Source organism: Bolinopsis microptera, chromosome 13 (genome assembly GCF_026151205.1).
Source record: "Bolinopsis microptera isolate Bmic1 chromosome 13, MBARI_Bmic_1.0, whole genome shotgun sequence".
Taxonomy (NCBI): domain Eukaryota; kingdom Metazoa; phylum Ctenophora; class Tentaculata; order Lobata; family Bolinopsidae; genus Bolinopsis; species Bolinopsis microptera.
The window spans coordinates 125388-197476 of NC_087084.1; the positions used below are offsets into that span (position 1 = coordinate 125388).

Consider the following 72089-nt stretch of genomic DNA (forward strand, 5'->3'; position numbering starts at 1 on the left):
TGAGGCTTGTAGAATCGGCAAAAAATCACCGTCAGCTGCAAGACCGGTTAAAGTTTCCTTTTCCAGTTCTTCGATTGTGCAACAAATACTGAAGAAGTCGAGTAAACTGTGTGGAACAGAGAGATTTAAGAGGGTGTTCCTAGCTCCAGATCGTACAGCAGAAGAGAGAGCTCAGCGTAAAGAACTTGTCCTAGAGCTAAAAAGAAGAGCTGGTATTGAGAAGGACAAAAAACTCTTCATTCGTGAAGGGAAGATTTGTAGCCTTGAGAGGCAAAAATGAGTTTCTAAATATTTTTCGTGTTGTGAGCAAATCAAAAAGTTTAGCTCTATGAGTATTTGTCTTCTGTGTGCTTAGTTTTTGTCGAAGGATCTAACCATTTTATTTCACTTATACAAAACTGTATAGTTTTCAAGGGATTAATCTGGTTTTAGGCGAATCTTGTTCAGAGATCGCTGTTTCATTACTCTTAGTCAGCTGGTGCAGCCTTTATACATACTTTTATATGTATATTTACAATTTTAAATTGCTGTTCAATATCTATTTTTAGTAAACATTAACTGGGGTAGTAAAACCCAGTTCCCAATCAATCAAGTTGGGGAATAACGCGGAATAATGAACGTATAATCAGTGAAAATGAAATTGATAAGGAAACGTTAGTGTGCTGCTGAACTGAAGTAGCTAAAGAAACTAATGAAAAAGTAAAATCGGAGACAGTCGCTCAAGAAAAGTGGTATAAAAAAAGTATACCAAGTGTTACTATTTTTGGAACCGAATTGATTGGTTAAGTTCGAATGAAACTAGGTCTGTGACTTTTATTGCCTTTTTACTGGTTCTCTTACATTGCATAAATTATTTATTCGTATGTACACTTATTTTACCATCGAACATGTTTTGAGTTTGGCAATGTTTTTGAAAACTCATTCAATTGTGCACGCTTTGACTGAAAAATAAGCCCAAACGTATGTTCACTGACTTTTTCGCCTCTCCAGAATAAAGTAATAGAAATAAAAGCAAAAAAAGTTTACAGTATGTTAACTGCACCACTTTACATGTGAACCACGCATACCAATGAAGCTGTGAGCCCACTGAGATAAATACATGTGAGAATTACTCTTTTTAACCTTATTTACATAAATTTGTTTGTCATTACTTACTTTGAATACTTAAATTATTGCTATCACGACACTTCTTTTGAGACATGGAATTTGTATGGTCTCCACCATAGTTGGTTCGTGCGTTACTTTTCCAGGAAAAGTGCGTTTAGTTCGTGATATAATAGCAAATATGAAACAGCTAAATATATTCAACAACTTCCCTCCACAGTCTGTAGTGTACAAATGTTACTGGCTGGACCAGAATAAACACCAGAAATACTGAAAAAGAGCGGCATTTGTCGTAGTGAGTTGTATTGATGCCAACTTACTTTATCTTTCTTCTCTTTTTAACGTGAGTATTATTACTTACCTTATCTTTCTTCTCTTTTTAACGTGAGTATTATTACTTACCTTATCTTTCTTCTCTTTTTAACGTGAGTATTATTACTTACCTTATCTTTCTTCTCTTTTTAACGTGAGTATTATTACTTACCTTATCTTTCTTCTCTTTTTAACGTGAGTATTATTACTTACCTTATCTTTCTTCTCTTTTTAACGTGAGTATTATTACTTACCTTATCTTTCTTCTCTTTTTAACGTGAGTATTATTACTTACCTTATCTTTCTTCTCTTTTTAACGTAAGTATTATTACTTACCTTATCTTTCTTCTCTTTTTAACGTGAGTATTATTACTTACCTTATCTTTCTTCTCTTTTTAACGTGAGTATTATTACTTACCTTATCTTTCTTCTCTTTTTAACGTGAGTATTATTACTTACCTTATCTTTCTTCTCTTTTTAACGTGAGTATTATTACTTACCTTATCTTTCTTCTCTTTTTAACGTGAGTATTATTACTTACCTTATCTTTCTTCTCTTTTTAACGTGAGTATTATTACTTACCTTATCTTTCTTCTCTTTTTAACGTGAGTATTATTACTTACCTTATCTTTCTTCTCTTTTTAATGTGAGTATTATTACTTACCTTATCTTTCTTCTCTTTTTAATGTGAGTATTATTACTTACCTTATCTTTCTTCTCTTTTTAATGTGAGTATTATTACTTACCTTATCTTTCTTCTCTTTTTAACGTGAGTATTATTATCCTTGTTTAATATTAAAATTAATATTACTCACTCAAACATGGGTATGTACATACAAAGAGTGACCAGGTATTTATTCAAAGTGTGTTACTTTCCAATACATATTAAACTTTTCTACTGTTTGATATTTTCTCACGTATAGTAACATTACCAAATAAGGTAATGTTAAATGAAACCATAGTACCTTATATGGTAATGTAACCATAGTAACACAACCATATAAGGTAGTTTTACCATAAATACACATCCAAATAAGGTAATGTAACAATAGTATCACTTCCAAATAAGGTATAAGAAAGAAAAATATATATATATAAACGAAATTTTCTCAGGTTATGCAGCAATGCAGAGGGTTTTTGTCCGGAGAATACCTATATAACTAGTGATGGATGCGCTTGCAAAGCACAGGGATATTACTTTGACGGAGTGTCTTGTATCGACATTAACGAGTGCGTGTTCCAGCCTTGCACTAACGGTAAGTGTCTTGTATCGACATTAACGAGTGCGTGTTCCAGCCTTGCACTAACGGTAAGTGTCTTGTATCTACATTAACGAGTGCGTGTTCCAGCCTTGCACTAACGGTAAGTGTCTTGTATCGACATTAACGAGTGCGTGTTCCAGCCTTGCACTAACGGTAAGTGTCTTGTATCGACATTAACGAGTGCGTGTTCCAGCCTTGCACTAACGGTAAGTGTCTTGTATCTACATTAACGAGTGCGTGTTCCAGCCTTGCACTAATGGAAAAACGTAACTGATAATTATCTTCAATAAAGGTTTAAAAAACTTCATATGTATTATCAGGTCAATATTTGCCGGACATTATTGCTTTTTATAGGACCGAGTATTAAATGCAGAAAAGGTATTTCAAACATGAATTAGCATACACTAACACACACTAACATACACTAACATACACTAACATACACTAACATACACTAACATACACTAACATACACTAACATACTCTAACATACACTAACATACACTAACATACACCAACATACACTAACATACACTAACATACACCAACATACACTAACATACACTAACATACACTAACATACTCTAACATACACTAACATACACTACCGATACACTAACATACACTAACATACACTAACATACACTACCAATACACTAACATACACTAACATACTCTAACATACACTAACATACACTAACATACACTAACATACACTAACATACACTAACATACACTAACATACACCAACATACACTAACATACACTAACATACACTAACATACACTAACATACTCTAACATACACTAACATACACTACCAATACACTAACATACACTAACATACACTAACATACACTAACATACACTAACATACACTAACATACACTAACATACACTAACATACACTAACATACACTAACATACACTAACATACACTAACATACACTAACATACACTAACATACACTAACATACACCAACATACACTAACATACACTAACATACACTACCAATACACTAACATACACTAACATACACTAACATACACTAACATACTCTAACATACACTAACATACACTAACATACACTAACATACACTAACATACACTAACATACACTAACATACACTAACATACACTAACATACACTAACATACACTAACATACTCTAACATACACTAACATACACTACCAATACACTAACATACACTAACATACACTAACATACACTAACATACACTAACATACACTAAAATACACTAACATACACTAACATACACTAACATACACTAACATACACTAACATACACTAACATACACTAACATACACTAACATACACTAACATACACTAACATACACTAACATACGTATGTACAAAATTCAGCCTTACGATTTGATCACACAGGGCACTGTATAAATCTACTGGGAAGTTATTTCTGCCTGTGTAGGGCCGGTTACCAATGGGACGGAACAACGTGCAGAGACATAAATGAGTGCTCGGAAAATCCACAGCTTTGCAATACAGGTAATTGTACCATAGTAACATTATTATTATTAAGAAACTGTTTACACCATTAAAATATTCAAAACCCCTAAAAGAAATCAAGTCATCCTAAAATGGTGATCAGTACAGATCAAGACAGCTAGAGTTAAAATTTGTTTCTCCAAGCAACTCTATCATCGGCTAATATCTTAAGCTTATTAAGATCATTCAAAGAGTTAAGTTTTAAACCTCTACTGGTCAAATCATTCACAATAATCTTGAACAAATTCTTACGATGCGCACCGACGCGCCCTTTACAGTTTGTTGTGACAGCAAACTTTAACGCTAATGCAGCGGGGGAGTCATCAGCACTACGCAAGATATGACCTAGGAGCTTCCACCTTGCTTTAGGGACACGATCTGATAGCTTTACTGAGTTACATCTTAGGTATAAGTTTGCATTGGATATTGTTCCATGAGGCCAATCAATGTTCAGTAATGATCTAAGGTGTTTTCTATGGCAAATGTCTAGTTTTTCTAGTGACTTTGCAGTAGGACACCAACTACTGCAATTGTACATGATGATTGATACAATTTGAGCTTCGTATACTGCTATCTTTCTGGTAACGGAGATATTCTGCTGAGACCAGATCTTGGTGAACTTATAGAAGGCATTGTTCCCAGCAATGCATCGAGCAGCTATATCACTTTCACTACACAACAATAACCCAAGAATTAGTATTAGTATTACCATATAATTAGAATTAGTATTAGTATTACCATATAAGGTAATTTTACCATAGTAACACTACAATATAAGGTAATGTTACCATAGTAACACTACAATATAAGGTAATGTTACCATAGTAACACTACAATATAAGGTAATGTTACCATAGTAACACTACAATATAAGGTAATGTTACCATAGTAACACTACAATTGCACAAAGGTTATACTGGTCGTTGTAATGACACTCTAATTGCACAAAGGTTATACTGGTCGTTGTAATGACACTCTAATTGCACAAAGGTTATACTGGTCGTTGTAATGACACTCTAAGGTGGGAATTAACAAATCCCTCCTCAGTTACCATAGTAACAAATCCCTCCTCAGGGACGTGTCGAAACAGGGCGGGATCTTATTACTGTGACTGTGATGAGGACGCTGTCAACTGTATGGGCACCTGTATAACAGAGACTGAGTGCAATGTGTTCAAAGGAATCACAACGGAAGTAAAGAAATCCAGACACAAGAGAAATTTAGAAAACGACTACGAAACAATGTTAGTGAATGGTGGGTCGTATGAATCAACAGATTTCAATTTTATTGGTCAACGAAATGAGCTCAATTCACTTGATTATGATTCTAGAAACCAAAAAGATGCTAAAATAGAAGTGGATTATATTTTTCCGCTAATAAAAGACAGAACTGATCGTAAAGACGAATTTGATGCACAGATTTTAAACAAATTCGGCCCTGAGAACACAATTGGACCACCCCTCAATCCCTCCTCAGTTACCATAGTAACACCGATAAACAATATTGAAAATGATGTCACCGATAATACAATAAAACTGATAGACGATATTATCTCAAAACAAATTTATAATTTTCAGAATTATCTAAGTCCACAAGAAATAGCTGGTGTAGAATTCGGCACAACCGAAGGAAAAATTAGGTCGGATAGCAGTAAATTCTACGATGATGATTCTGCCATGGAATTCAAAGATGGAGAAACTGGTCAATTCTTTAGTGGTAATTCTGCTGAAGGATTTGAGATCAGTCTTGCTGGTGATGAATATGGTACAGCTGGCGGAATTGGCTTCGTAGATATGATGTCCGATGATAATCAATTGTTCAATGGTGCTTCTGCCAAAGGATTCAAGATTAATGATGCTGGTGATGAATATGGTACACCTGGTGTAGTTGGCTTCGGAGATATGATTTCCAATGATAGTCAATTGTTTAATGATAATTCAGATGAAGGATTGGAGATCAGTGTTTCTGGTAATGAATATGGTACAGCTAGAGGAGTTGGCTTTGGAGAAATGATGTCCGGTGGGAGTCAATTGTTCTTTGAGGATGGTGCTGGTGCTGAATACAGTACAGCTGGTGGAGTTGGCTTCGGAGATATGATGTCCGATGATGGTCAGTTCGTCAGTGGTGCTTCTGCTAAAACATTCACCGAGGATGGTGCTGGTGCTGAAAACAGTACAGCTGGTGGAGTTGGCTTCGCAGATAAGATGTCTGATGATGGTCAGTTCGTCAGTGGTGCTTCTGCAGAAATATTCACTGAGGATGGTGATAATGCTGAATACGGTACAGCTGGTGGAGTTGGCTTCGCAGATATGATGTCTGATGATGGTCAATTCTTTAGTGGTGCTTCAGCTGAAACATTCACTGAGGATGAAGCTGGTGATAAATATGATACAGCTGGTGGAGTTGGCTTCGGAAATATGATGTCCGATAATGGTCAGTTCTTCAGTGGTGCTTCAGCTGAAACATTCACTGAGGATGGTGCTAGTGCTGAATACAGTACAGCTGATGGAGTTGGCTTCGGAGATATGATGTCCGATGATGGTCAGTTCGTCAGTGGTGCTTCTGCTAAAACATTCACCGAGGATGGTGCTGGTGCTGAAAACAGTACAGCTGGTGGAGTTGGCTTCGCAGATAAGATGTCTGATGATGGTCAGTTCGTCAGTGGTGCTTCTGCAGAAATATTCACTGAGGATGGTGATAATGCTGAATACGGTACAGCTGGTGGAGTTGGCTTCGCAGATATGATGTCTGATGATGGTCAATTCTTTAGTGGTGCTTCAGCTGAAACATTCACTGAGGATGAAGCTGGTGATAAATATGATACAGCTGGTGGAGTTGGCTTCGGAGATATGATGTCCGATAATGGTCAGTTCTTCAGTGGTGCTTCAGCTGAAACATTCACTGAGGATGGTGCTAGTGCTGAATACAGTACAGCTGATGGAGTTGGCTTCGGAGATATGATGTCCGATGATGGTCAGTTCGTCAGTGGTGCTTCTGCAGAAATATTCACTGAGGATGGTGCTAGTGCTGAATACAGTACAGCTGGTGGAGTTGGCTTCGGAGATATGATGTCTGATAATGGTCAGTTCGTCAGTGGTGCTTCTGCAGAAATATTCACTGAGGATGGTGCTAGTGCTGAATACAGTACAGCTGATGGAGTTGGCTTCGGAAATATGATGTCTGATGATGGTCAGTTCGTCAGTGGTGCTTCTGCAGAAATATTCACTGAGGATGGTGCTAGTGCTGAATACAGTACAGCTGGTGGAGTTGGCTTCGGAGATATGATGTCCGATAATGGTCAGTTCGTCAGTGGTGCTTCTGCAGAAATATTCACTGAGGATGGTGCTATTGCTGAATACAGTACAGCTGGTGGAGTTGGCTTCGGAGATATGATGTCTGATGATGGTCAGTTCGTCAGTGGTGCTTCTGCAGAAATATTCACTGAGGATGGTGCTAATGCTGAATACGGTACAGCTGGTGGAGTTGGCTTCGGAGATATGATGTCCGATAATGGTCAGTTCTTCAGTGGTGCTTCAGCTGAAACATTCACTGAGGATGGTGCTAGTGCTGAATACAGTACAGCTGATGGAGTTGGCTTCGGAGATATGATGTCCGATGATGGTCAGTTCGTCAGTGGTGCTTCTGCAGAAATATTCACTGAGGATGGTGCTAGTGCTGAATACAGTACAGCTGGTGGAGTTGGCTTCGGAGATATGATGTCTGATAATGGTCAGTTCGTCAGTGGTGCTTCTGCAGAAATATTCACTGAGGATGGTGCTAGTGCTGAATACAGTACAGCTGATGGAGTTGGCTTCGGAAATACGATGTCTGATGATGGTCAGTTCGTCAGTGGTGCTTCTGCAGAAATATTCACTGAGGATGGTGCTAGTGCTGAATACAGTACAGCTGGTGGAGTTGGCTTCGGAGATATGATGTCCGATAATGGTCAGTTCGTCAGTGGTGCTTCTGCAGAAATATTCACTGAGGATGGTGCTATTGCTGAATACAGTACAGCTGGTGGAGTTGGCTTCGGAGATATGATGTCTGATGATGGTCAGTTCGTCAGTGGTGCTTCTGCAGAAATATTCACTGAGGATGGTGCTAGTGCTGAATACGGTACAGCTGGTGGAGTTGGCTTCGGAGATATGATGTCCGATAATGGTCAGTTCTTCAGTGGTGCTTCAGCTGAAACATTCACTGAGGATGGTGCTAGTGCTGAATACAGTACAGCTGATGGAGTTGGCTTCGGAGATATGATGTCCGATGATGGTCAGTTCGTCAGTGGTGCTTCTGCAGAAATATTCACTGAGGATGGTGCTAGTGCTGAATACAGTACAGCTGGTGGAGTTGGTTTCGGAGATATGATGTCCGATAATGGTCAGTTCGTCAGTGGTGCTTCTGCAGAAATATTCACTGAGGATGGTGCTAGTGCTGAATACAGTACAGCTGATGGAGTTGGCTTCGGAAATATGATGTCTGATGATAGTCAGTTCGTCAGTGGTGCTTCTGCAGAAATATTCACTGAGGATGGTGCTAGTGCTGAATACAGTACAGCTGGTGGAGTTGGCTTCGGAGATATGATGTCTGATAATGGTCAGTTCGTCAGTGGTGCTTCTGCAGAAATATTCACTGAGGATGGTGCTAGTGCTGAATACAGTACAGCTGGTGGAGTTGGCTTCGGAGATATGATGTCTGATAATGGTCAGTTCGTCAGTGGTGCTTCTGCAGAAATATTCACTGAGGATGGTGCTAGTGCTGAATACAGTACAGCTGATGGAGTTGGCTTCGGAAATATGATGTCTGATGATGGTCAGTTCGTCAGTGGTGCTTCTGCAGAAATATTCACTGAGGATGGTGCTAGTGCTGAATACAGTACAGCTGGTGGAGTTGGCTTCGGAGATATGATGTCCGATAATGGTCAGTTCGTCAGTGGTGCTTCTGCAGAAATATTCACTGAGGATGGTGCTATTGCTGAATACAGTACAGCTGGTGGAGTTGGCTTCGGAGATATGATGTCTGATGATGGTCAGTTCGTCAGTGGTGCTTCTGCAGAAATATTCACTGAGGATGGTGCTAGTGCTGAATACGGTACAGCTGGTGGAGTTGGCTTCGGAGATATGATGTCCGATAATGGTCAGTTCTTCAGTGGTGCTTCTGCAGAAATATTCACTGAGGATGGTGCTAGTGCTGAATACAGTACAGCTGGTGGAGTTGGTTTCGGAGATATGATGTCCGATAATGGTCAGTTCGTCAGTGGTGCTTCTGCAGAAATATTCACTGAGGATGGTGCTAGTGCTGAATACAGTACAGCTGATGGAGTTGGCTTGGGAAATATGATGTCTGATGATGGTCAGTTCGTCAGTGGTGCTTCTGCAAAAATATTCACTGAGGATGGTGCTAGTGCTGAATACAGTACAGCTGGTGGAGTTGGCTTCGGAGATATGATGTCCGATAATGGTCAGTTCGTCAGTGGTGCTTCTGCAGAAATATTCACTGAGGATGGTGCTATTGCTGAATACAGTACAGCTGGTGGAGTTGGCTTCGGAGATATGATGTCTGATGATGGTCAGTTCGTCAGTGGTGCTTCTGCAGAAATATTCACTGAGGATGGTGCTAGTGCTGAATACGGTACAGCTGATGGAGTTGGCTTCGCAGATATGATGTCAGATGATGGTCAATTCTTTAGTTTTGCTTCAGCTGAAACATTCACTGAGGATGAAGCTGGTGATAAATATGGTACAGCTGGTGGAGTTGGCTTCGGAGATATGATGTCCGGTGAGAGTCAATTGTTCTTTGAGGATGGTGCTAATGCTGAATACTGTACAGCTGGTGGAGTTGGCTTCGCAGATATGATGTCTGATGATGGTAAATTCTTTAGTGGTGCTTCAGCTGAAACAATCATTGAGGATGGTGCTAGTGCTGAATACGGTACAGCTGGTGCAGTTGGCTTCGCAGATATGATGTCTGATGATGGTCAATTCTTTAGTGGTGCTTCAGCTGAAACATTCACTGAGGATGAAGCTGGTGATAAATATGGTACAGCTGGTGGAGTTGGCTTCGGAGATATGATGTCCGATAATGGTCAGTTCTTCAGTGGTGCTTCAGCTGAAACATTCACTGAGGATGGAGATAGTGCTGAATACAGTACAGCTGGTGGAGTTGGCTTCGGAGATATGATGTCCGATAATGGTCAGTTCGTCAGTGGTGCTTCTGCAGAAATATTCACTGAGGATGGTGCTATTGCTGAATACAGTACAGCTGGTGGAGTTGGCTTCGGAGATATGATGTCTGATGATGGTCAGTTCGTCAGTGGTGCTTCTGCCGAAACATTCACTGAGGATGGTGCTAGTGCTGAATACGGTACAGCTGGTGGAGTTGGCTTCGGAGATATGATATCCGATGATGGTCAATTCTTAAGTGGTGCTTCTGCTGAAACATTCCCTGAGGATGAAGCTGGTGATAAATATGACACAGCTGGTGGAGTTGGCTTAGAAGATATGAGGTCCGATGATGATCAATTCTTCAGTGGTGCTTCTGCCGAAGGATTCAAGATCATTGCTGCTGGTGATGAATATGATACAGCTGGTGGAGTTGGCTTCGGAGATATGATGTCTGATCATGGTCAATTCTATAGTGGTGCTTTTGCTGAAACATTCACTGAGGATGGAGCTGGTGATGAATACAATTCAGCTGGTGGAGTTGGCTTCGGAGATATGATGTCTGATGATGGTCAATTCTTTAGTGGTGCTTCAGCTGAAACATTCACTGAGGATGAAGATGGTGATGGATACGCTACAGCCGGTGGAGTTGGCTTAGAAGATATGAAGTCCGATGATGATCAATTCTTCAGTGGTGCTTCTGCCGAAGGATTCAAGATCAGTGCTGCTGGTGATGAATATGGTACAGCTGCTGGAGTTGGCTTCGGAGATATGATGTCCGATCATGGTCAATTCGTCAGTGGTAATTCAGCCGAAGGATTCAAGATCAGAGCTGCTGGTGATGAATATGATACAGCTGGTGGAGTTGGCTTCGGAGATATGATGTCTGATGATAGTCAATTCTTTAGTGGTGCTTCTGCTGAAACATTCACTGAGGATGGAGCTGGCGATGGATATATTACGGATGGTGGAGTCGACTTCGGAGATATGATGTCCGATGATGGTCAATTCTTCATTGGTAATTCAGCTATAGAATTCAATATCAGTGCTGCTGGTGATGAATATGGTACAGCTGTTGGAGTTGGCTTCGGAGATATGATGTCTGATGATGGTCAATTCTTCAAAGGTGCTTCTGCTGAAAAATTCACTGAGGATGGAGCTGGTGATGGATACGCTACAGCTGGTGGAGTTGGCTTCGTAGATATGATGTCCGATGATGGTCAATTCTTCAAAGGTGCTTCTGCAGAAACATTCACTGACGATGGAGCTGGTGATGGATACGCTACAGCTGGTGAAGTTGGCTTCGTAGATATGACGTCCGATGATGGTCAATTCTTCAAAGGTGGTTCTGCAGAAACATTCACTGACGATGGAGCTGGTGAAGGATACGCTACAGCTGGTGGAGTTAGCTTCGGAGATATGATGTCCGATGATGATCAATTCTTCAGTGGTGCTTCTGCCGAAGGATTTGAGATTAGTGTTGCTGCTAATGAATATGGTACAGCTGGTGGAGTTGGCTTCGGAGATATGATGTCTGATGATGGTCAATTGTTCAAAGGTGCTTTTGCTGAAGCAGTCACTGAGGATGGAGCTGGTGATGGATACGCTACAGCTGGTGGAGTTGGCTTCGTAGATATGATGTCCGATGATGGTCAATTCTTCAAAGGTGCTTCTGCAGAAACATTCACTGACGATGGAGCTGGTGATGGATACGCTACAGCTGGTGAAGTTGGCTTCGGATATATGATGTCCGATGATGGTCAATTCTTCAAAGGTGCTTCTGCCGAAGGATTCAAGATCAGTGCTGCTGGTGATGAATATGGTACAGCTGGTGGAGTTGGCTTCGGAGATATGATGTCCGATGATGGTCAATTCTTCAGTGGTAATTCAGCCGATGGATTCAAGATCATAGCTGCTGGTGATGAATATGATACAGCTGGTGGAGTTGGCTTCGTAGATATGATGTCCGATGATGGTCAATTCTTCAAAGGTGCTTCTGCAGAAACATTCACTGACGATGGAGCTGGTGATGGATACGCTACAGCTGGTGAAGTTGGCTTCGTAGATATGATGTCCGATGATGATCAATTCTTCAGTGGTGCTTCTGCCGAAGGATTCGAGATTATTGTTGCTGCTTATGAATATGGTACAGTTGGTGGAGTTGGCTTCGGAGATATGATGTCTGATGATGGTCAATTGTTCAAAGGTGCTTCTGCTGAAGCAGTCACTGAAGATGGAGGTGGTGATGGAAACGCTACAGCTGGTGAAGTTGGCTTCAGAGATATGATGTCCGATGATGGTCAATTGTTCAAAGGTGCTTCTGCAGAATCATTCACTGAGGATGGAGCTGGTGATGCATACACTACATCTGGTGGAGTTAGCTTCGGAGATATGATGTCCGATGATGATCAATTTTTCAGTGGTGCTTCTGCCGAAGGATTCGAGATTAGTGTTGCTGCTGATGAATATGGTACAGCTGGTGTAGTTGGCTTCGGAGATATGATGTCTGATGATGGTCAATTGTTCAAAGGTGCTTCTGCTGAAGCAGTCACTGAGGATGGAGCTGGTGATGGATACGCTACAGCTGGTGGAGTTGACTTCGGAGAAATGAAGTCCGATGATAATCAATTCTTTAGTGTTGCTTCTGCTAAAACATTCACTAAGGATGGAGCTGGTGATGGATACGCTACGGCTAGTGGAGTCGACTTCGGAGATATGATGTCCGATGATGATCAATTCGTCAGTGGTAATTCAGCCGAAGGATTCAAGATCAGTGCTCCTGGTAATGAATATGGTACAGCTGGTGGAGTTGACTTCGGAGATATGATGTACGATGATGGTCAATTCTTCAAAGGTGCTTCTGCTGAAACATTCACTGAGGATGGAACTGGTGATGGATATGCTACAGCTGGTGGAGTTGGCTTCGAAGATATGATGTCCGATGATGGTCAATTGTTCAGTGGTAATTCAGCCGAAGGATTCAAGATCAGTGCTGCTGGTGATGAATATGGTACAGCTGGTGGAGTTGGCTTCGGAGATATGATAACTGATGATGGTCAATTCGTCAGTGGTAATTCAGCCGAAGGATTCAAGATCAGTGCTGCTGGTGATGAATATGATACAGCTGGAGGAGTTGGCTTCGTAGATATGTTGTCCGATCATGGTCAATTCTATAGTGGTGCTTCTGCTGAAATATTCACTAAGGATGGAGCTGGTGATGGATACGCTTCAGCCGGTGGAGTCGGCTTCGAAGATATGATGTCCGATGATGGTCAATTGTTCGAAGGTGCTTCTGCAGAATCATTCACTGAGGATGGAGCTGGTGATGGATACGCTACAGCTGGTGGAGTTGGCTTCGTAGATATGATGTCCGATGATGGTCAATTCTTCAAAGGTGCTTCTGCAGAAACATTCACTGACGATGGAGCTGGTGATGGATACGCTACAGCTGGTGAAGTCGGCTTCGGAGATATGATGTCTGATGATGGTCAATTGTTCAAAGGTGCTTCTGCAGAATCATTCACTGAGGATGGAGCTGGTGATGGATACGCTACAGCTGGTGGAGTTCGCTTCGTAGATATGATGTCCGATGATGGTCAATTCTTCAAAGGTGCTTCTGCTGAAACATTCGCTGAGGATGGAGCTGGTGATGGATACGCTACAGCTGGTGCAGTTGGCCTCGAAGATATGATGTCCGATGATGATCAATTCTTCAGTGGTGCTTCTGCCGAAGGATTCAAGATCAGTGCTGCTGGTGATGAATATGGTACAGCTGGTGGAGTTGGCTTCGGAGATATGATAACTGATGATAGTCAATTCGTCAGTGGTAATTCAGCCGAAGGATTCAAGATCAGTGCTGCTGGTGATGAATATGATACAGCTGGTGGAGTTGGCTTCGTAGATATGATGTCCGATCATGGTCAATTCTCAAAGTGTGCTTCTGCTGAAATATTCACTAAGGATGGAGCTGGTGATGGATACGCTACAGCCGGTGCAGTCGGCTTCGAAGATATGATGTCCGATGATGGTCAATTCTTCGAGGTGCTTCTGCCAAAGGATTCAAGATCAGTGCTGCTGGTGATGGATATGCTACAGCTGGTGGAGTTGGCTTCGGAGATATGATGTCCAATGATGGTCAATTCTTTAAAGGTGTTTCTGCTGAAACATTCACTGAGGATGGAGCTGGTGATGGATACGCTACAGCTGGTGAGTTAGCTCCGAAGATATGATGTCTGATGATGATCAATTCTTCAGTGGTGCTTCTGCCGAAGGATTCAAGATCAGTGCTGCTGGTGATGAATATGGTACAGCTGGTGGAGTTGGCTTCGGAGATATGATGTCCGATGATGGTCAATTCTTCAAAGGTGCTTCTGCTGAAACATTCGTTGAGGATGGAGCTGGTGATGGATACGCTACAGCTGGTGCAGTTGGCTTTGAAGATATGATGCCTGATGATGATCAATTCTTCAGTGGTGCTTCTGCCGAAGTATTCAAGAACAGTGCTGCTGGTGATGAATATGGTACAGCTGGTGGAGTTGGCTTCGGAGATTTAATGTCCAATGATGGTCAATTCTTCAAAGGTGTTTCTGCTGAAACATTCACTGAGGATGGAGCTGGTGATGGATACGCTACAGCTGGTGGAGTTGGCTTCGAAGATATGATGTCCGATGATGGTCAATTCTTCAGTGGTGCTTCTGCCGAAGGATTCAAGATCAGTGCTGCTGGTGATGAATATGGTACAGCTGGTGGAGTTGGCTTCGGAGATATGATTACCGATGATGGTCAATTCGTCAATGGTAATTCAGCCGAAGGATTCAAGATCAGTGCTGCTGGTGATGAATATGGTACAGCTGGTGGAGTTGGCTTCGGAGATATGATGTCCGATGATGGTCAATTCTTCAAAGGTGCTAAAGCTGAAACATTCGCTGAGGATGGAGCTGGTGATGGATACGCTACAGCTGGTGCAGTTGGCTTCAAAGATATGATGTCCGATGATGATCAATTATTCAGTGGTGCTTCTGCCGAAGGATTCAAGATCAGTGCTGCTGGTGATGAATATGGTACAGCTGGTGGAGTTGGCTTCGGAGATATGATAACCGATGATGGTCAATTCTTCAGTGGTAATTCAGTTGAAGGATTCAAGATCAGTGCTGCTGGTGATGAATATGGTACAGCTGGTGGAGTTGGCTTCGAAGATATGATGTCCGATGATGAACAATTATTCAGTGGTAATTCAGCCGAAGGATTCAAGATCATTGCTGCTGCTGATGAATATGGTACAGCTGGTGAAGTTGGCTTCGGAGAAATGAAAACCGATGATGATCAATTATTCAGTGGTAATTCAGCCGAAGGATTCAAGATCAGTGCTGCTGGTGATGAATATGGTACAGCTGGTGGAGTTGGCTTCGGAGATATGATAACCGATGATGGTCAATTCGTCAGTGGTAATTCAGCCGAAGGATTCAAGATCAGTGCTGCTGGTGATGAATATGATACAGCTGGAGGAGTTGGCTTTGTAGATATGTTGTCCGATCATGGTCAATTCTATAGTGGTGCTTCTGCTGAAATATTCACTGAGGATGGAGCTGGTGATGGATACACTTCAGCCGGTGGAGTCGGCTTCGAAGATACGATGTCCGATGATGGTCAATTGTTCGAAGGTGCTTCTGCACAATCATTCACTGAGGATGGAGCTGGTGATGGATACGCTACAGCTGGTGGAGTTCGCTTCGTAGATATGATGTCCGATGATGGTCAATTCTTCAAAGGTGCTTCTGCAGAAACATTCACTGACGATGGAGCTGGTGATGGATACGCTACAGCTGGTGAAGTCGGCTTCGGAGATATGATGTCCGATGATGGTCAATTGTTCAAAGGTGCTTCTGCAGAATCATTCACTGAGGATGGAGCTGGTGATGGATACGCTACAGCTGGTGGAGTTGGCTTCGTAAATATGATGTCCGATGATGGTCAATTCTTCAAAGGTGCTTCTGCTGAAACATTCGCTGAGGATGGAGCTGGTGATGGATACGCTACAGCTGGTGTAGTTGGCCTCGAAGATATGATGTCCGATGATGATCAATTCTTCAGTGGTGCTTCTGCCGAAGGATTCAAGATCAGTGCTGCTGGTGATGAATATGTTACAGCTGGTGGAGTTGGCTTCGGAGATATGATAACCGATGATGGTCAATTCGTCAGTGGTAATTCAGCCGAAGGATTTAAGATCAGTGCTGCTGGTGATGAATATGGTACAGCTGGTGGAGTTGGCTTCGGAGATATGATGTCCGATGATGGACAATTCTTCAAAGATGCTTCTGCTGAAACATTCGCTGAGGATGGAGCTGGTGATGGATACGTTACAGCTGGTGCAGTTGGCCTCGAAGATATGATGTCCGATGATGATCAATTCTTCAGTGGTGCTTCTGCCGAAGGATTCAAGATCAGTGCTGCTGGTGATGAATATGTTACAGCTGGTGGAGTTGGCTTCGGAGATATGATTACCGATGATGGTCAATTCGTCAGTGGTAATTCAGCCGAAGGATTCAAGATCAGTGCTGCTGGTGATGAATATGGTACAGCTGGTGGAGTTGGCTTCGGAGATATGATGTCCGATGATGGTCAATTCTTCAAAGATGCTTCTGCTGAAACATTCGCTGAGGATGGAGCTGGTGATGGATACGCTACAGCTGGTGCAGTTGGCTTTGAAGATATGATGCCTGATGATGATCAATTCTTCAGTGGTGCTTCTGCCAAAGGATTCAAGATCAGTGCTGCTGGTGATGAATATGGTACAGCTGGTGGAGTTGGCTTCGGAGATTTGATGTCCAATGATGGTCAATTCTTCAAAGGTGCTTCTGCAGAATCATTCACTGAGGATGGAGCTGGTGATGGATACGCTACAGCTGGTGGAGTTGGCTTCGTAGATATGATGTCCGATGATGGTCAATTCTTCAAAGGTGCTTCTGCTGAAACATTCGCTGAGGATGGAGCTGGTGATGGATACGCTACAGCTGGTGCAGTTGGCCTCGAAGATATGATGTCCGATGATGATCAATTCTTCAGTGGTGCTTCTGCCGAAGGATTCAAGATCAGTGCTGCTGGTGATGAATATGTTACAGCTGGTGGAGTTGGCTCCGGAGATATGATTACCGATGATGGTCAATTCGTCAGTGGTAATTCAGCCGAAGGATTCAAGATCAGTGCTGCTGGTGATGAATATGGTACAGCTGGTGGAGTTGGCTTCGGAGATATGATGTCCGATGATGGTCAATTCTTCAAAGATGCTTCTGCTGAAACATTCGCTGAGGATGGAGCTGGTGATGGATACGCTACAGCTGGTGGAGTTAGCTCCGAAGATATGATGTCCGATGATGGTCAATTCGTCAATGGTAATTCAGCCGAAGGATTCAATATCAGTGCTGCTGGTGATGGATACGCTACAGCTGGTGCAGTTGGCTTTGAAGATATGATGCCTGATGATGATCAATTCGTCAATGGTAATTCAGCCGAAGGATTCAAGATCAGTGCTGCTGGTGATGGATACGCTACAGCTGGTGCAGTTGGCTTTGAAGATATGATGCCTGATGATGATCAATTCTTCAGTGGTGCTTCTGCCAAAGGATTCAAGATCAGTGCTGCTGGTGATGGATACGCTACAGCTGGTGCAGTTGGCTTTGAAGATATGATGCCTGATGATGATCAATTCTTCAGTGGTGCTTCTGCCAAAGGATTCAAGATCAGTGCTGCTGGTGATGAATATGGTACAGCTGGTGCAGTTGGCCTCGAAGATATGATGTCCGATGATGATCAATTCTTCAGTGGTGCTTCTGCCGAAGGATTCAAGATCAGTGCTGCTGGTGATGAATATGTTACAGCTGGTGGAGTTGGCTTCGGAGATATGATTACCGATGATGGTCAATTCGTCAGTGGTAATTCAGCCGAAGGATTCAAGATCAGTGCTGCTGGTGATGAATATGGTACAGCTGGTGGAGTTGGCTTCGGAGATATGATGTCCGATGATGGTCAATTCTTCAAAGATGCTTCTGCTGAAACATTCGCTGAGGATGGAGCTGGTGATGGATACGCTACAGCTGGTGCAGTTGGCCTCGAAGATATGATTACCGATGATGGTCAATTCTTCAGTGGTGCTTCTGCCGAAGGATTCAAGATCAGTGCTGCTGGTGATGAATATGGTACAGCTGGTGGAGTTGGCTTCGGAGATATGATTACCGATGATGGTCAATTCGTCAATGGTAATTCAGCCGAAGGATTCAAGATCATTGCTGCTGCTGATGAATATGGTACAGCTGGTGAAGTTGGCTTCGGAGAAATGATAACCGATGATGATCAATTATTCAGTGGTAATTCAGCCGAAGGATTCAAGATCAGTGCTGCTGGTGATGAATATGGTACAGCTGGTGGAGTTGGCTTCGGAGATATGATAACCGATGATGGTCAATTCGTCAGTGGTAATTCAGCCGAAGGATTCAAGATCAGTGCTGCTGGTGATGAATATGATACAGCTGGAGGAGTTGGCTTCGTAGATATGTTGTCCGATCATGGTCAATTCTATAGTTGTGCTTCTGCTGAAATATTCACTGAGGATGGAGCTGGTGATGGATACACTTCAGCCGTTGGAGTCGGCTTCGAAGATATGATGTCCGATGATGGTCAATTGTTCGAAGGTGCTTCTGCAGAATCATTCACTGAGGATGGAGCTGGTGATGGATACGCTACAGCTGGTGGAGTTCGCTTCGTAGATATGATGTCCGATGATGGTCAATTCTTCAAAGGTGATTCTGCAGAAACATTCACTGACGATGGAGCTGGTGATGGATACGCTACAGCTGGTGAAGTCGGCTTCGGAGATATGATGTCCGATGATGGTCAATTGTTCAAAGGTGCTTCTGCAGAATCATTCACTGAGGATGGAGTTGGTGATGGATACGCTACAGCTGGTGGAGTTGGCTTCGTAGATATGATGTCCGATGATGGTCAATTCTTCAAAGGTGCTTCTGCTGAAACATTCGCTGAGGATGGAGCTGGTGATGCATACTCTACAGCTGGTGCAGTTGGCCTCGAAGATATGATGTCCGATAATGATCAATTCTTCAGTGGTGCTTCTGCCGAAGGATTCAAGATCGGTGCTGCTGGTGATGAATATGGTACAGCTGGTGGAGTTGGCTTCGGAGATATGATTACCGATGATGGATAATTCGTCAATGGTAATTCAGCCGAAGGATTCAAGATCAGTGCTGCTGGTGATGAATATGGTACAGCTGGTGGAGTTGGCTTCAGAGATATGATGTCCGATGATGGTCAATTCTTCAAAGGTGCTAAAGCTGAAACATTCGCTGAGGATGGAGCTGGTGATGGATACGCTACAGCTGGTGCAGTTGGCTTCAAAGATATGATGACCGATGATGATCAATTCTTCAGTGGTGCTTCTGCCGAAGGATTCAAGATCAGTGCTGTTGGTGATGAATATGGTACAGCTGGTGGAGTTGGCTTCGGAGATATGATAACCGATGATGGTCAATTCTTCAGTGGTAATTCAGCCGAAGGATTCAAGATCAGTGCTGCTGGTGATGAATATGGTACAGCTGGTGGAGTTGGCTTCGAAGATATGATGTCCGATGATGATCAATTATTCAGTGGTAATTCAGCCGAAGGATTCAAGATCATTGCTGCTGCTGATGAATATGGTACAGCTGGTGAAGTTGGCTTCGGAGAAGCCGAAGGATTCAAGATCAGTGCTGCTGGTGATGAATATGGTATAGCTGGTGGAGTTGGGTTCGAAGATATGATGTCCGATGATGGTCAATTCTTTAAAGGTGGTTCTACTGAAACATTCGCTGAGGATGGAGCTGGTGATGGATACGCTACAGCTGGTGCAGTTGGCTTCGAAGATATGATGTCCGATGATGGTCAATTCGTCAGTGGTAATTCAGCCGAAGGATTCAAGATCAGTGCTGCTGGTAATGAATATGGAACAGCTGGTCGAGTTGGCTTCGGAGATATGATGTCCGATGATGGTCAATTCTTCAAAGGTGCTTCTGCTGAAACATTCATAGAAGATGGAGCTGGTGATGGATACGCTACAGCTGGTGGAGTTAGCTTCGAAGATATGATGTCTGATGATGATCAATTCTTCAGTGGTGCTTCTGCCGAAGGATTCAAGATCAGTGCTGCTGGTGATGAATATGGTACAGCTGGTGGAGTTGGCTTCGGAGATATGATAACCGATGATGGTCAATTCGTCAGTGGTAATTCAGCCGAAGGATTCAAGATCAGTGCTGCTGGTGATGAATATGGTACAGCTGGTGGAGTTGGCTTCGGAGATATGATGTCCGATGATGGTCAATTCTATAGTGGTGCTTCTGCTGAAATATTCACTGAGGATGGAGCTGGTGATGGATACGCTACAACTGGTGCAGTTGGCTTCGAAGATATGATGTCCGATGATGATCAATTCTTCAGTGGTGCTTCTGCCGAAAGATTCAAGATCAGTACTGCTGGTGATGAATATGGTACAGCTGGTGGAGTTGGCTTCGGAGATATGATGTCCGATGATGGTCAATTCTTCAAAGGTGCTTCTGCTGAAACATTCGTTGAGGATGGAGCTGTTGATGGATACGCTGCAGCTGGTGCAGTTGGCTTCAGAGATATGATAACTGATGATAGTCAATACGTCAATGGTAATTCAGCCGAAGGATTCAAGATCAGTGCTGCTGGTGATGAATATGGTACAGCTGGTGGAGTTGGCTTCGGAAATATGATATCCAATGATGGTCAATTCTTCAAAGGTGCTTCTGCTAAAACATTCATAGAGGATGGAGCTGGTGATGGATACGCTACAGCTGGTGGAGTTAGCTTCGAAGATATGATGTCCGATGATGATCAATTCTTCAGTGGTGCTTCTGCCGAAGGATTCAAGATCAGTGCTGCTGGTGATGAATTTGGTACAGCTGGTGGAGTTGGCTTCGGAGATATGATAACCGATGATGGTCAATTCGTCAGTGGTAATTCAGCTGAAGGATTCAAGATCAGTGCTGCTGGTGATGAATATGGTACAGCTGGTGGAGTTGGCTTCGGAGATATGATGTCCGATGATGGTCAATTCTATAGTGGTGCTTCTGCTGAATTATTCACTGAGGATGGAGCTGGTGATGAATACGCTACAGCTGGTGGAGTTGGCTTCGGAAATATGATGTCCGATGATGGTCAATTCTTCAAAGGTGCTTCTGCTAAAACATTCGCTGAGGATGGAGCTGGTGATGGATACGCTACAGCTGGTGTAGTTGGCTTCGAAGATATGATGTCCGATGATGATCAATACTTCAGTGGTGCTTCTGCCGAAAGATTTAAGATCAGTACTGCTGGTGATGAATATGGTACAGCTGGTGGAGTTGGCTTCGGAGATATGATTACCGATGATGGTCAATTCGTCAGTGGTAATTCAGCCGAAGGATTCAAGATCAGTGCTGCTGGTGATGAATATGGTACAGCTGGTGGAGTTGGATTCGGAGATATGATAACCGATGATGGTCAATTTGTCAGTGGTAATTCAGCCGAAGGATTCAAGATCAGTGCTGCTGGTGATGAATATGGTACAGCTGGTGGAGTTGGCTTCGGAGATTTGATGTCCGATGATGGTCAATTCTTTAGTGTTGCTTCTGCTGAAATATTCACTGAGGATGGAGCTGGTGATGGATACGCTACGGCTAGTGGAGTCGACTTCGGAGATATGATGTCCGATCATGATCAATTCGTCAGTGGTAATTCAGCCGAAGGATTCAAGATCAGTGCTGCTGGTGATGAATATGGTACAGCTGTTGGAGTTGGCTTCGGAGATATGATGTCCGATGATGGTCAATTTTATAGTGGTGCTTCTGCTGAAATATTCACTGAGGATGGAGCTGGTGATGGATTCGCTACAGCTGGTGGAGTTGGCTTCAGAAATATGATGTCCGATGATGGTCAATTCTTCAAAGGTGCTTCTGCTGAAACATTCGCTGAGGATGGAGCTGGTGATGAATACGCTACAGCTGGTGCGGTTGGCTTCGAAGATATGATGTCCGATGATGATCAATTCTTCAGTGGTGCTTCTGCCGAAGGATTCAAGATCAGTGCTGCTGGTGATGAATATGGTACAGCTGGTGGAGTTGGCTTCGGAGATATGATAACTGATGATGGTCAATTCGTCAGTGGTAATTCAGCCGAAGGATTCAAGATCAGTGCTGCTGGTGATGAATATGGTACATCTGGTGTAGTTGGCTTCGGAGATATGATGTCCGATGATGGTCAATTCTTTAGTGGTAATTCAGCCGAAGGATTCAAGATCAGTGCTGCTGGTAATGAATATGGTACAGCTGGTGGAGTTGGCTACGGAGATATGATGTCCGATGATGGTCAATTCTTCAAAGGTGCTTCTGCTGAAACATTTACTGAGGATGGAGCTGGTGATGGATACGCTACAGCTAGTGGAGTCGACTTCGGAGATATGATGTCCGATCATGATCAATTCGTCAGTGGTAATTCAGCGGAAGGATTCAAGATCAGTGCTGCTGGTGATGAATATGGTACAGCTGTTGGAGTTGGCTTCGGAGATATGATGTCCGATGATGGTCAATTCTTCAGTGGTGCTTCTGCCAAAGGATTCAAGATCAGTGCTGCTGGTGATGAATATGGTACAGCTGGTGGAGTTGGCTTCGAAGATATGATGTCTGATGATGGTCAATTCTTCAAAAGTGCTTCTGCTGAAACATTCGCTAAGGATGGAGCTGGTGATGGATACGCTACAGCTGGTGCAGTTGGCTTCGAAGATATGATGTCCGATGATGATCAATTCTTCAGTGGTGCTTCTGCCGAAGGATTCAAGATCAGTGCTGCTGGTGATGAATATGGTACAGTTGGTGGAGTTGGCTTCGGAGATATGATTACCGATGATGGTCAATTCGTCAGTGGTAATTCAGCCGAAGGATTCAAGATCAGTGCTGCTGGTGATGAATATGGTACATCTGGTGTAGTTGGCTTCGGAGATATGATGTCCGATGATGGTCAATTCTTCAGTGGTAATTCAGCCGAAGGATTCAAGATCAGTGCTGCTGGTAATGAATATGGTACAGCTGGTGGAATTAGCTACGGAGATATGATGCCCGATGATGGTCAATTCTTTAAAGGTGCTTCTGCTGAAACATTCACTGAGGATGGAGCTGGTGATGGATACGCTACGGCTAGTGGAGTCGACTTCGGAGATATGATGTCCGATCATGATCAATTCGTCAGTGGTAATTCAGCCGAAGGATTCAAGATCAGTGCTGCTGGTGATGAATATGGTACAGCTGTTGGAGTTGGCTTCGGAGATATGATGTCCGATGATGGTCAATTTTATAGTGGTGATTCTGCTGAAATATTCACTGAGGATAGAGCTGGTGATGGATACGCTACAGCTAGTGGAGTTGGCTTTGGAAATATGATGTCTGATGATGGTCAATTCTTCAAAGGTGCTTCTGCTGAAACATTCGCTGAGGATGGAGCTGGTGATGAATACGCTACAGCTGGTGCAGTTGGCTTCGAAGATATGATGTCCGATGATGATCAATTCTTCAGTGGTGCTTCTGCCGAAGGATTCAAGATCAGTGCTGCTGGTGATGAATATGGTACAGCTGGTGGAGTTGGCTTCGGAGATATAATTACCGATGATGGTCAATTCGTCAGTGGTAATTCAGCCGAAGGCTTCAAGATCAGTGCTGCTGGTGATGAATATGGTACAGCTGGTGGAGTTGGCTTCGGAGATATGATAACCGATGATGGTCAATTCGTCAGTGGTAATTCAGCCGAAGGATTCAAGATCAGTGCTGCTGGTGATGAATATGGTACAGCTGGTGGAGTTGGCTTCGGAGATATGATGTCCTATGATGGTCAATTCTATAGTGGTGCTTCTGCTGAAATATTCACTGAGGATGGAGCTGGTGATGGATACGCTACAGCTGGTGGAGTTAGCTCCGAAGATATGAAGTCCGATGATGATCAATTCTTCAGTGGTGCTTCTGCCGAAGGATTCAAGATCAGTGCTGCTGGTGATGAATATGGAACAGCTGGTGGAGTTGGTTTCGGAGATATGATGTCCGATGATGGTCAATTCTATAGTGGTGCTTCTGCTGAAATATTCACTGAGGATATAGCTGGTGATGGATACGTTACAGCTGGTGGAGTTGGCTTCGGAGATATGATGTCCGATGATGGTCAATTCTTCAAAGGTGCTTCTGCTGAAACATTCGCTGAGGATGGAGCTGGTGATGAATACGCTACAGCTGGTGCAGTTGGCTTCGAAGATATGATGTCCGATGATGATCAATTCTTCAGTGGTGCTTCTGCCGAAGGATTCAAGATCAGTGCTGCTGGTGATGAATATGGTACATCTGGTGTAGTTGGCTTCGGAGATATAATTACCGATGATGGTCAATTCTTCAGTGGTAATTCAGCCGAAGGATTCAAGATCAGTGCTGCTGGTAATGAATATGGTACAGCTGGTGGAATTAGCTACGGAGATATAATGCCCGATGATGGTCAATTCGTCAGTGGTAATTCAACCGAAGGATTCAAGATCAGTGCTGCTGGTGATGAATATGGTACAGCTGGTGGAGTTGGCTTCGGAGATATGATGTCCGATGATGGTCAATTCTATAGTGGTGCTTCTGCTGAAATATTCACTGAGGATTGAGCTGGTGATGGATACGCTACAGCTGGTGGAGTTAGCTCCGAAGATATGAAGTCCGATGATGATCAATTCTTCAGTGGTGCTTCTGCCGAAGGATTCAAGATCAGTGCTGCTGGTGATGAATATGGTACAGCTGGTGGAGTTGGCTTCGGAGATATGATTACCGATGATGGTCAATTCGTCAGTGGTAATTCAGCCGAAGGATTCAAGATCAGTGCTGCTGGTGATGAATATGGTACAGCTGGTGGAGTTGGCTTCGGAGATATGATGTCCGATGATGGTCAATTCTATAGTGGTGCTTCTGCTGAAATATTCACTGAGGATATAGCTGGTGATGGATACGCTACAGCTGGTGGAGTTGGCTTTGGAAATATGATGTCCGATGATGGTCAATTCTTCAAAGGTGCTTCTGCTGAAGGATTCAAGATCAGTGCTGCTGGTGATGAATATGGTACAGCTGTTGGAGTTGGCTTCGGAGATATGATGTCCGATGATGGTCAATTTTATAGTGGTGCTTCTGCTGAAATATTCACTGAGGATGGAGCTGGTGATGGATACGCTACAGCTAGTGGAGTTGGCTTTGGAAATATGATGTCTGATGATGGTCAATTCTTCAAAGGTGCTTCTGCTGAAACATTCGCTAAGGATGGAGCTGGTGATGGATACGCTACAGCTGGTGCAGTTGGCTTCGAAGATATGATGTCCGATGATGATCAATTCTTCAGTGGTGCTTCTGCCGAAGGATTCAAGATCAGTGCTGCTGGTGATGAATATGGTACAGCTGGTGGAGTTGGCTTCGGAGATATGATTACCGATGATGGTCAATTCGTCAGTGGTAATTCAGCCGAAGGATTCAAGATCAGTGCTGCTGGTGATGAATATGGTACAGCTGGTGGAGTTGGCTTCGGAGATATGATAACCGATGATGGTCAATTCGTCAGTGGTAATTCAGCCGAAGGATTCAAGATCAGTGCTGCTGGTGATGAATATGGTACAGCTGGTGGAGTTGGCTTCGGAGATATGATGTCCGATGATGGTCAATTCTATAGTGGTGCTTCTGCTGAAATATTCACTGAGGATGGAGCTGGTGATGGATACGCTACAGCTGGTGGAGTTAGCTTCGAAGATATGAAGTCCGATGATGATCAATTCTTCAGTGGTGCTTCTGCCGAAGGATTCAAGATCAGTGCTGCTGGTGATGAATATGGTACAGCTGGTGGAGTTGGCTTCGGAGATATGATAACCGATGATGGTCAATTCGTCAGTGGTAATTCAGCCGAAGGATTCAAGATCAGTGCTGCTGGTGATGAATATGGTACAGCTGGTGGAGTTGGCTTCGGAGATATGATGTCCGATGATGGTCAATTCTTCAGTGGTGCTTCTGCTGAAGGATTCAAGAGGATGGAGCTGGTGATGAATACGCTACAGCTGGTGGAGTTGGCTTCGGAGATATGATGTCCGATGATGGTCAATTCTTCAGTGGTAATTCAGCCGAAGGATTCAAGATCAGTGCTGCTGGTGATGAATATGGTACAGCTGGTGTAGTTGGCTTCGGAGATATGATGTCCGATGATGGTCAATTCTTCAGTGGTAATTCAGCCGAAGGATTCAAGATCAGTGCTGCTGGTGATGAATATGGTACATCTGGTGTAGTTGGCTTCGGAGATATGATGTCCGATGATGGTCAATTCTTCAGTGGTAATTCAGCCGAAGGATTCAAGATCAGTGCTGCTGGTGATGAATATGGTACAGCTGGTGGAGTTGGCTTCGGATATATGATGTCCGATGATGGTCAATTCTTAAGTGGTGCCTCTGCCGAAGGATTTGATGGTATTAAATCTAGTGTTTACGATGTTGAATTTACGGCTGATGAAGACTCTGTCAATTCCAAACTTTTCAGTGATATATACTACAGTAGAGCATCTTCTGTTGGCTCCACTTGTAAGGAACTGAAACGGCAATATGAAGAATTATGTGGGGCTTGAAAACTAACTGATTAATTGTGTTATATTGTTTTCGGATGTTTGATTTTTGTTCTATCACCATTTTCATATTTTTTGTGCTAGTCTATACAGCTCCTTCTTTTTTAATTACAAATACCAACATAATTTGTTGTTCTTTACCTAATAGAATTTTTCTTTACCTAATAAAATTGTATCCATAACTCTTAGCTTAGTGTATGTGTAATAAAATGAATGTTTTTTTCTGAAATTGTGCTGCTATGTGTAGAAGTACGAGTGTTGAGTAACTACAACAACAACAACATGTTGAACCTAGTTAGCTAGGAGCAAGTGGCCGATCTCCTTTTCTTTTGCAGTCGGTCCTCTTGGTACATATTTCCTTGCAGTCGGGACGCATATGTACTGGTGTTATTTTCGCAGCCCTAATGAAGTAATGAGAGCCACTATCATTCACACTGGTATTCGGGCCAGTAAACAAGCGAATAAACAACTTAGCCACTGAGCCACTAGTAAGCATCAACATTTTGAAATTTATTATTGACAGAATAACAGTCAATAAAGTTGGCATACGATACAATAATTGACGTGACAACTGACATTATTATTATACATTATTATTATACCTGATGTGTGCATTATTTACACTAGCAGGAAAAAAATCGCGATTCTGTACATGCCGCGATTTCCTTTTGTCCCAGCTTGGGGTCCAGATTTTGGGCTCTAAAATTCCTATTCCTTGGCCAATTTTTTATTTTTCATGCTGATTTGGAGGCCATTAAATCATTTCACCTAGTCAAAAAAGTTTCAGTTGTATATCTTGTACGATTTTGCGGAAAGTCGCATTAAAGTTGATGCCGTGGCGGCCGTGGTGTCAGTAAAACGGTACGGATAAACACACATATATACAGGGGGGCCAAAAGTCAGTACCCATATGTTTTTCCTGAAAAAATTAGAACTGTAGAACAAGCACAGTTAATTCCACAGCACTTAAGGTGTTGCAAAAAAAGAGGAAGAGGAAACGGGAAAATCATTACAACGATCCTAATATTGCACTCCATCGCAATTACCTAAAGGATGCGTCCCTGGGTCACAGGATTTCCCCCTCTTTTTCGTCCAAGGAAAAGCTTGAAGATGCAAAGAAGCAACTGGACGAAGCTTATAATGCTGCTACTTCACAGCACATTCGACAACAGACTAACCGTCTGGAGAAAACTAACCCTGAGCACAGGCATCGCATTTTCTGGCACATCATCAGACTACTAACATCCTCCGACACTGTGCCATACTGCAAAGTGCCAGGAGGCACTATCGAAGAACGACTCAACATCTGGTTCGAGCACTTCAACTCCCTTCTAGGCACAGAACATCCTCCACCTGACCTCACCCTCCCCTTCTTCAACCAGCGAGTCTCTGACACCCTGCCCATCAGCTGCTCATCCTTCAGCATGTCAGAACTCGACACGGTTCTGAAGTCCTCCAAGTCACCCGGTCTAGATAGCATCCCTCCCTCAGTCTGGAAGCTTCCCCAGCTACGTGAAAACCTCCTCGGATTCTGTAACAAAGCACTCATGGATGGTGTGATAGCTCAAGCCTGGAAAACGGCCTCTATCATTCCTATCCCCAAAAAGGGAGATCTTACTCATCCAGGAAACTACCGTGGCATTTCACTGGCACCGGTTGCAGCGAAAGTTTTTAACAAGCTCATCCTCAACCGGATCTACCCATTCATTGATCCCCTCTTGCGACCAAACCAAATTGGTTTCCGTAGAGGAAGATACACACTCCCACAGGTCCTTGCCCTACCGCCCCTACGTCGTATACTCGAGGAATGCAAGATCGGAAATCGCTCAGCCGCAATTGTGTTTGTCGATTTTTCGAAAGCATTCGACAGCATTAACCGGGATGCCCTTTTCCACATCCTCTCCCTCTACGGTATCCCTGCTCCACTAGTAGATGCTATCAGGCTACGTTATGACTCATCGTTCTCTCGTTTCCAGACCATCGACGGCCTTACTGACATTTTTAGGACACTTATTGGAGTTCTTCAAGGGGACACTCTGGCACCCTTTCTTTTCATCATATGTCCTCAGAAGCTGCATGGCTGAAGAATTCGGTCTTACCATCGTGCCTACGAAAAGTCGAAGAGTGCCTGCGGTCAAAATCACAGACCTTGACTTTGCTGATGATTTGGCCTTAATTTCAGACACCATAGAGCAAGTCCAACTTCTGCTGACAGACCTTGAAAATGCGGCCGCACAAGTTGGTCTTGCTATGAATGCTTCTAAGACCTCTTCATGACCATCAACATCCCTGACACTGTCGACCTACATTCCATCTCAGGCCGCCAGATTAAACAGGTGATGACTTTAAATACCTCGGTTCTTTCATTGCGGACAGTAGAAAGGATTTCAACACAAGGAAAGGAATGGCCTGGTCAGCCTGTATTAAACTGCAAAAAGTCTGGTCCTCTGGCATTTCCGAACAACTGAAAGTCAAGTTCTTTAGAGCCTGTGTCGAATCAGTATTGCTGTATGGATCAGAGACATGGACCATAAACAAGCAGCTTGAGAAGCGCCTCAACGGATGCTACACCCGTCTTTTAATGAAGGCCAAGAACATCTCGTGGAAGAAGCATCCAACCCTCAAGCAGATCTATGGCAACTTTCCATCTATTGCCTCAGTGGTTGCGTCAAGGCGTTCCAGATTTGCTGGGCATTGCATGAGGGCTTCTGACCAAGTTATCTCCTCTATCCTCCCCTGGCGACTTGCCCAGTCCGGCCGTGGAAGGAGACCACTCACCTTCCTGGACGTAGTAGCTCGAGACACTGGGATCCAGTTGAACTGTTATGATCGAGACGTGTGGACGCAGACAGTGAATGGGATTTCGATTGAGGATCGCCCAATCGTAAAAAGTAAGTAGAACTGTAGCTTCTCAGATCACCGAGATACGGAGCATAACGAGTTTATTCATTACGTGTGATCAGGTGATTGGCTTACCTAATCACGTGATAAGGTGACCCCGTTAACCACCCCGTTAAACATTATGGGCATTGTTAAGGGTGCCCAATTAAGGTGTCGTGTCACGGTGTCACATAATCACCCAGTAAATTTTGTTAACGAGATACAGAAAAAGCTTGATAACTTCGTCATTTCTAATCCGTTTTGCCTCATGTTTTCAGATCATATGCAACATATAATAATTTACTGTCTCTAAAAAAATTAGGCGTTCAGCATGTTCAGAGAAAACAATATAGGTGTTTTAATATTGAATGGGCGTGGTCTAAAATATTCTAATTTTAAAATTTTGAAGACGGAATCCTCGAACCAGTAAGTTCAGTATGCCATTTGCAAAGCAACAGCTCTCAAATATAAAACACGGCGGAGCTATTAAGACCAACGTATGTCCACTGACTTTTGGCCCACCCTGTATATATATATATCTTAGACCTCCTGAACGAGCTCCCTTTTAGTGACATCATTAAAGAAGACGAAGTCCATTTGCTTAAAGAATGTCCAGTCTACAAGGAGATCAGACAAAGAAACAGCACAGAACTTCACAACATGCTCACAAATAGTGAATTCAGTAAATTATTTAATGAGAATTACATTCTTGAGACTAGAAATTTTGTTTATAATTTATTTCGTGAAAGATTTCCTAAAAGTAAGCTGTGATTTAGTATCCATATTCCGTGCACACTTTGAAACCATTTCTTTATTTATGATATTATGTTTTTTGTTTGGTTGAATAATTTTCATTTAATTGATTTGGATCTGACACATGTAATTTTGTAATTTTTGTTTGTTTGTTTGGGGACCGGTTTTTGGTACACCGGCCAATGTTTACAAAATCATAATATGATACATAACAATATAATTGTATTTAATATACGTGAATAATGATCTTTCTAATTTCTAATTTCTAATTTCTAATTTCTAATTTCTAATCACAGTGCTGGCAAGCACGAGCGGTGTCTTTATTGGGGGAATACTATGTACCCCCTTTACTATTGTACCCCCATTTACTATTATAACCCCTTTACACCCCCTTTGGTACACGTTGGAAGCCTCTTTCGTGCACGCGAAGCGTGCACTCCGGCCGGAGGCGGCGGCCGAAGGCCGCCTCCTCCGGCAGGAGTTTTTCAGGCATTAAGACTCATCGGAAGTCGTTCAGCAGATTTATTTTTAGTTCAAAACATTCTAATTTGATGTCAAAGATGACAGAAATAAGAAATAGTTATGTTGAGATTTTTAAGAAATTTGCTTAAAATACGCGCCAGCACTGTTATACGAAATTCGGTAAAAACCCGAAATCGCCATATTCAGGTGCCTTAAAAACCATGTTAAAATTGAGTTAGAGATCTGAAATTTTTCAGGGCGTCTAGACGTTGACCAAATCGACAGCAAAAAAAGTTTCAAGTTTCAGGAGCATCGGGAAATGGGTTTTCTAGAACCCCTGTTTTACGACAGATTGTCGTGATATATACATACATATGAGGGACCACATGCAAAACTGGTATATCTGTTTTTGATAGTTTTGAGATAAATGTATTTTACTGATTTAAAAGATTCTATATCATGTGTAAAAAACACTTCTAAAAAATGGTATATCTGTCTATATACCATTTTAAAAACTAGAATTGTTCCAAACTGGTATATCTCACGATATACCATTTTTTCTATACTATTAACAATAAAATAATTTAACTGAGAATGGTATATCTGAAGATATTTGTACCCTGGGAGGATGATTACTACTGGATGTGGTTCGTACATTGAGAACCTATCTGCCCTGACTGCATACGAATTGAAGAAGGCTATTTTAGATTATAGAATTATTGACACCCCTCATTTTTTGAGGAAGATTGATAGCTTGAATGAGTCCACCATATTGTTGGGTAAGGAGGTGATACATGTTGCCATAGATATATCCAACATGTTCACCAATATCCCCAGGGATATGGGGATCCAACAATGCACCAAGCACCTGAATGAAAGAAGTAGTTATGATCAATTGTTCAGTACAGAATGCATTATTAGTGCTCTAGAAATCACTCTTGATTACAACATAGCTTCGTTCAACGGTATAACATACCGTCAGGAGCGTGGAGCGGCGATGGGTCCTAAGAACTCATGTGAGTATGCAGATTGTGCTATGGATAAGATCGATATTTTAGTTAATGAAAGAGATTTAGAACATGGCCCGCCACACAGACCAGCATTTTGGGGTAGGTTGCGTGACGATATATACATGGCCTGGCCTGGTACTGTTGAGGAGCTTCTACAATTTATGGAATGGCTCAATAGTATCCATCCGGACCTTGTGTTTACTTACGACTACTCTAAGGATGGTGTTGAGTTTTTAAACACCTATGTCTATGCTGTTGGCGATGTTATTCATACCAAACTTTACTCTAAGCCCAGTGACACCCACTGCTATCTCATCCCCACCTCATTTCATAGGAGCCATGTTCTCAAAAACATACCCTATGGTGTGGCGAGGCGAGTGAGGCAGAACAATAGTGAAGACACTAATTTCTTAGAGCAAAGGGAGGTATATACTGGTTACCTTGTAGCCCGTGGTTACCATTCTAGTATTATAGACGATGCTTTCAACAAATTTAGTGATATAACCAATAGGAAAAACTTGTATGCCCCTAAAAATAAGGATGAGACGACTACTTGTCTAATACCCATGGTGATGGATCAGAATCCAGCACTTCCCAACATGGGGAGCATTATTCACAAGTATAAGCACCTTCTTAATCTCGATCCAGCCTTGAAGAAGCTAGTACGTGCTGACACTTGACAGTGTCTTTGTAAGTCACCGAAAGAATCAAACTATCGGTGGCATGCTTGTACACAATAAGTATCGTGCTAGTGGAACTGTAAGCAGTGATAGAGATGGAGAAGCCACTGCTAGTCAATTTCTTGAACCAGACGCTGCAATATTGCCGGCTGTTCGGGAGGCTGACAACGCAGGGTGCCATGCCTGTGGAAAATGCTATGTTTGTAAGCAAAGTTTCCTGTCCCCTTGTTCCAAATTTAGTAGTCACCATTCCAAACAAGTTTTCCCTATTACTAAATATATAACTTGTCAGAGTAATAACCTTATTTATTTAATGGAGTGTAGAACTTGTAAACAGTCGTATGTAGGATATACTACTTCTAATCTCCCTAAGAGATTTTCTAATCATAAGAGCCACATTAAGAAAGGTATCAGAAGTTGTAAGTTAGTAAATCACTTTTTAGATATTGATCATGATTTAGATTTTAGTTCAGTAGCCTTTTATAACTCTTCACTTAGTACGCACCTTTCTGTTATTATAGTGGACGCTCTAGAATTTAAACCTGAAATAAGTCAAGCAGATCGGGAAAAGGCCATGGAAGCTAGAGAGGGGTTCTACCAGACCCAATTGAAAACCCTTGAGCGTTATGGGGGTATGAACACCCTCGATAGTAACCACATCCTTTTTAAATCCGCTGGAGCTTAGTGTTTAGTTTATTTATTTTATTTAATATGATCTTAGCCTATAAACCCGTGTTTAGTTTACAATATTGCTATCAGAGACGTGTTATATTCATTACTATTTATATATTTTTACTGCTTGATTCAGAGAAATCTAGCTTTTTCCGAGAAACTAATCTTTAATAGATTAGATAAAATGTACTCAGCTATTCTTTTCGTTTGATTATTTATACTCAGTATATTTAAGTTTTGTACCGTTTTAAGTCACATAGTTTTGTACGTCTTCCTAAGACTTGTTTCCCTTTCCTAGTTTGTAAGTTATTTTAAAGATTTGTGAATGTTCCAGTTGCTTTTAGAACAATTTTATCTCAGATAACGATGTTTAATAAAATGATGCAAAGACTTATTTCGAAGATCTAATCAACACCGACTTTTAATGTGTAGGAGTACAGCGACAAAATACATATAATATATATTCAGGGATAGACGCTTTGCCAGTCAATTATAGGCTATATTTATAGCCTATAATCCGTAGATTCAGAAGCTTTAAAGATACAGCCATTTTGGACCACAGGTCTTGAAGGTAATTGTTTAGAATTTAGTTTACATTATGTTAAAAAGTAATTCAACGTCATCATCACCACTTGATGACGTCATCAAGTTAACCATTTTTAAAACTTGATTTTTCACAAAGTAATCATTTTTAAAATCAATTTTTCGCCATTAAGGAGTAATTTTATTCAAAATTTGAGGACAAAGAAGTTAGATAATTGTTTAAGCATTCTGAAAATCTACCGGAAAGTGTTTTTAGCTTGCTCCTTCATAAAGATATTCGCTATTGAAGTTAGTGCTTTTTTAAAGAATAATTTTATAAAAACGCTAATTTTACGTTCTAGTATTCTCTGGTGTTGCACCATCCCTTGGGTTGTGGAGCTCAATTTTGCTTCATAAAGGTCTAAATTGTGTCATAGGCTAGTTTTAAAGTTGAAAATCGAAAAGTTGCACACGTGGGGCCACACCCAAATTGATAGAAAATTGCTAAAATCACTGAATATTGCTGTTTTCACCGATTTCCGTCAACTTTGGAGTGCCGTTGTGATTACAGTTCTTCTTGAAATACTTTGAAGATTTTTATGCTTATCAAAATTCAGACTATATATAAAACACCATCATGCAAAAATTTACGGTGATTCAATATTGGATGCGCACGCAACTTCCGCTCAAGGTTTGCACGTGCGAAAGGTTCAAATTTTGCTCATTCGTGATTTTGAACAAATTCTGCTTTGCCACGACAGTTCAATGTCATTATATATGAATTTAATGCCAACTTGAATGAGTATAAAGTGGCATATTCAGTCAGTGATCGAATTGTAAAAGAATGGGAAAAGCGAGCGACCGATTTCATTCTCGGTATCATTTTGCATTTGATAACGGTCATTCAAATTGATATCATTGCCTTTTGTTTGGGAAAGAGAGACACTGGCAGCAGTCCACTCTACCCATGATTTTGGGTTTTGGTAAAATTTCTATATACATATATCGTCTCGCTTTATATAGTAAGATAAAACAAAATAACGCGTAAAATTAGAAGTGAGCTACAACCAAACCAAATACAAATCGACGGCGACACAAAAATGCGCGCATATTATTAAAAGTTTTGTAGGCAAGAGATCAGGAACTTCAACTAGTGATTGTGAAATTTACCATAGTCCGTACCCCTGGAGATTGTAATTTTGTAGAGATAGAATCCCTAGAAGCTATCCTCCCAATAACCATGGAAGTCTTGATCAAGGAGTTAAACTTATTCAACTTATTCATCAATACAGAGAAAACAGAATTCACCCATGTTTTCCTCGCTCCAGTTGGTGAAACTATTTTTGGTCGTGATTATATCATGTTACGTGGCAACGAGGATTAGCGGAAGAGTAAGACCCTTGGCTTGGGTCATTGTTTTGTAGTGAAAATGAATAGTTGCTCGATGCATATTCGTTGTTTCACAATAATCTTGAACAAATTCTTACGATGCGCACCAACACACCCTTTAAACTTTGGGCCAGTTGGTAATCTATGTTGTAGTATTATATCATATTGATTATTTATATGTACTAACCTATTGATTGTTCCATAGGTCCCTTTATGATTTGATCTAGTTCTCAAGAAACGGCTACGTGTTTTATTACCCACTCAAGCAATCATTACATGGTGTCAGATCAAGTAAACAGTTCAAGGTTGCCAGTATCATGAACTCAGTAACAATCACGGTCGGTCCCTATAGAATTGGAAATTCCATTGTGGAGTGGTTAGAGAAGGTAGACTATTGGAGAGGACTGCTACTAACTGTAACCATGGTAACTGACTGCTCAGCACCGAGGAAGCTTGCTATCCTAAAAACAGTAATAGGCGAGGAAGCCAGCGGCACGATCAAGAACTTTAGTGCAGAAGAACGAAGCAGTTATGACAATCTGGTCAAGAAGTTGGAATCCTACAACAGACCATCTGTCAGTACTTCAACGTACTGACACCAGTTCTATTCCATGTATCTGGAGGAAGCAGAAAGTGTTGAGGATTTTGTTAACAGATTGTTGGACTTAGCTGTGAAATGTGGTTTTAAGTTTCTTTGCAAGGCTGCAGAAGGTGCCACAGCAGCATCGAAGACATCGAAACAAAAATATCATACTGGCTGGTGATACTAACATAGACCTATAACTAGATTACGGGAGAATAGACTCCGTTACTAAGTGTGTGGACACTTTAGCAGAGCACGGATTCGCTCCTGTGATATCAAGACCAACTAGAGTCACAGATCACAGTGCGACTATCATTGACCATATTTTCGTCAATAATTGCCACGCTGTTACAAAATCGGGAGTAAATTCTGAATCAATCTCTGACCACTTGGCAACTTGTCACAATTATGGTTGATCAGAATAGGCTCAGTTGTAAACTTCAAGAAGATACAACAGAAACATCTTCTCGAGTAATAAACGATGACAGCATCAAAAAGTTCGAGAACGACATTTCTGCCGTAGACCATTGACCATATTTTCGTCAATAATTGCCACGCTGTTACAAAATCGGGAGTAAATTCTGAATCAATCTCTGACCACTTGGCAACTTGTCACAATTATGGTTGATCAGAATAGGCTCAGTTGTAAACTTCAAGAAGATACAACAGAAACATCTTCTCGAGTAATAAACGATGACAGCATCAAAAAGTTCGAGAACGACATTTCTGCCGTAGACTGGAACTTGGTTAATAACTATGATTCTGCAGATGAAAAATTTGAGGCTTTCGAGAAAAAATATAGTGAACTATACGACCGAAATTTCCCAATTAAGGCAAAAAAGAGTAAACCAGGCCGCCGTAAAAACACAAAGCCGTGGATCCAAGAATGGTTACGGTGCGCATGTGATCGCAAAAATAAATTTTATGAAGATTTTGTCACAAACCCGACCACTGAAAATGATATTAGGTACAAGAAAATGAAGAAATTTGTGAATAAACACGTGGATAAGGCCAAAAACAAATATTACAACGCATACTTTACAAAATATTCTAGCGACAGCAGAAAACAATGGCAAATGGTTAATAACTTGTTAAACAGAAAGAAAAAAGGCAAAATTAAGATAAACAAAATTAACTATAATGGGAGCGAGATAACAGATTCTCAGCAAATTGCGAATAGCTTCAATGACTATTTCTGCAATATAGCTGAGACTCTTAAGAGAGAAAATGGTCTCGTATGCTCCGAGGGCCGGACTATCGTAACAGAAACTCAAGACAGCAAATGCCAGCGGAGCATGAATCTAGAAGATTCGTCCGCATCAGAAATAATTGAAATAGTTAAGGGTCTGAAAATTAAGTCGACTTCTGATATGAGTATACTTCCCCTGAAAAAAGTGAGCAATATACTTGCGCCAGTGCTTAGCTGCCTAGTCTCTGCGTCTCTACATCAGGGGAAGTTTCCACATAAATTGAAAATCGCGAAAGTAATTCCACTTCACAAAGGTGGGTCACGTGCTGAAGTTTCAAACTATCGACCTATCTCACTACTTTCGTGTTTCTCAAAAATCTTTGAAAAAATTATGCAAGCGCGACTATTAGATCACTTAAAGACAGAGAAAATCCTATTTGACTCTCAATACGGATTTCGAGCTGGGCATAGCTGTGAACATGCTTTACTAGAAGCCCAAAACCATATCCACAGGGCACTAGAAAAAAGCAGGTCACAGCATTGCTTCTATTGGACTACAGCAAGGCCTTTGACATGGTTGACAGCAGTATTCTTCTGAGAAAACTTGAGCACTATGGAGTTCGGGGATTGGCTTTATCTTGGTTTGACTCATATCTTACCGATAGAGAGCAATACGTGAGCGTCAACAACTGCAAGTCCTCTCACCTCAAACTTAACTACGGAGTACCACAGGGCTCCATTCTCGGACCAATTCTGTTCATAATTTACATCAACGACCTTCCTCAGATTAGTAATTTAGCTAAACATATTTATTTCGCTGACGACGCAAACCTAATAATAAGTACAAATACAGTTGAACAACTTAATGCAATGGTGAATGAGATTCTGACTTTGATAATTGATTGGGCTACTAATAACGGGCTTAAATTAAATGCTAGCAAAACTAAATATATGATCTTTACAAATAAGAAAACTGAGGATATAGAAATTTACATGGGAGGTGAACGATTAAAGCAAAGTGATCACGAAAAGTTTCTTGGCGTGATCATTGATACCAAGCTAAATTGGGCCCACCACATTAGACATTTAGCCACTAAAGTATCTAGAAATGCGGGCATTCTCTACAAACTCAAAGGCTCTGTACCTAACAAAGCACTCAAGTTGATATACAACAGCTTTGTTCAGTCTCACTTGTACTACTGCTGCACAGTTTGGGGAACAAGATCGCTAAACTCCGTTAAAAGAGTCTTCTCGGCCCAGAAAAAGGGCATTCGCGCTGCAGATAACCAATACCACCGCTATTTTTATGACAAAGATCTGAACAGTACACCTTCACACACAAAGGAAATTTTCAATAAACTAGAAGTATTAGCTTTACCGAACGTGATAGCTAAATATATATTATGCTTAATGCACAAAGTTTATTCTAACACTGCACCACCAAATATTATAAGAATGTTCACTGTTTCAAACTTAAACGCACCTAGAAGAGAACCTGAGTTCTTTGCAGTACCATTTAACCGTTTATGTAATTCAGACAAGAGCATTTCTTACATTGGGCCTAAGTTATATAACAAAACAGTCAACATTATTAACAAGGACATAAAATATGTCACGACTTGCCTACAAGACAAATTCCTAAATTCATTCAAGTCTACAGTCAGCAAGCATGTGCTTACTGCACAAGCACTTAACCCGGATGACAAGGACTGGAACAACTCAAATTTCGTACTTTTAGAAATTTAAATAATTTGGTACAACATACGTTGATAATAACGAGCAACAAAACTTTAACCTCATAACGAAATATGACTATCTTCGAGCATTTTTTACAATGCTATCGCTACCGCGCAATTTCACTCTCATTTACAAGACAAAAATATCACCGCGCATTCTTCAGACCCTGTGTCGCTGTTCTAAATTTATGTCAAGAGATAAGAGTTATTTAGAAATTCTTAATAGTAGTACTATTCAAATTTGCTTCCGGCAGTATTTGTACGGAAAACAAGTCACCGTACACACCGACCACAAGCCGTTAATCAATATCGTGAACAAGACACTTCACGATAACCCAAAGCGTATCCAACGTTTACTGCTTAGGCTACAGTGCTTTAACCTTATATTACAGTACGTTCCAGGGAGAGATCTACATGTTCCCGATATGCTATCACGTGCATGTTCAATTACTTACAGCCCAAGCACTAATGAAACGTTGTTAACTGATGAGGCCGATTATCAAATTTACGTGGTTATTGAAAATCTGAAATGCAGTGATATTATGAGAAGTAAGATTAAGAATGAAACATTGAATGATAGTGAAATGAGACAAGTTATAGATTATATAGTTAATGGATGGCCTAAGTACAAATGTGATTGTACAGAAACTACCAAGCTGTATTGGCCACACCGCGCAGAACTCTGTGTTTATGATGGCTATATTATTTTCCATGATAGGATTGTGATACCAACGGCATTAAGAGCTGAAATTCTTGAACGTATCCATACTGGCCATCAAGGTCGGGAACGTTGCAAGAGATCAGCTCGAAGTGCTGTTTTCTGGCCACGCATAAACCAAGATATTGAATTATATTGATTATTTATATGTTATACTAACCTATTGATTGTTCTATAGGTCCCTTTATGATTTGATCTAGTTCTCAAGAAACGGCTACGTGTTTTATTACCCACACAAGCAAACATTACAATCTAGCTAGGCACACTTGGGGCATAGTTGGGGCAAATACAGTTTGGGCACACTACCTACCTTGGATTCGTTTCGGGCTTCGTTTCGGGCGCGACAGTTTAAGATCACACACACTACCCAATAGAGCATGGCAGAAAATAGGAATAGATATGTTTAGTTTTGATCCTCTGTATACAAGTAGTAGATTTAAAACTTTTTGTGTTAACAATGAGATTGATTACGATTTTAGTTCTGCTAGATACCCGCAATCGAATGGACAGAGTGAAAGAAGCATCCAACATATCAAAAACATGTTAAGAAAATGTGCTGCAGATGGCAGTGATTTTAAGAAAGCTTTACTAATGTATAGGACTACACCCCTAGATAGTAAACTGCCAAGCCCTTCTATGTTGTTTTTTAATCGTAAGCTCAGAACTAACTTACCCATGTTAAACGTAACAACTGATAGTGATATTGAAAACAGGAAGATGTTAAAGTGCAGGCAGGAGAAATCAAGTGATTTCTATAACAGACACGTCAGAAATGAGGTAAGAAGAGAGTTTAAAGAAGGTGACTTAGTGCAGTTCAAAAACTTTAATGGAGACCGAAATTGGCATCCAGACCAAATAGTGTCAGTTCGCAACCCTGATCGCTCATACACTCTGCAAAACAAGTTTGGCAACTTGGTAAACAGAAACCGAAGACTTATGTTACACGATAGAGCTAGTAAGGAGATGAAATATGATATAGATTTACCTGAAAACCAAGTCGCCACACCAAGTAAGGTTACAAAACCACTTGAAAATTTCATTTTACATTTGGATGTTTAGAGTGTATCACAGTTTAGAATTATTTTAGATGTAGATAAGCCAGTTAAGGCCTTATCAGTAAAAATCAGTGGATTTGAGTGTAATAGACATTGAATTGTGTTATCGCAGTTCTTTCACAGTTATATTTTATATTTGTCAGAAAGGGTTAATAGTTGTATTCTATAGATAAGAAACATGCTGATAAATTTGATTTTCGACTGGTACTGTATGGAAAACGCGAAAGTTTTTCTGTGTTAGAAGGGAGATGGATACATAGACTTTTAAAAGGGAAGTTGTTGTAGTAATATATTATTAATTATATTGATTATTTATATGTTATACTAACCTATTGATTGTTCTATAGGTCCCTTTATGATTTGATCTAGTTCTCAAGAAACGGCTACGTGTTTTATTACCCACACAAGCAAACATTACAATCTAGCTAGGCACACTTGGGGCATAGTTGGGGCAAATACAGTTTGGGCACACTACCTACCTTGGATTCGTTTCGGGCTAGCACGCCCAGGCCAAGACATCTTGCGTCTCCACCACCGGTGTCTCCGTTATCATGACTTGCTCACAGCCCATTCCAAGATTTAATTGCTATTAGCCTCTGTATATCCAGGGGTAGGAGGGGTGTCGGGGATGGTATGAAGAAAGCGATCAAGTGCTGCCTTGAATTTTGGCAAGGTTGGGATAGACTTGATGTCGTGAGGCACAGCGTTATACAAAGCAGAGGCCACTGAAGGGAAAGAATGGAACCTCATGGTGTTGGTGCTTTTGTATTTTGATCCGCCAAGAGGACGAAGACATGTTACACCTTTTCTTTGAGAGTGTTGGAAAGAAATGTTTACACTGTTGGGAATCTCACCGTAGTAAATTTTCCAGACAAGGATGATCATGTACCTCTCGCGGCAGCGCTGTAAGGAGTAGGCGCTCCCAGTAGCTAAGATGCTTGTATCCTGCTATTTTTGCAGTGAATGAGCGTTGGATCGACTCAATCATGATTATTTCACACTGCAGGCGAGGCGACCAGAGAGCACAACAATACTCGGTAATAGAGCGGACGTATGTCTTGAAGAGCATCTTCATCGTGTCTTTGTCTCTGGTAGAGAAAGTTCTCAGTACCCATCCAGCTTTGCTCGCTGCCTCAGAGGACTTTCTTGTGATGTGTTGGCGCCAGGAGAGATCACTGTCAACATACATACCGAAATCTTTCACGACATCATCAGAAGATATCGATGCACCAGATGGTAATGTAATTGTAGGGTTTCTTTAGCTCAGGGTTCTTACCATGCTGGAGAAGTTGGAACTTACTCTCGTTTAGCTCCATGTTGTTTGTACTGCCCATCGCACTACTGCACAGAGATCTTCCTGGAGACATTAGCAGTCGGACGGGGAGCTGTTGTTTTTGTGGAGCTTGGAGTCATCCGCAAACACTTTTACTTTGCAATGTTTTACAACTAGGAACAGGTCGTTGATATACAAAATAAATAGCAGTGGGCATAACACAGTGCCCTGTGGTACCCCACTTAGCACCATTATGACGAGAGATTCAATACCATCTACAACGACATGTTGGGTTCTTCCACTGAGGAAGCTTTCAAGCCAACGGTGGGCGTTGCCCTGGATACCGTACATATGGAGCTTGTTCAGAAGTGTAGCGTGGTCTACCTTATCGAAGGCTTTGCTGAAATCAAGATACAGAATATCAGCATTTTCGTCACCATCTAATATAAGTCATCCATGATGTCCTGGACGTGGTGAAGAAGTTGAGTAAGACAGCTTCTTCCAGCTTGGAAGCCGTGTTGATCGTGTTTGATGATATTTGAGCTACAATGTAGTCAACCAGCTTAGCACATATGGAGGCACTTGGGCCTGAGGCACAGTCGAGCCGTCGAGGCAAAATATTACTTGAAGCAAAATTTTGGGAAACGAAACACACTTGTAACACCATTGGGGCACATCTGGGTCAAAAAGTTACTTGGGGCACAATCGGGGCAAAAACAATTTGCTTCTTCAGGCCTCAACTTCAGGGCTCAACTGTGCCCCAAGTATGAAGTAACTCTTTGCCCCAACTGTGTTCAGTTTCCCTTCTTAGTTTCTCAACTGTGCTTCAACTGTTTTTGCCCCAATGGTGTCCCAAGTGTGTTTAGGTTCCCAAAACTGTGCTTCAAGTAATTTTTTGCTCCAAGTGTGCTCCAAGTGTGCCCCAAGTGTGCCCCAGCTAGATTACCAACTGGCCCAAAGTTTAAAGGGTGTGTTGGTGCGCATCGTAAGAATTTGTTCAAGATTATTGTGAAACAACGAATATGCATCGAGCAACTATTCATTTTCACTACAAAACAATGACCCAAGCCAAGGGTCTTACTCTTCCGCTAATCCTCGTTGCCACGTAACATGATATAATCACGACCAAAAATAGTTTCACCAACTGGAGCGAGGAAAACATGGGTGAATTCTGTTTTCTCTGTATTGATGAATAAGTTGAATAAGTTTAACTCCTTGATCAAGACTTCCATGGTTATTGGGAGGATAGCTTCTAGGGATTCTATCTCTACAAAATTACAATCGTCAGAGCACGCTGACTCCAGGGGTACGGACTATGGTAAATTTCACAATAACTAGTTGAAGTTCCTGATCTCTTGCCTACAAAACTTTTAATAATATGCGCGCATTTTTGTGTCGCCGTCGATTTGTATTTGGTTTGGTTGTAGCTCACTTCTAATTTTACGCGTTATTTTGTTTTATCTTACTATATAAAGCTTTGACCCGCAGAGGTTTAAAACTTAACTCTTTGAAAGAGCTTATCGTTAGGCCATCGTTTCAGATCATATTCCTGATTCTTGACCTACAGCGATAGAGTTTCTAACATGTTCACAAACACGAGTATAAGCGATTTAATGTTGATTGGGTGTGGCCCCTAAAAATCGAGTTTTAAAATTTTGGCGACGGAATGCTCGAATGAGTAGTTACAGTATACCATCTGCAAAGTAACAACGTATATACTTATGTACACTGACTTTTGCACTGATGTTAAATACATACAACCACTCAAATTATGTTCATCAAATAGTAATAGTAGTAGTAGTAGTAGTAGTAGTAGTCGTAGTAGTAGTAGTAGTAGTAGTAGTAGTAGTAGTAGTAGTAGTAGTAGTAGTAGTAGTAGTAGTAGTAGTAGTAGTCGTAGTAGTAGTAGTAGTAGTAGTAGTAGTAGTAGTAGTAGTAGTAGTAGTAGTAGTAGTAGTAGTAGTAGTAGTAGTAGTAGTAGTAGTAGTAGTAGTAGTAGTAGTAGTAGTAGTAGTAGTAGTAGTAGTAGTAGTAGTAGTAGTAGTAGTAGTAGTAGTAGTAGTAGTAGTAGTAGTAGTAGTAGTAGTAGTAGTAGTAGTAGTAGTAGTAGTAGTAGTAGTAGTAGTAGTAGTAGTAGTAGTAGTAGTAGTAGTAGTAGTAGTAGTAGTAGTAGTAGTAGTAGTAGTAGTAGTAGTAGTAGTAGTAGTAGTAGTAGTAGTAGTAGTAGTAGTAGTAGTAGTAGTAGTAGTAGTAGTAGTAGTAGTAGTAGTAGTAGTAGTAGTAGTAGTAGTAGTAGTAGTAGTAGTAGTAGTAGTAGTAGTAGTAGTAGTAGTAGTAGTAGTAGTAGTAGTAGTAGTAGTAGTAGTAGTAGTAGTAGTAGTAGTAGTAGTAGTAGTAGTAGTAGTAGTAGTAGTAGTAGTAGTAGTAGTAGTAGTAGTAGTAGTAGTAGTAGTAGTAGTAGTAGTAGTAGTAGTAGTAGTAGTAGTAGTAGTAGTAGTAGTAGTAGTAGTAGTAGTAGTAGTAGTAGTAGTAGTAGTAGTAGTAGTAGTAGTAGTAGTAGTAGTAGTAGTAGTAGTAGTAGTAGTAGTAGTAGTAGTAGTAGTAGTAGTAGTAGTAGTAGTAGTAGTAGTAGTAGTAGTAGTAGTAGTAGTAGTAGTAGTAGTAGTAGTAGTAGTAGTAGTAGTAGTAGTAGTAGTAGTAGTAGTAGTAGTAGTAGTAGTAGTAGTAGTAGTAGTAGTAGTAGTAGTAGTAGTAGTAGTAGTAGTAGTAGTAGTAGTAGTAGTAGTAGTAGTAGTAGTAGTAGTAGTAGTAGTAGTAGTAGTAGTAGTAGTAGTAGTAGTAGTAGTAGTAGTAGTAGTAGTAGTAGTAGTAGTAGTAGTAGTAGTAGTAGTAGTAGTAGTAGCCTGTAGCAAGCTGATCAAGGACTAAATAAAACGTAAGGCATGTTTATGCACTACTGAAAAAAAATACATTAAATTTGAAACTTGTTTCATAATTTAATTTGGAAAACACGCAGAGAAAGTGTTGACAAATTTAATAGCATATATATTTTCATATTTTTTTCATTTCATTTCATTTAATATTCTAACACATTAAAGCTCAAAAAACAACAACTTGATTAGTAAACTGTCTTAAGATTAACACGTGATGTCCTTATAAGGGCATCACGTGACATGGTCCCTTCTTCTGCGATCAGTCGTCTGGGGTCCAAGAATTAGACTGGAGTCCAGCAGTTGCTGTAACAGTCGTACATAGGCTCCCAGCCCACCTCATACGTATCTATAGTACTGTGGCACTGGGAATTGGGGCGGTGAAATTTACCACTTTATTATAATATATATATATATATATATTTATAAATAATAAATAATAAATAGTTGTTGCTTGGTTTCCCAAAGAGAGTGCTCGACTGCAGTCAAGCAGGAGCATTATAATTCGAACAATTGAAACAAATCAAGGCACTGATGATTGGTATTGTTTTATACATATCATGAAACAGATCGTTTGCCCGCCAATTTGATTTGTTTCAATTGTTCGAATTATATATATTTATATATATATACTATGTATAGAACAAATGAAACAAAGTTCGAATGGCAAGTTCAATTTCAAGTTTCATACTATAGCAATTCAACTAAAGCAATCGTCAGGAACTTAGATTAGATCTAAAAATATTGCTCCTTCATAAACTTAACAACAGTGCATTATTCATTATTGAACTTGCCAATTGAACTTTGTTTTATTTGTTCTATACTTTGCTCCTTGACATCAAGTTGAGCACTACAGTAGTACAGATAAAGGAAATAGCACCATATTATATACTATGTAAATAATTCATATATACATTATTTACATATATAGTCTGTGTAATTTATGTACTACGAATTATAAATAATTTGACAAGCTCATAATTAATTTGCTTAACAAACATAGCTGCATTGTTCAGTTTGTCAGCACAGCTCTTAAAATAGTTTTATGTGTTGCTATGTATTCCTATGTGTTGCTATGTGTTGCTATGTGTTGCTATGTATGCCTATGTGTTGCTATGTGTTGCTATGTATTCCTATGTGTTGCTATGTGTTGCTATGTATATTGTATTCCTATGTGTTGCTATGTGTTGCTATGTATTCCTATGTGTTGCTATGTGTTGCTATGTATTCCTATGTGTTGCTATGTGTTGCTATGACGTGTTACTATGTGATGTTAATAACTCACATTGTCAACACACTTGTTGAGATAGTCTCCAGTAAAATCTCCAGCTCCAGCCGTCACTGCAGACAGCAGCAAGAAGGCGAGCGCAACAACACACATTCTCCACACACGAGCCATTCTATACTGAAACAGTATTAACATTTTTTACTTAAAAACACTATTATTTTTTTAAAACATCATGTCACGTGCAATTATACTGTAGTAGAACTACACTCCTACCCGGGGGTGTAGAACACACTAAACCCCTCACCAGGAATATAACGTATTATATTCAGGAGTGTTACTATGGTTACACCACCAGGAGTAAACGATTAAACGATTAAACGATTAAACGATTAAACGATTAAACGATTCAAAAGTCAAATTACAATGGTAATGTCTGACCAGATATAAAAAATTAAATTTACCCAAAAGTCATAAAATATATAATATATACAATGAACAGTTCTGTACTGAATGGTAAAAAACGAATAGCTTGTTTAAATCGGATCTTACTTTGCATAAACATTCAAATGAGATTGCGCTATGCGGCATGCTACTAAAAAATCTCATATCAAACCAAAGGCTTAATGGTGCTGTACCGTGTACGAGTATGGGTAAGCACCAAAATTTTTCAATTCGCTAAAATATCATCAAATTTATTAGTGAATGTTAGATGACAAATTCATTCATACAACATACACAAATAAACTTTTAACTAGTAGAACTGAACTGGTTAAACACCCTAAAAAGTAAATAATTCTATACTATTTTCGCAACTACAATTAAATAAATTTTGATTTATTGAGGTAATGTTGACATACGAAAAAATATTATCTCTGATATTGGGATACGAAACATGTATCAAAGGTAATGATGTAACACTAACGAGAGTCGATATATTTTAATGCTGCCATGGGTTGGCAAGTCCCCATTTATCGTAGTCCGACAGTTTTACTGCATGCTAATGTATATTTTTTACCAAAACCCAAAATTGGGTAGAGTGGACCATTGCCAGTGTCTCCCTTTCCCGGGAATGAAATGATTGATATCATGATTGACACTGGCAACGGTCCACTCTACACAATTTTGGGTTTTGTTTAAAGATATCATCCTTTTTTGGTTAATGTCATGGCAGGGGTGTCAATTGTCATGTGACCCCTGTGTCAAAATGTGAAACTGGGAACTTCATTGAATAGTGAGGTAATTTTAATATATATGTATATACTAAAGTTCTAAGTAACAGATAGCTAAAAACTTAACAATAATATCGTAAATTTTGGTATGTGTATATTTTATGTAGTTTAATAAGCATGTGAAGTTTTAGAAGATTTTAAGTCAAACTCTGATCAAAACGGGACTCCAAAGTTGATAAAAATAGTAAAAACTTCAGTGATTTTTGCGATTTCTCATGGATATCAGTCAACAAATTACGCAGTAACCCCGAGAAGTTTATAACTCAAAACGTTAAAAAATAACCCTCGTTATACGCACATTGTCGTGCTAACCCTAAAATGTTTCTCTATTTGTAAAACTAAAGATGACAAAATAATGAATTATATCAATAATTTTGGAGGGGGTTCTCAAAGATAAAATTGATTATAGAAGCTGTTGTTTTAAAAGCTTTTGTAAGACCATCTCTAAACTAGTTTCTGTTAATATTTTTCAGCTGATAAGAGCGCTGTGATAGTACTTACGCAAGATCGAAGATGAACTGAGCAAGCCACGACAAAGTCGTTACAAAATACGGCGTATTTTCAATATGCACGAAAATGTCCTCATTTTCGAAACTTCATCAGGCTGATTAAAAAAATGATTGGACAGCGAATATTATAGACTTGCTGCCCCGCAATGATAAAAATGAACAATTTCGAACAATCTTGTTCAAAAAGAAGTATGCTTTAACAATAAGGTTGTCTGAAAAGATGAGAGTTAAATAATTAATTTGAAGACATACAACTGAGAGAGATGTGGGGGGGGGGGGGGGGGGAGAGAGAGAGAGAGAGAGAGAGAGAGAGAGAGAGAGAGAGAGAGAGAGAGAGAGAGAGAGAGAGAGAGAGGAGAGAGAGAGAGAGAGAGAGAGAGAGAGAGAGAGAGAGAGAGAGAGAGAGAGAGAGAGAGAGAGAGAGAGAGAGAGAGAGAGAGAGAGAGAGAGAGAGAGAGAGAGAGAGAGAGAGAGAGAGAGGAGAGAGAGAGAGAGAGAGAGAGAGAGAGAGAGAGAGAGAGAGAGAGAGAGAGAGAGAGAGAGAGATAGTTGGTTGGAATAGGAGGTGGAGGTGTAGCTATGCTTTTTCGTGGCATGATCGGACCTTTACCGATAGTTGAAATATTTGACATCTAGCGTATCTATAGCATCATTTCACGCTAGATGACGCTAGATACTGATAACGCTAGATATCGCTAGATGTCTTTCAACTATCTGCAAAGGTCCGCATGATCCAGTTAAAGTGTAATAGTAAGTATAATAAATTTTGTCAAGTAATGGAGTCACGTCTAAAATCCCGACTAGATAAGTAAGGCTTGTCAATATATACCGATCTCCAAGAAGGCCGGTACACGGACTGTGCCTTCCTAGAAGAATTTGAAGATTACTTTAAAGACCTCACAGTCACAGTGAAGTCTGGTTCTCCAGCTGGAGACTTTAACTTTCATATGGAACACTATCCAAAGAACCAACTCTTAGAGGAGTGTGACTTATGCCAACATGTTCCACTCGTTTGTATTGATTTGTAATGATTTGTATTGATTTGTATTGATTTGTATTGATTTGTATTGATTTGTATCGATTGTTTCACTTTTTTGAAATATAATGCTCCTGCTTGTCTGCAGTTGAGCACTTTTGGGAAACAAAGCAACAACTAATAATTGCATAAATCATTAGGTGAGAATCAGCAGGGGTGTCCCGCTTCCTACACCCCTGGGAGTCAGTGTATAATTCTTGTTGTGAAATAATGTGTCCTTATAGTTATACATTATGCAGCAATAGGACGCAGCGGGTGGCCGACAACTGAACTCAATTGAACATAATTCCCACTTACCAATCAGCTTAATTTGTTAGGGTTAGGGTTAGGGTTAGGGTTAGGGTTAGGGTTAGGGTTAGGGTTATGGTTAGGGTTAGGGTTAGGGTTAGAGTTAGGGTTAGAGTTAGGGTTAGGGTTAGGGTTAGGGTTAGGGTTAGGGTTAGGGTTAGGGTTAGGGTTAGGGTTAGGGTTAGGGTTAGGGTTAGGGTTAGGGTTAGGGTTAGGGTTAGGGTTAGGGTTAGGGTTAGGGTTAATCTAAATGTCTTAATTGGGTTCAGTTGTCCGGTAGCCGACGCAGCGAAGAAGTTTCAAGTTGTGGAAAATGAAACCTCTTATAAATATAAATTGCTAACAGAATTCTATTAAAATTCCATCAATCTTATAAAATCTTCCTTTGGGAGCTAAGGTTGAGTACTACTACTACTACTACTACTACCAGGCCAGTCAAATCATTGTGACTGAAACTCTGGTTCAGTTGTGACATTTAAAGCAATTCAGAACAGTTATAATAGAGCACGTGCAGCGCAGGGAACCATGCTGCACGTGCAGACACTAAGTAATCAGATCAGGACCTGGTCCGCTAAAAAAAGCTGCAACCAATGGTTATCATAGTGACTATACAATTAGGAAACCTCTGGTGTATCACAGATTCGGTTAATAACCCGATGAAATTTATTCACAGCTCGTTTTTTAAAGAGATCGGGCACCTGCAGGGAACACGTGATGACCATAAAAGGATATACCCGGGCGCTGGTCATGTAGCTAGACATTTTAATTTACTTTTTGTCTTGATTAAACTGAAACAATTCTTTCAATTTTATAGATTGGATGGTGGTGTAGATGTAGTTGTGTCTAAAAAACTGCAGCATGGCTTTAAAATTCAGTACTACTGTGGTACAAATATAAAGGGGGGACTACTGTAGTACCAGTTATAGAGGGGGACTACTGTAATACCAGTTATAGAGGGGACTACAGTAGTACCAGTTATAGAGGGGGACTACAGTAGTACCAGTTATAGAGAGGGACTACTGTAGTACCAGTTATAGAGGGGGACTACTGTAGTACCTATTATAGAGGGGGACTACTGTAGTATCAGTTATAGAGGGGGACTACTGTAGTACCAGTTAAAGAGGGGACTACTGTAGTACCAGTTATAGAGGGGGACTACTGTAGTACCAGTTATAGAGGGGGACTACTGTTGTACCAGTTATAGAGGGGGACTACTGTAGTACCAGTTACAGAGGGGGACTACTGTAGTACCAGTTAAAGAGGGGACTACTGTAGTATCAGTTATAGAGGGGACTACTGTAGTACCAGTTATAGAGGGGGACTACTGTAGTACCAGTTATAGAGGGGGACTACAGTAGTACCAGTTATAGAGGGGGACTACTGTAGTACCAGTTATAGAGGGGGACTACTGTAGTACCAGTTATAGAGGGGACTACTGTAGTACCAGTTATAGAGGGGGACTACAGTAGTACCAGTTATAGAGAGGACTACTGTAGTACCAGTTATAGAGGGGACTACTGTAGTACCAGTTATAGAGGGGGACTACTGTAGTACCAGTTAAAGAGGGGACTACTGTAGTATCAGTTATAGAGGGGACTACTGTAGTACCAGTTATAGAGGGGACTACTGTAGTACCAGTTATAGAGAGGGACTGCTGTAGTACCAGTTATAGAGGGGACTACTGTAGTACCAGTTATAGAGAAGGACTACTGTAGTACCAGTTATAGAGGGGGACTACTGTAGTATCAGTTATAGAGGGGGACTACTGTAGTACCAGTTATAGAGGGGGACTACTGTAGTACCAGTTATAGAGGGGGACTACTGTAGTACCAGTTATAGAGGGGAACTACTGTAGTATCAGTTATAGAGGGGGACTACTGTAGTACCTATTATAGAGGGTGACTACTGTAGTATCAGTTATAGAGGGGGACTACTGTAGTACCAGTTATAGAGGGGGACTACTGTAGTATCAGTTATAGAGGGGGACTACTGTAGTACCAGTTATAGAGGGGGACTACTGTAGTACCAGTTATAGAGGGGGACTACTGTAGTATCAGTTATAGAGGGGGACTACTGTAGTACCAGTTATAGAGGGGGACTACTGTAGTACCAGTTATAGAGGGGGACTACTGTAATATCAGTTATACAGGGGGACTACTGTAGTACCAGTTATAGAGGGGGACTACTGTAGTACCAGTTATAGAGGGGGACTACTGTAGTACCAGTTATAGAGGGGGACTACTGTAGTACCAGTTAAAGAGGGGACTACTGTAGTATCAGTTATAGAGGGGACTACTGTAGTACCAGTTATAGAGGGGACTACTGTAGTACCAGTTATAGAGAGGGACTGCTGTAGTACCAGTTATAGAGGGGAACTACTGTAGTACCAGTTATAGAGGGGGACTACTGTAGTACCAGTTATAGAGTGGGACTACTGTAGTATCAGTTATAGAGGGGGACTACTGTAGTACCAGTTATAGAGGGGGACTACTGTAATACCAGTTATAGAGGGGGACTACTGTAGTACCAGTTATAGAGGGGGACTACTGTAGTATCAGTTATAGAGGGGGACTACTGTAGTACCTATTATAGAGGGGGACTACTGTAGTATCAGTTATAGAGGGGGACTACTGTAGTACCAGTTATAGAGGGGGACTACTGTAGTATCAGTTATAGAGGGGGACTACTGTAGTATCAGTTATAGAGGGGGACTACTGTAGTACCAGTTATAGAGGGGGACTACTGTAGTATCAGTTATAGAGGGGGACTACTGTAGTACCAGTTATAGAGGGGGACTACTGTAGTACCAGTTATAGAGGGGGACTACTGTAGTACCAGTTATAGAGGGGGACTACTGTAGTATCAGTTATAGAGGGGGACTACTGTAGTACCAGTTATAGAGGGGGACTACTGTAGTACCAGTTATAGAGGGGGACTACTGTAGTACCAGTTATAGAGGGGGACTACTGTAGTATCAGTTATAGAGGGGGACTACTGTAGTACCAGTTATAGAGGGGGACTACTGTAGTATCAGTTATAGAGGGGGACTACTGTAGTACCAGTTATAGAGAGGGGCTACTGTAGTACCAGTTATATAGGGGGACTACTGTAGTACCAGTTATAGAGGGGGACTACTGTAGTATCAGTTATAGAGGGGACTACTGTAGTACCAGTTATAGAGGGGGACTACTGTAGTACCAGTTATAGAGAGGGACTACTGTAGTACCAGTTATAGAGGGGGACTACTGTAGTACCAGTTATAGAGGGGACTACTGTAGCACCAGTTATAGAGGGGGACTACTGTAGTACCAGTTATAGAGGGGGGACTACTGTAGTACCAGTTATAGAGGGGGACTACTGTAGTACCAGTTATAGAGGGGACTACTGTAGCACCAGTTATAGAGGGGGACTACTGTAGCACCAGTTATATAGGGGACTACTGTAGTACCAGTTATAGAGGGGGACTACTGTAGTACCAGTTATAGAGGGGGACTACTGTAGTACCAGTTATAGAGGGGGACTACTGTAGTACCAGTTATAGAGGGGGACTACTGTAGTACCAGTTATAGAGGGGGACTACTGTAGTACCAGTTATAGAGGGGACTACTGTAGTACCAGTTATAGAGGGGGACTACTGTAGTACCAGTTATAGAGGGGGACTACTGTAGTACCAGTTATAGAGGGGGACTACTGTAGTACCAGTTATAGAGGGGGACTACTGTAGTACCAGTTATAGAGGGGGACTACTGTAGTACCAGTTATAGAGGGGGACTACTGTAGTACCAGTTATAGAGGGGGACTACTGTAGTACCAGTTATAGAGGGGGACTACTGTAGTACCAGTTATAGAGGGGGACTACTGTAGTACCAGTTATAGAGGGGGACTAATGTAGTACCAGTTATAGAGGGGGACTACTGTAGTACCAGTTATAGAGGGGGACTACTGTAGTACCAGTTATAGAGGTGGACTAATGTAGTACCAGTTATAGAGGGGGACTACAGTAGTACCAGTTATAGAGGGGGACTACTGTAGTTCCAGTTATAGAGGGGACTACTGTAGTATCAGTTATAGAGGGGGACTACTGTAGTACCAGTTATAGAGGGGGACTACTGTAGTACCAGTTATATAGGGGGACTACTGTAGTACCAGTTATAGAGGGGACTAATGTAGTACCAGTTATAGAGGGGGACTACTGTAGTACCAGTTATAGAGGGGACTACTGTAGTACCAGTTATAGAGGGGGACTACTGTAGTACCAGTTATAGAGGGGGACTACTGTAGTACCAGTTATAGAGGGGACTACTGTAGTACCAGTTATAGAGGGGGACTACTGTAGTACCAGTTATAGAGGGGGAAGTAATGATGTTATAATGCACCTTGATGATGTATTTTCACGATTCGGTTTACCCGAGAGTATTATGAGTGATGGTGATCCTCTGTATATGTAGTAGATTTAAAACTTTTTGTGTTAACAATGAGATTGATCACGATTTTAGTTCTGCTAGATACCCGCAATCGAATGGACAGAGTGAAAGAAGCATCCAACATATCAAAAACATGTTAAGAAAGTGTGCTGCAGATGGCAGTGATATTAAGAAAGGTTTACTAATATATAGGACTACACCCCTAGATAGTAAACTGTCAAGCCCTGCTATCTTGTTTTTTAATCGTAAGCTAAGAACTAACTTACCCATGTTAAACGTAACAACTGATAGTGATATTGAAAACAGGAAGATGTTAAAGTGCAGGCAGGAGAAATCAAGTGATTTCTATAACAGACACGTAAGAAATGAGGTAAGAAGAGAGTTTAAAGAAGGTGACTTAGTGCAGTTCAAAAACTTTAATGGAGACCGAAATTGGCATCCAGGCCAAATAATTTCAGTTCGCAACCCTGATCGCTCATACACTCTGCAAAACAAGTTTGGCAACTTGGTAAACAGAAACCGAAGACTTATGTTACATGATAGAGCTAGTAAGGAGATGAGATATGATATAGATTTACCTGAAAACCAAGTTGCCACACCAAGTATGGTTACAAAACCAACCGTACCGAACCCGGCGTTTGTCCCTGGATGAGGGGACCTTAGAAAAAGTTTTTTTCTCGTGCAAATCCTTTTATTACATTAATCGTATAAACCACTTTAGTGAAATCCGCAAAGTTGTATTTCATTCGCGCGCCGAGATATCCAGCCAAAACAATTTGAACCTGTGACGTCAATTATGTGAGTTGCTCTGATCCGCGCATATAGAAATACAGGTAAAATGAGCGTGCGGGCCGACTAAATAACTAATTAAGAATAAATTAACAATTTACGATACTAACGAGCCTATAACCAATGGAGAGGAGACTTTATATGACCGGTTGAAAAAAGAATTATCACCCTACGATAACCATGAGCCGAGATACACCTGGAATAAGATTGAAGTCACACAGAAAGGCATGTAAATTATGTATATTTATAGCTCCTAACGCGACGTAACACCTAGCAACTCCCTGTTTCGTACCACAGTTGATATATCAACATGTCATATCAACACAACACGGTCCTAATAAAAATGGATCGGGTAGGTATGAAATGCATGTCTTCATTCCAGTTGGACAAGCACCAAGCACCAAGCTTTTAAGTTCTAACTCACTATGTGACACGACTTATAACGTAAGCAAGATTTGCAACTACTACACCAAGCAATATTATACAATAATGTTATACCAAGCATAGCAGACGAACACATCCACATTCGTTACGCTTTACACTCAAGTCACAGCAAACTAAAACGGTAAATTATAAATGAGTGTACAACTAAAGGCCGGTACACGCGCAGTGTCAAACCGCACGTGCGTACTCAGATAGGACTAGAGGCGCCAAGGGCCAACTAGTAAAATGTCTTCTACTACATCATACATTCTTTTTAATTGTGTCCATATCGGGTTTCAAACAAGTCAAAACAAAATAGCAGTTTGTGGTTTAGTTAGCGGATGCTACTTATCTTTGCTATTTATAAATAGAAATACCTACTACAACTACAAGAAAGCCTTTCTGAGTTACATTTAACTATTATTATTAAAGAGAATTATTCGTAACTTAGACTAATTCAGTGCAACCAAAGATACCGCTCTCGCAAACGCCAAAGGTAACACGACGTAATTAAAACAGAACAGAACAAAATGTTGACACGAGCAAAAGGTGCGCGCGCACGTTGGTCTTAACACATAAGTGACGTCACAGCCCAAAATTGCTATCAGCCAATAGGAGCGCGGCGTGATATTGCACGAATTATCGATTTCACAGTCCGGCGTATTTTTTGATTCTACACACTTTCACAGGACTTAAACGCGAATATTTGGAAGTAAATTCTAAGGTCCCCTCATCCTTAAGCCCCCCTGCACCGCTCACAGCGATCGACCAGGAAACCAGAGTTTTATGGTAATCCTGTGGCCCTTTAAAGTTGAACTAAATATTGAGGCTTAGTTTACAGCCAATGCTAGTTAATTGTTTTATAAAGATTGATATTTCTACTTTATTCTCACAGAGTTTTATAAGATTTGTAATTCCGATATTATAACTTATTCAGATTTTCATGCGTAGTTATATCAGAGAGTTTCACGATTTACAGAATTATTGAAGAACCGTAAGGAATTTAGGCGTAAAGACCCTAATTCGAACACTAACAGGTCAGAGTATTCTAGATTGAATAAGCTCTTTAAAAAAAGTAGCAAGGTGGACGATAACAACTGGGCACGTAGAATGGCCAATGACTTGGAAGAAGCTGCGAGAAAAGGTCAGCAACGTGAGGTATGGCAGAAGATCAATGTCATATCTGGAAAGAAGAAGAAGCAGTCAACTGCAGTTAGAGACGTACCTGGCCAGTTGATTGCCGACCCTCATGCCCAGAAAGAAAGGTGGAAAGAGCACTTCTCTAGGCTATTGAACCCTCCCCCGCAAGAGGCCAATATTTCTGACCTAGACAACATCCCTCCGCAACCCAGTTTTGACGACCTTTCCGATTCGGATGAGGCTCCTACAAGAAACGAGATTGTTGATGCCCTCAAAAAACTCAAGAATCACAAAAGTCCAGGAGTGGATGGTATCACCAACGAGCAACTTAAGTATGGACAGGATGGGTTGGTTGATCAACTAGTTGTGTTGTTCAAGAAAGTGTGGGAAGATGAGAAGATTCCTGAGGATTGGTCCAAAGGTGTTATTATCATCGTTGGAAAGAAAGGTGACACCTCTCATTGCGCTAACAACAGAGGCATTACATTAAGATCCACAGCCTCGAAGCTCCTGCAGATGATACTCCTGCGGAGACTTAGCAATGGCATGGAAAAATTTCTTCGGGAGAATCAAAGTGGTTTTAGACAGAATCGCTCATGTATTGACCAGGTTTATTCACTCCGCTGTATTATACACCAATGCATTGAGTATAATATTCCTCTGTATATTAATTTTGTTGATTTCAAAGCAGCTTTTGATTCGATTGACAGGCAGTTCATTTGGAGAAGTATGCAGCACTACGGCTTACCTGACAAGTACATTAGAATTATGAAGGCGTTCTTCACTCACGCAGTTAGTGCTGTTAGGGTCAATGGAGAGGTTTCAGGTTGGTTTGATGTCAACTCGGGAACTGGGCAAGGTGATATACAGGGACCACCAGTCTTCAACTTTTGTTTGAATTTTTCGGCATACCTTATGGAACTAAACAAAGTCATTAGCAAGGGGGCTTTATTACAGCTGCCAGCCCCCGGGGTAGAAGAGAAACATCTCTTGGACACTGATTACGCTGATGTCATGGCCATGTTAGATAACTCAAAAGAGGGGCTGCAGGAAACTACTGACCTTCTCTGCAAATACAGTGCCTATGCGGGTCTGAAGATTAATGCTGGCAAAACACAGAGCATGGTTGTCAGCAAAAGTGCATCGCAGAGGCCGTATTCTAAAGACGACACTATGGACATCAATGTGGAAGGTCTCCCAATACAGCAGGTCAGCAATTTCACTTACTTGGGTGCAATCATCAGTGCGAATGGAACAATTGACAAAGAACTATCAGCTCGAATTCGAAAGGGATCTGGGGCATTCTATCAGCTTAGCAGTATATGGTACAGTCGCAGCATTAAGACTCCAACTAAAATCAGGATTTACAAAGCGGCTGTGCTCACTATACTGCTTTATGGAAGTGAGGTATGGAATACCACACAGACGCAGATGAAAAGATTTGAGGTGTTCCATCATAGATGTCTGAGGAGAATCCTGAAAATCAAATGGTTTTATCATGTATCTAATGCTGATGTACTTAAGCGGGCTAACATCGCCCCTGTTGATACTTTCGTACGAGCAGCTAGACTCCGATGGTTTGGCCATGTGGTGAGGATGCCAGAAGAAAGAATACCCAACTATCTTCTGCACTGGATCCCAAAGCATGGTAAAAGGTCAAGAGGTAGACCTCGGAAAAACTGGTTGTCATGTGTCCGGGAGGATGCAGCAATCTTCACAGGTGTCGATAACATCACGATAGAAGATGCAGAACAACAAGCTACAGACAGGGTTCACTGGAGAGGTCTAATACACCGGAGAAAGGAGTTACTATGTGGTGCAGGCCACTCCAACGACTAGGAGGAGACCTTTTCAAGTACAAGTAAGTAAGTACAATTAGTACAAATACTTGAAAATTTCATTTTACATTTGGATGTTTAGAGTGTATCACAGTTTATAATTATTTTAGATGTAGATAAGCCAGTTAAGGCCTTATCAGTAAGAATCAGTGGATTTGAGTGTAATAGACATTGAATTGTGTTATCGCAGTTCTTTCGCAGTTATATTTTATTTTTGTCAGAAAGGGTTAATAGTTGTATTTTATAGATAAGAAACATGCTGATAAATTTGATTTTCGAATGGTACTGTATGTAAAACGCGAAAGTTTTTCTGTGTTAGAAGGGAGATGGATACATAGACTTTAAAAGGGAAGTTGTTGTAGTATTATATTCTATTGATTATTTATATGTTATACTAACCTATTGATTGTTCTATAGGTCCCTTTATGATTTGATCTAGTTCTCAAGAAACGGCTACGTGTTTGATTACCCACTCAAGCAATCATTACACTGTGAACGTGTCAAATCCTGGGGTTACACGAGACATGCGGTAGCCTGTGAGCGTGTAGACCGCTCCTCTATCGCGCTCCTACTAAATCGCTCGCCCAAATTTTAAGAAAATTCTAGTGAAAAGGCCCTTTGGGGATTAAATTGACCAGAATCGGTGTATTTTTGGACGCTGATTCCGAATTACCCGCCATGACGTAGGGTAAAAATGCTTCCCTGGAGAGTTATGGGAAAAAAACCGTTTTGGTCACGTGACAGGCTTGTAAAACATGAATTCGATTGTTTTTGTAGGTTTACAACCTACCAGGACGCGCGCCGAGTTGGACTCGTCGACGGTATATGGAACAGATATTTTACGAGTATCACCCGTTAAGGGCTTATTCCTAATTCGCTCGCCCAAAAATTTCACGTGACTTTGGTTTTTATGGTTTTTCAGCCGTACAAACGGTTTTACATAAACCCTAATCCCAACCCTAACCCTAGCCATAACCCCGAAGCTAACCATAACCCTTACCACAACCCTAACCCTAACTTGAACCCTAAACAATCGAATTCATGTTTTACTAGCCTGTCACGTGACCAAAACGGTTTTTTGCCCATAACTCTCCGTGGAAGCATTTTTACCCTACGTCATGTGGGGTGATTCGGAATCAGCGTCCAAAAATACACCGATTCAGATCATTTTCACACCCAAAGGGCCTTTTCACAAGAATTTTCTTAAAATTTGGGCTAGCGATTTAGTAGGAGCGCCCGTTAAGATTGTTTAGGAGCTCAGGTTAGGGTTAGGGTTGTGGTACGGGATATGGATAGCTTCGTGGTTATGGTTAGGGTTAAGGTTGGGATTAGGGTTTATGTAAAACCGTTTTGTACGGCTGCAAAACCATAAAAACCAAAGTCACGTGAAATTTTTGGGCGAGCGAATTAGTAAAAGCCCCTCTATCGTTTTTTTGAGTGTCCGATCCAAAATCAAATCCTAGGGTACACGAGACGTGGAAGCCTGTGAGCGTGTTAAATCCTGGGGTTACACGAAACATGGTAGCCTGTGAGCGTGTAGACCGCTCACAGGCTACCATGTCTCGTGTGTTTTGAGTGTCCGATCCTAGGGTAAACAAGACGTGGTAACGAGACGTGGTAAACGAGACGTAGAAGCCTGTGAACGTGTCAAATCCTGGGGTTACACGAGACATGGTAGCCTTCGAGCGTGTAGTCCGCTCCTCTATCGTTGTTTTGAGTGTCCGATCCAAAACCAAATCCTAGGGTACACGAGACGTGGTAACCTGTGAGCGTGTTAAATCCTAGGGTCACACGAAACGTGGTAGCCTGTGAGCGTGTTAAATCCTAGGGTTCACGAGACGTGGTAGCCTGTGAGCGTGTTAGTTTCCCGTGGAAGGTGTCATTTGCCTGTGGGAAAAGCGGTTATGCTGTGGTTCTTAAGTTAGTAGAGGCTATTAAAGCCTTTCCTTTGTTGTAGAGATGGCTAGTCCCTTCCTTTGCATAGGTTAGAAACACCCATGCACCTCCCGTTCGAGCCACCAACCCCACACCGCGTGGAGGTTCGGTGAGGTTTTCTTGGGGCTGTAGTACCAGTTATAGAACGGGACTACTGTCGTACCAGTTATAGAGGGGGACTACCGTAGTACCAGTTATAGAGGGGGACTACTGTCGTACCAGTTATAGAGGGGACAACTGTGGCACCAGTTATAGAGGGGGACTACTGTCGTACCAGTTATATAGGGGGACTACTGTACTACCAGTTATAGATGGGGACTACTGTCGTACCAGTTATATAGGGGGACTACTGTAGTACCATTTATAGAGGGGACTACTGTAGTACCAGTTATAGAGGGGGACTACTGTAGTATCAGTTATAGAGGGGGACTACTGTAGTACCAGCTATAGAGGGGGACTACTGTAGTACCAGTTAAAGAGGGGGACTACTGTAGTACCAGTTATAGAGGGGGACTACTGTAGTACCAGTTATAGAGGGAGACTACTGTAGTACCAGTTATAGAGGGGGACTACTGTAGTACCAGTTATAGAGGGGGACTACTGTAGTATCAGTTATAGGAGGGGGACTACTGTAGTACCAGTTATAGAGGGGGACTACTGTAGTACCAGTTATAGAGGGGACTACAGTAGTACCAGTTATAGGAGGGGGACTACTGTAGTACCAGTTATAGAGGGGGACTACTGTAGTACCAGTTATAGAGGGGACTACAGTAGTACCTATTATAGAGGGGACTACTGTAGTACCAGTTATAGGAGGGGGACTACTGTAGTACCAGTTATAGAGGGGGACTACTGTAGTACCAGTTATAGAGGGGACTACAGTAGTACCTATTATAGAGGGGGACTACTGTAGTACCAGTTATAGAGGGGACTACAGTAGTACCTATTATAGAGGGAGACTACTGTAGTGCCAGTTATAGAGGGGGACTACTGTAGTACCAGTTATAGAGGGGGACTACTGTAGTATCAGTTATAGAAGTGGACTACTGTAGTACCAGTTATAGAGGGGGACTACTGTAGTATCAGTTATAGAGGGGGACTACTGTAGTACCAGTTATAGAGGGGGACTACTGTAGTACCAGTTATAGAGGGGGACTACTGTAGTACCAGTTATAGAGGGGGACTACTGTAGTACCAGTTATAGAGGGGGACTACTGTAGTACCAGTTAAAGAGGGGGACTACTGTAGTACCAGTTATAGAGGGTGACTACTCTAGTATCAGTTATAGAGGGGGACTACTGTAGTACCAGTTATAGAGGGGGACTACTGTAGTACCAGTTATAGAGGGGGACTACTGTAGTACCAGTTAAAGAGGGGGACTACTGTAGTACCAGTTATAGAGGGGGACTACTGTAGTATCAGTTATAGAGGGGGACTACTGTAGTACCAGTTATAGAGGGGACTGCAGTAGTACCAGTTATAGAGGGGGACTACTGTAGTACCAGTTATAGAGGGGACTACTGTAGTACCAGTTATAGGAGGGGGACTACAGTAGTACCTATTATAGAGGGGGACTACTGTAGTACCAGTTATAGAGGGGACTACAGTAGTACCTATTATAGAGGGAGACTACTGTAGTACCAGTTATAGAGGGGGACTACTGTAGTACCAGTTATAGAGGGGGACTACTGTAGTATCAGTTATAGAGGGGGACTACTATAGTACCAGTTATAGAGGGGACTACTGTAGTACCAGTTATAGAGGGGACTACAGTAGTACCAGTTATAGAGGGGGACTACTGTAGTACCAGTTATAGAGGGGGACTACTGTAGTAGCAGTTATAGAGGGGGACTACTGCAGTACCTATTATAGAGGGGGACTACTGTAGTACCAGTTATAGAGGGGACTGCAGTAGTACCAGTTATAGAGGGGGACTACTGTAGTACCAGTTATATAGGGGGACTACTGTAGTACCAGTTATAGAGGGGACTACTGTAGTACCAGTTATAGATGGGGACTACTGTAGTACCAGTTATAGAGGGGGACTACTATAGTGCCAGTTATAGAGGGGACTGCAGTAGTACCAGTTATATAGGGGGACTACTGTAGTACCAGTTAAAGAGGGGGACTACTGTAGTACCAGTTATAGAAGGGGACTACAGTAGTACCAGTTATAGAGGGGGCCTACTATAGTACCAGTTATAGAGGGGACTACTGTAGTACCAGTTATAGAGGGGGACTACTGTAGTACCAGTTATAGAGGGGGACTACTGTGGTACCAGTTATAGAGGGGACTACTGTAGTACCAGTTATAGAGGGGACTACTGCAGTACCAGTTTTAGAGGGGACTACTGTGGTACCAGTTATAGAGGGGACTACAGTAGTACCAGTTATAGAGGGGGACTACTATAGTACCAGTTATAGAGGGGACTACTGTAGTACCAGTTATAGAGGGGACTACAGTAGTACCAGTTATAGAGGGGGACTACTGTAGTACCAGTTATAGAGGGGGACTACTGTAGTAGCAGTTATAGAGGGGGACTACTGCAGTACCTATTATAGAGGGGGACTACTGTAGTACCAGTTATAGAGGGGACTGCAGTAGTACCAGTTATAGAGGGGGACTACTGTAGTACCAGTTATAGAGGGGGACTACTGTAGTACCAGTTATAGAGGGGACTACTGTAGTACCAGTTATAGATGGGGACTACTGTAGTACCAGATATAGAGGGGACTACAGTAGTACCAGTTATAGAGGGGGACTACTATAGTACCAGTTATAGAGGGGACTACTGTAGTACCAGTTATAGAGGGGACTACAGTAGTACCAGTTATAGAGGGGGACTACTGTAGTACCAGTTATAGAGGGGGACTACTGTAGTAGCAGTTATAGAGGGGGACTACTGCAGTACCTATTATAGAGGGGGACTACTGTAGTACCAGTTATAGAGGGGACTGCAGTAGTACCAGTTATAGAGGGGGACTACTGTAGTACCAGTTATAGAGGGGGACTACTGTAGTACCAGTTATAGAGGGGACTACTGTAGTACCAGTTATAGATGGGGACTACTGTAGTACCAGATATAGAGGGGGACTACTATAGTACCAGTTATAGAGGGGACTACTGTAGTACCAGTTATAGAGGGGACTACAGTAGTACCAGTTATAGAGGGGGACTACTGTAGTACCAGTTATAGAGGGGGACTACTGTAGTAGCAGTTATAGAGGGGGACTACTGCAGTACCTATTATAGAGGGGGACTACTGTAGTACCAGTTATAGAGGGGACTGCAGTAATACCAGTTATAGAGGGGGACTACTGTAGTACCAGTTATATAGGGGGACTACTGCAGTACCAGTTATAGAGGGGACTACTGTGGTACCAGTTATAGAGGGGACTACAGTAGTACCAGTTATAGAGGGGGACTACTATAGTACCAGTTATAGAGGGGACTACTGTAGTACCAGTTATAGAGGGGACTACAGTAGTACCAGTTATAGAGGGGGACTACTGTAGTACCAGTTATAGAGGGGGACTACTGTAGTAGCAGTTATAGGGGGGGACTACTGCAGTACCTATTATAGAGGGGGACTACTGTAGTACCAGTTATAGAGGGGACTGCAGTAGTACCAGTTATAGAGGGGGACTACTGTAGTACCAGTTATATAGGGGGACTACTGTAGTACCAGTTATAGAGGGGACTGCAGTAGTACCAGTTATAGAGGGGGACTACTGCAGTACCTATTATAGAGGGGGACTACTGTAGTACCAGTTATAGAGGGGACTGCAGTAGTACCAGTTATAGAGGGGGACTACTGTAGTACCAGTTATAGAGGGGGACTACTGTAGTACCAGTTATAGAGGGGACTACTGTAGTACCAGTTATAGATGGGGACTACTGTAGTACCAGTTATAGAGGGTGTTGATTTGATAATATAACTTGACTGATATTTTATGATATATATGATTTATATTTCAGTTTGATTTTATAAGATGGTCATATCTTAATATTATTATAATCCCTAGGGAGGGATGGCTTACGACGTTTATGATATGTCACTGCTCAAGAGTTTTCTCACGATTAAAGACTCTCTAAAGGAATAAGAACGACTTAGAAGGGACTTGATACAAATATGAGACAATTGTGATATTAATGTGTATTATGAACAATTTGATAAACATTTCATTCAATAAGTGTATTTCAATAGATCCAAGAAATGAGGCTCAATTAAACTCTATATAACATGGTAGCAGGAAGTTTTTGAATCGTTATTGATTGTTATGCTCAGTATTTGTGTCAAGAGCTAGGATTTGTTGGAAGTTTTCTAATAACATTTTATAGGTTCTTATGTTATGGGAGGAAAGCAAAGTGTACCAATGCTGTTGGACAAAGAAGACTATCCCCTGTTTAAGAAGAAAGTTGAAGCTTGGGAGATTCTCACCACTCTGGATGACGCGAAGCGTGGGCTAAAGTTAGCTGTTAGCATCAGGTGTAAAGTGATTTCTGCTGAATTGTTTTCTAGACTCACTGTTACTGAGATGAACGTAGCGGGAAGCGTCAAAGTACTGATCAAAGAACTAGATAAGATATGCCTCGCTAATACTGTGGAGGGGGTTTTCACAGCGATTGAGAAGTTGGAATGTTTTAAACGAAGAGAAAACATGTCCATTATGAAATATCTAGATGAGTTTACCAGAATGAAAAGACTTGTGGAGGAATATATGCCAGTGGGTGACAACAACGCTAAAAAGGACTGTTCTGACAGTATATTAGCATACAGAATAAACAGATTGATGAAGCATGCGAATCTTGTAGAATCTGAAGAGCTTATGGTGAGAGCTCACTTAACTGAACTTACTTCAGATGCCATTATTGATGTGTTGAAGAGAATCTATGGTGATAGAAAAGTGAAAACTGCCAGCACAGTGAGCAATAGTACAATAACGTTTGACCCTTCTTTAAAAATAAAAGAAGAACAACCTTTCTTTAATGAAAATGAAGATTGTTACTATGGATACAACAACAAACCTTACGTGAACAAGAAGCACTATGGCAACGAACCCAGAAGACCTGGTAGTCCTAGCAGAACAGGGAATAAGAAGAATCCTTTACAGAGGAATGGTAAAGTCAGTAAGTGTTCTGAATGCTACTCTGAATATCACTGGAGGAAAGATTGTCCTAAGCTGAAGAGTACAAAGATGACATACTTTGTATCACAACTATTAGAAACTGATTTTGAAGAATCAGAAGAGGATCTTTATTTTGCTTCGTCTGTTGCGAACATGGCACACAGGAGCACCATCTACTGTATGTGGTGAATCATGGTATAACATTTTCCTTGAATCCCTCACTCCTGCAGAAAAACTAGCTGGTAACTAATTTAGTAACCAGATAACCAGGTTACTAGCTGGTAACTAATTTAGTAACCAGATAACCAGGTTACTAGCTGGTTACTAATTAAGTAACCAGATAATCAGGTTACTAGCTGGTTACTAATTTAGTAACCAGATAACCAGGTTACTAGCTGGTAATTAATTTAGTTACCAGATAACCAGGTTACTAGCTGGTAACTAATTTAGTAACCAGATATACAGGTTACTAGCTGGTAACTAATTTAATAACCAGATAACCAGGTTACTAGCTGGTTACTAATTTAGTAACCAGATAACCAGGTTACTAGCTGGTAACTAATACAGTAACCAGATAACCAGGTTACTAGCTGGTAATTAATTTAGTTACCAGATAACCAGGTTACTAGCTGGTAACTAATTTAGTAACCAGATAACCAGGTTACTAGCTGGTTACTAATTTAGTAACCAGATAACCAGGTTACTAGCTGGTAACTAATACAGTAACCAGATAACCAGGTTACTAGCTGGTAACTAATTTCATGTATTCTACACGTGCTCTGTCTAACTATGTGATAACAGTGTTGTCACCTAGTTAGGCTCTATCAAATCACGCTATTACCGTCACTGTTAGTCTAGTGAGAGAAGTTAACCAGTAAATTAAGTTATAATAAGGTATACCGCCTAATTCACTTGCTGCTTTGCCGGTTATATATAATAGTTCTAGTTTCTTACTTTGACTGTAATGATTGTGAAATGTTCAATACAATGTCATCGAACCAATTATGCAAATTATACTGTAGCAGGAATGATATTCAGCGAAGTTGAACTGTAGTTGAACTGTAGTTGAACTGTAGTTGAACTGTAGTTGAACTGTAGTTGAACTGTAGTTGAACTGTAGTTGAACTGTAGTTGAACTGTAGTTGAACTGTAGTTGAACTGTAGTTGAACTGTAGTTGAACTGTAGTTGAACTGTAGTTGAACTGGAGTTGAACTGTAGTTGAACTGGAGTTGAACTGTAGTTGAACTGGAGTTGAACTGTAGTTGAACTGTAGTTGAACTGTAGTTGAACTGTAGTTGAACTGTAGTTGAACTGTAGTTGAACTGTAGTTGAACTGTAGTTGAACTGTAGTTGAACTGGAGTTGAACTGTAGTTGAACTGGAGTTGAACTGAAGTTGAACTGAAGTTGAAATGTTATAATAATGTAAGACAGTAGTTGACTGCTGGATCAGTCTTCTGAGTAACATCTACTGGGAAACTATGTGTAAACTTTTAGGGGTTCCAGCAGGGTATATATATTATATAATATATAGTAGTATATACAGCAGGGTAGGGAATATTTAGCGTTGATTTTAATTAAATTTGAAACACTAATGATCAGGTGAAATTCCGGTGAGAGTTCTTGTTTCCGGAAAATAAGTAACAGGATTAGGTACTGTGTCAGGTGATAATACACTAGGTTGAACTAGCTAATATCTTATATAAATAGCCTGGTATTTGCCTCCCTCAATACTGTTACTCTGTTATGTATCGTTTCTTCTTCGTATCTTGTTCTAATATGTAGCTAGTTGTCAGTAAAGTAGTAACTTTACTGGGACCTTGTAACTGTGTACTTTATGTGCTCCTTCATAAAGCAATACAGTTATTGTTAGGAATGACAATCTGACAGATACACATCTCTCTGGGGCAGAAGGTAAACAGAAAACAAAAAGTGTTATAAAAAGAATTGTTTCCTGTTAAAAGCAGAATTATTTATATAAATAATCAGTGTATGTATTGTATACAATGTGTATGTATACAGTTTCAGTTAGTGTACGATAGATAGGGAGTATGTATTGTTGGAGGTTGTCTTTTCCATCCCTTCTTCATCATTTTTTCTGTTTTCTGTACTTCTGTTTTTTCATTTTTCTGCTATTCTCTTGCTTTCCCTTATCAAGTTTTAATTTTCTCTTCAACTCTCAGAAGATTATAAATTGTAAGTTTGTTTTGTTACATCAAAGTTTGTAATATTTGCGTGGATAGGAAAGTAGTCATTTCCAAGATCATTAGTATAATAATATATATATATATATATAAGTACAATGATTTCACCGTTAATGAAGCGTTTCTCACTATAAATATTTCTAACTCTGAACGCTAACAGGAATCTATTCTGCATACGTCAAAGCGTTTTCTATAGGATGTTTTAAACCATGTGTCACGCTTTAAATTAGCAGAGCCCTTATATGGGCATCACGTGTAGTGTACACTCCTTATATGGGCATCACGTGTAGTGTACACTCCTTATATGGGCATCACGCGGTCTAAATCTCTAGTAGCACCCTGCTACTCCAGCACTAGTGCGCACTGTCTGTTTCTTAAATCCTGGGACAATTATTTCCGGTCAATCTAAATCACATAGTTTTATATCTATACAGCTATATGTGTTATAGCTACATAGCTATATACTATATGTTTTATAGCTACATAGCTATATACTATATGTTTTATAGCTACATAGCTATATACTATATGTTTTATAGCTACATAGCTATATACTATATGTGTTATAGCTACATAGCTATATACTATATGTGTTATAGCTACATAGCTATATACTATATGTGTTATAGCTACATAGCTATATACTATATGTGTTATAGCTACATAGCTATATACTATATGTGTTATAGCTACATAGCTATATACTATATGTTTTATAGCTACATAGCTATATACTATATGTTTTATAGCTACATAGCTATATACTATATGTGTTATAGCTACATAGCTATATACTATATGTGTTATAGCTACATAGCTATATGGCTATATGTGTTATAGCTACATAGCTATATACTATATGTGTTATAGCTACATAGCTATATACTATATGTTTTATAGCTACATAGCTATATACTATATGTTTTATAGCTACATAGCTATATACTATATGTTTTATAGCTACATAGCTATATACTATATGTTTTATAGCTACATAGCTATATACTATATGTTTTATAGCTACATAGCTATATACTATATGTTTTATAGCTACATAGCTATATACTATATGTTTTATAGCTACATAGCTATATACTATATGTTTTATAGCTACATAGCTATATACTATATGTGTTATAGCTACATAGCTATAGCTATATGTTTTATAGCTACATAGCTATATGGCTATATGTGTTATAGCTACATAGCTATATACTATATGTGTTATAGCTACATAGCTATATACTATATGTTTTATAGCTACATAGCTATATACTATATGTGTTATAGCTACATAGCTATATACTATATGTGTTATAGCTACATAGCTACATAGCTATATACTATATATATATACTATATGGCTATATAATATATGTGTTATAGCTACATAGCTATATACTATATGTTTTATAGCTACATAGCTATATACTATATGTTTTATAGCTACATAGCTATATACTATATGTTTTATAGCTACATAGCTATATACTATATGTGTTATAGCTACATAGCTATATACTATATGTGTTATAGCTACAAAGCTATATACTATATGTTTTATAGCTACATAGCTATATACTATATGTGTTATAGCTACATAGCTATATACTATATAATATATATACTATATAGCTAATACGTTTAAGTAGCATCAGCTGATTGTTTGACTGCGTTCTGTGAGTTTTGTCTGAGTAACCTGTGTTTCAATTTATAGTTAATTAACCCTGTACAGTTTCAACAATCCCATTTTTCGTTGAATGATAACTCGTTTTAAACTTAGTTTAGCACTAGTAGCACCCTGCTCTTAGTTTAGTTTAATCAATCTTCGATATTAGTCACGAGATATTAGTGGTCACGTGTTTTGTTGATAACGGTATAATGTCACATGATTTACTACTACGCATAACAGTATAATGTCACATGATTTACTACTACGCATAACGGTATAATGTCACATGATTTACTACTACGCATAACGGTATAATGTCACATGATTTACTACTACGCATAACGGTATTATGTCACATGATTTACTACTACACATAACGGTATAATGTCACATGATTTACTACTACGCATAACGGTATAATATCACATGATTTAATACTACACATAACGGTATAATGTCACATGATTTTCTACTACGCATAACGGTATAATGTCACATGATTTACTACTACGCATAACGGTATAATGTCACATGATTTACTACTACGCATAACGGTATAATGTCACATGATTTACTACTATGCATAACGGTATAATGTCACATGATTTACTACTACGCATAACGGTATAATGTCACATGATATTTTACTACTACGCATAACGGTATAATGTCACATGATTTACTACTACGCATAACGGTATAATGTCACATGATTTACTACTACGCATAACGGTATAATGTCACATGATTTACTACTACGTATAACAGTATAATGTCACATGATTTACTACTACGCATAACGGTATAATGTCACATGATTTACTACTACGCATAACGGTATAATGTCACATGATTTACTACTACGCATAACGGTATAATGTCACATGATTTACTACTACGCATAACGGTATAATGTCACATGATATTTTACTACTACGCATAACGGTATAATGTCACATGATTTACTACTACGCATAACGGTATAATGTCACATGATTTACTACTACGCATAACGGTATAATGTCACATGATATTTTACTACTACGCATAACGGTATAATGTCACATGATCTCAAACTTTACAGATATCCTTGGCACGTACCGATCTTGCAGTACGTTTTTTTTATTGAAATCTTTCAATTATTATCATCAGAATTTATTACAATATCAATGTTGTATAGAATTTCTAAAAATGGACTAGAGAAACCAAAAAATGCCTTGACAAGTGTACAGCGATGATAACAATCAGGGGACACCAATACACCCAAATAACCAAACAAAAGGCCTCGAGAGACCTGATGAAAAGTCGAGCAATTACATTGGGCCCCAAGTGCAGAAGGAGAAAAATGGGCAAATAATATGAGCTGTGAACTTAGGAGGCATTTCTAGGTTGATTATTATTGAGTTTCAGTTCCAGTTCCAGAACCTGTTACCGAATATATATAAACGTATATAACTGTATTATATAGAATACAGTTGTTCGGTAGATTTAGTGGTACCGAGATATAACCGTATTGTCATATACTTTGTCGAACTTAAGTTTAGAGAAGATAGCGACCCCACCTGTTTTTATTAAACTTGGCTTTTTCATTAAACGTTCGGATTAAGCCCAAGGAACTAAATGAAAATAAAACGCCAAATTTAACCATAAAAGTACTTTAGTTTTAATTGTATCTATTTTGTAATATACAATTACAATATACCTCTATTTTCCAATTATATACGTCTCTTACCTATCCTATCCGCTCCAATTCCAGTTTCCTCTTCCAATGTTCCATGCTGAACCCAAATAGCGAGAATTGAAAATAGAATTCAAAACGAAATACTTCTAGTAGTATTATATGTAATAAATATGCTGTAGAAGTTTATAAATATAAATATAACACAACACATTTCACGCTTAAGATTACGTTAAAATACGCACCGCAATTACCTGGGGACCTCAGGCTATTACGTTCATAAACGAATAGAGATTCGGGGGAATGACAGGCTGAGCGCCGCCCAGTAAGCACCGCAATAGTATAATATATACTACGCACAACGGGGTTGTTTTCATAGCTCAAAGTTTAGTTGAACGGATATTAAATTAAATTGGACGCTGGAGGCCCTAGTGTTCGTTTAATGTCCGTTCATCAAATAAAGTTCGTCTGTTTAAGTCATAAATTAGTCTGTTGAAAATTGTTCCCAAAAGTATTCCACTACAAAATTATATTTATAAATATAATTGTCCAGGATGTGACTAATTTTTAATTTCGGCCAATTTCAACATTTAATTTTCATCTGCATCATCGGACTAAATTATATCATTCGATCAATTAAAAACAAGTTGCACTTACTGCATTTAAAATCTATCGAACAAATATCTGCTAACATTTTTGAACAAAACGCTAAAAAAAGAGGACAAAATTTCGGATTTTTAATGGTTTTGAATGTCTGCGAGCGTACGTTTTATTTTAATGTCCGTTCAAAATTGTGCCCGTTAACGCAATGTCTGGTCAAATAACTTCCGATAAGGTAAGTTGACATATAATCCCTGAGCTGTGCGTACGGGAGTTGTGTGTGTTAATGTTATACAGTTATACGGGGGGGGGGGGGGGGGGGGGGGGGGGGGGGGGTTGTACGCCATGCAGATTAGTGGACAATTTGGATTTACTAACATCTGAAAAATTTGATAAAGGAGCAAAAATCTGCATCCTAAAAAACAAAGAGAAGCACTCGTTTTACTTATTTAGGATATTTCTAAGGAGAGATTCGTAAATTCTTCTACTGGGTCATCGAATAGTTCACCGTTCTTGCAGCATCGCTGCTGCCCTATTCATACTCCAGCTCAGCAAAGAATTTCCATTAGGGCAGCTGTAGTCGCTCACAGATTTAAGAAATACGTAAGATATATTTATGATTGTGCCCTGCCAATTGCATCACTTGATTTAATTTATTGTAGGACTGGTTTAATTTATTATAGAACTGAAAAAATAATTATTCAGCTTTCGATTCGAAAGAATTAAACTTTAAATCATCCAAGTTGGATATTTGATTGGTATTTGAGCGATACAAATTGATTTAGTTGCTAAATACCCACCATTATACACAAATACCTAAATTACCCTTGACGTACTGGAATCTGGAATATTATCATTATACTTTATTTGGTAGTATAATTCAACAGCTGTGTCTAGTAAACCTATATGAGATATTATAAGGGTGCATTTAAGGGAAAATTTCAGCAATAGTAAAAAGTGGCTGCTTATATTAAAATTAGTTGTGCTTTAGACAAGTTGTGCTTTAGACAAGTTGTGCTGTAAACAAGTTGTGCTGTAGACAAGTTGTG

At 40.5% G+C, this 72089-nt stretch overlaps 4 protein-coding genes across 4 annotated transcripts; all 4 read left to right on the plus strand.

Moving 5' to 3' along the window:
* Window positions 1-2237: 2237 nt before the first annotated feature.
* Window positions 2238-14484, plus strand: LOC134825404 (fibroin heavy chain-like). The gene is made up of 5 exons (XM_063837580.1): window positions 2238-2266; window positions 2530-2672; window positions 4064-4204; window positions 5279-5447; window positions 5793-14484. The coding sequence occupies exons 1-5, from the start codon at window positions 2238-2240 to the stop codon at window positions 14482-14484; spliced, it is 9174 nt and encodes a 3057-aa protein (XP_063693650.1).
* Window positions 14485-14590: 106 nt separating this feature from the next.
* Window positions 14591-19576, plus strand: LOC134825405 (fibroin heavy chain-like). The gene has a single exon (XM_063837582.1). The coding sequence runs from the start codon at window positions 14591-14593 to the stop codon at window positions 19574-19576; it is 4986 nt and encodes a 1661-aa protein (XP_063693652.1).
* Window positions 19577-19666: 90 nt separating this feature from the next.
* LOC134825406 (fibroin heavy chain-like) lies at window positions 19667-25087 on the plus strand. The gene has a single exon (XM_063837583.1). It carries the CDS (start codon window positions 19667-19669, stop codon window positions 25085-25087), a length of 5421 nt encoding a protein of 1806 aa, XP_063693653.1.
* Window positions 25088-25132: 45 nt separating this feature from the next.
* LOC134825407 (fibroin heavy chain-like) lies at window positions 25133-26539 on the plus strand. Its single transcript, XM_063837584.1, has one exon. The coding sequence runs from the start codon at window positions 25133-25135 to the stop codon at window positions 26537-26539; it is 1407 nt and encodes a 468-aa protein (XP_063693654.1).
* Window positions 26540-72089: the final 45550 nt, after the last annotated feature.

Bases quoted from the DNA above. Each gene is read 5' to 3' on its own strand.
- LOC134825405 (XM_063837582.1), top strand. From the start codon at position 14,591: ATGTCTGATGATGATCAATTCTTCAGTGGTGCTTCTGCCGAAGGATTC.
- LOC134825404 (XM_063837580.1), top strand. From the start codon at position 2,238: ATGGGTATGTACATACAAAGAGTGACCAG. The intron at 4,205-5,278 runs GTAATTGTACCA...ATCCCTCCTCAG, and splicing joins TCCACAGCTTTGCAATACAG to GGACGTGTCGAAACAGGGCG. The intron at 5,448-5,792 runs GTTAGTGAATGG...GAATTATCTAAG, and splicing joins GAAAACGACTACGAAACAAT to TCCACAAGAAATAGCTGGTG.
- LOC134825406 (XM_063837583.1), top strand. From the start codon at position 19,667: ATGTCCGATGATGGTCAATTCTTCAAAGGTGCTAAAGCTGAAACATTC.
- LOC134825407 (XM_063837584.1), top strand. From the start codon at position 25,133: ATGAAGTCCGATGATGATCAATTCTTCAGTGGTGCTTCTGCCGAAGGA.